Source organism: Chelonia mydas, chromosome 8, assembly GCF_015237465.2.
Source record: "Chelonia mydas isolate rCheMyd1 chromosome 8, rCheMyd1.pri.v2, whole genome shotgun sequence".
Taxonomy (NCBI): Eukaryota; Metazoa; Chordata; order Testudines; family Cheloniidae; genus Chelonia; species Chelonia mydas.
Genome location: NC_057854.1, coordinates 65,368,829 through 65,440,917, shown reverse-complemented (window position 1 = coordinate 65,440,917; position 72,089 = coordinate 65,368,829). Strand labels below are relative to the sequence as shown.

The 72,089-nt window shown below is 41.6% G+C and overlaps 1 protein-coding gene across 4 annotated transcripts; it reads right to left on the bottom strand.

Moving 5' to 3' along the window:
• Positions 1–35,481: 35,481 nt before the first annotated feature.
• Positions 35,482–70,426, bottom strand: SLC25A24 (solute carrier family 25 member 24). Of its 4 annotated transcripts, XM_007055208.4 has the most exons (10): positions 69,955–70,426; positions 51,847–51,973; positions 51,104–51,191; positions 50,208–50,319; positions 46,723–46,881; positions 45,389–45,541; positions 42,788–42,895; positions 39,702–39,869; positions 38,628–38,778; positions 35,482–37,799 (listed from the first exon to the last, which is right to left on the bottom strand). In XM_007055208.4, exons 1-10 carry the CDS (start codon positions 70,138–70,140, stop codon positions 37,621–37,623), a joined length of 1,431 nt encoding a protein of 476 aa, XP_007055270.1. In that variant the 5' UTR covers positions 70,141–70,426; the 3' UTR covers positions 35,482–37,620. The 4 variants fall into 4 exon arrangements, with proteins under 4 accessions (XP_007055270.1, XP_037762658.1, XP_037762657.1 ...); XM_037906730.2 differs by lacking the exon at positions 39,702–39,869 and having other exon boundaries at positions 69,955–70,395; XM_037906729.2 differs by lacking the exon at positions 42,788–42,895 and having other exon boundaries at positions 69,955–70,395.
• Between the last annotated feature and the right edge of the window lie 1,663 nt (positions 70,427–72,089).

Sequence of the window (72,089 nt, the reverse complement as noted above, 5' to 3'; positions counted from 1 at the left end):
AGGCTTCAGAGTTAATATCCCATGTTGAATGAGGCAATACATACAGCTACTTTTTCAGCCTGTCTGCAGACTGAGGAAGGCACTGGATCGCAGTGGAAGATTTTCTATTTTGTTTTAATGATAGCTTGAATTCTGTGGGGACTGACAGAGGCACCCAAGAAATGCTGGATTTACACATTGGCATCCTTAAAGTCATGCTTATATTCTTGACATGAGGTTAGATGGAGCGGCTATGTAAACAACAAGTAGGTACATTTCTTTGATTTAGACATTAAAGAAAACTTCATACTCAAACAAACAACAGGCAACTGCAAATTACAAACCTGTAATTACATTGAGAGTTTCTGGTCATGTCATAATTCCAAAGAGCAAAATTGGAATGGTTTATGTGATCTCCCAAGCCTACAGATGGAATTACAGCTCCATTACTCAAAACAAGCTTTTTTAAAATAATGAAGTAAATAAAATAATAATAAATGTTGCATGGATCTGCCCTTCTTTTCTCTTCCCTTTTCAAACTACCACCAGAGTTGTTAGATCTAAAAATTGCTCCTTTTTAAGGAATAAGTAAGGTCACTCCAGTGAATTGCAGGATTTTATTAGTCACTGCAATCTATGTACTACAATGGGGTTTCTTAGCGTCTCCATAGTTGAATTCTCTGTAAATGGATTAGATCTACAGCAAACACAGATTTTATATAATAGCTTCCTTGATAGTACTAGAAAGGAGTTCTAAGGTCTTCTAGCTGAAACATCACATTCCTTTACATTGTGCAGGACTTTCCCTTACAGTTATTCCATTCCATTCAACCACAATCCCTTTAGAATCTAGCCAGTTTATTTTTAGCACCGCTAACGCAGGAATTTTAATTATGACTCTACTCATTTCATTGTAGATACCATGAAAGTACCTGCATCTGCAAACCCTTGGTGCATGGATCTTTACTGACTACAACAAGAGGCTTCCATGTGGACAGTTGCCATGAGTAGGCCCAGACTGTATAATCATAGAAATGTAGAGTTGGAAGGGACCTCAAGAGGTCATCTAGTCCAGCCCCCTGCATTGAAGCAGGACCAAGTATCCCTCCTAGAGCAGGGTTTCTCAACCCATGGGTCAGGACCCAAAATTGGGTACCAGAATGTTACAAAGGGTCACATGGCAGCTCCTGTGGCTCCTTTCCCTCAGGACTGGCTGGGCTCATTTCCCTGCTCCAGGCACTGCAACTTCTGGGGTCCCAGTGCCACTCAGGTTTAACCCAGCCATCATGATAACAGGAGTCTGGGCAGGCCAAATTTGAGTGAGTGGCATTGCAACCCCATGAGCCAGGTCACAACTCCACTCACACAAATTTGATCCAATCAGGGGAGCAGGGCCAAACCTAAGCAGTGCTGCAACCCCAGAGGTTGCAACTCCCAGAGCTGACAGCCAAGTCCAGCCAGTCCCACAACACAGGACCCGCCACTGTGGGGTGAGTGCCAGGCAGGACCCAAGCCTCCTGGGGGGCAGGATCTAACCAAAACCACCCCACAACCTTCATCCCCAGACTATTTACTGGATCACGACAGGCTATAAACATTTACATATGGGTCCTGAGCCCAAAAAGGTTGAGAACCACTGCCCTAGACAATCCCTCACGGGTGTTTGCCTAACCTGTTCTTAAAAACCTTCCATGATGGGGATTCCACAATCTCCCTGGGTAATCTGTTCCTGTACTTAACTACCTTTATAGTTGGAAAGTTTTTCCTAACATCTGACCTAAATCTCCCTTGCTGCAGATTAATCCCATTACATCTTGTCCTACCTTCAGTGGACATGGAGAACCATCTACTTTATAACAGCCTTAACATATGAGAAGACTTATCAGGTAGCTCCTCAGTCTTCTTTTCTCAAAACCAAACATACCCAGGTTTTTAACCTTTCCTCATATGTCAGGTTTTCTACACCTTTTATCATTTTTGTTGCTCTCCTCTGGACTCTCTCCAGTTTATCCACATCTTTCCTAAATCATGGCACCCACATTTGGGCACAAAACACCTGCTGAGCCTCACCAGTGTGAAGTAGAATGGGACAGTTACAACCCGTGTCTTACGTACAACACTCCTGTTAATATACCCCAGGATATCTGAATCTTTTGCCGGTGCGTCATTTTAATTTGTGATCCACTGTAACCCCAGATCCTTTTCAGCAGCACTGCCACCTGCACAGTTATTCCCCACTTTGCATTTGATTTTTCCTTCCTAAGGGAAGTACTTTGTATTTGTCTTTATTTAATTTATTCTTGCTGATTTCAGACCCATTCTCCAACATGTTAGGTCATTTTGAATTCTAATTGCATCCTCTGGGACACTGTGTCCAAACGCTAGTCTTTAATTTTTAAAAACCCAGACAGGTGCCAACAAGGTGTGTAGGAAACAAGTAACCTTTGTTCCACACATGGCCTTTTCCCTTTGTTATTTGCAGTCCCTAGCTTCCCACTTGGGTATCTATAGGGCACCCATCACCTTGGAATCTGAGCACCAACAAATCTGCGTTGGCAGCCAGACTTCCTCCTGGGTGCTGTTTTGTGTCAGGAGGGGCATCTTGAAACTATTTTTCCTTGGCTTTACACACACCCCTTTCCTTGTATTTCTTCCTTATTATTTGTAGTACTGACTAGAGATCAGGTCCCCTGTGTGTTAGGCACCGTTCACCCTCTCATCTACCTCATTATGATAGATAGTAGGGGGACAGATCCTGCTCAGTTACCCTAGTGCAATCTAAAGTAATTCCATTGAAGTCAGAGTCGCTGCTCCAAATTTACCTGCCATGTACAAGAGATTGTTTGGGTCTCTGCCCTGAGGCCCTCACAAAGCCCCACCCACATCCCTGCAGCTCATACTACAATGTATTCAACAGCACTTTGTCTAATTTTGAATATCCGCATGGAGAGATTCTGCTACCCCCTGAAGGACTATCCCATAGTGTAACAGATATTGCTTTTGGAGACAGTAAAAGAAGGGGGCGAGGGACACATACCACTGAATTGCCTTCACAGCTTGTTTTCTTTGGGTAGCCTGTCTACGCATCTCAGAGCTTGTGGGAAGGGACTGTGTTTCTATGTACTGTACAAAGGGGTGAAAGTAAAATTTCTCTCTTATCAGTAGGGGACAGGGCTGGCTCCCCACATCCTCCCCGGAAGGGGTGGGGCCTCAGGCGAAAGGGGCAGAGCTGGGGATCAGCATCCCCCAGCCAGCCCTTCCACACTGCCTGGCTTGCGCCACCTGGGCCTCCTGAAGCAATTTAAAGGGCCTGGGGCTCTGGTCACTGCTGCACACACTGCTGGGGGGGTGGAGGGAGACAAAAGGGGCAACGATGTTAAAGTCAGCTGTAGGGGCCAGTACCGGCGGCCGCTTTTTACCAGTACGCCATACTGGCCTGAACCACCTTACTTGCACCCCTGACTGTACAGCACAGTGAAGGCTGTTAGCACTTAATAGAGGAATGAGCACCAGGCTGGGAGCCAGGAACCCCTGAGCTGAAACAAATTCCACCACTGACTTGTTGTGTGAAACTGGAGCAAGTCACCATCTCTGCCTCAGTCCTCCCTGGTAGAAGAGGGCTAGCACCTCCCTCCTGGGGGACTACTGTTTACACAGCACTTTGAAGCACTGGGTAAGGATCGAGTGGCCTTGGTCTCAGGGCCATTTCGTCCAAGTGAATTTGTCAGAACCAAGGCTGTCAATTAATCGCAGTTAACTCATGTGATTAACTCAAAAAAATTAACTGATTAAAAAAAACGAATCGCGATTAATCTCACTGTTAAACAATAGAATACCAAATTGAAATTTATTAAATTTTGGATGTTCTTCCATGTTTTCAAATGTTCTTCAAATATTTTCAAATATATTGATTTCAATTAGAACACAGAATATAAAGTGTACAGTGTGCATTTTATATTTTTTATTACAACCTAATACAAGTATTTAGTGCAATCTTTTTATAATGAAAGTTGAACTTACAAATGTAGAATTATGTACAAAATATAACTGCTTTCAAAAATAAAACAATGTAAAACTTTAGACCCTACAAGTCCATTCAGTCCTACTTCAGCCAATTGCTCAAACAAACAAGTTTGGTTACAATTTGCAGGAGATAATGCTGCTCCCGTCTTGTTTACAATGTCACCTGAAAGTGAGCACAGGTTTCCGCATGGCACTGTTGTAGCCGGCATTGCAAGATATTTAGGTGCCAGATGCACTAAAGATTCATATGTCCCTTCATGATTCAACCACCTTTCCATGCATCCATGCTGATGACGGGTTCTGCTCGATAACGATCCAAAGCAGAGCGGACCGATGCATATTCATTTTCATCATCTGAGTCAGATGCCACCAGCAGAAGGTTGATTGTCTTTTTTGGTGGTTCGGGTCCTGTAGTTTCCACATCGGAGTGTTGCTCTTTTAAGACATCTGAAAGCATGCGCCACACCTCTTCTCTCTCAGATTTTGGAAGGGACTTCAGATTCTTAAACCTTGGGTCAAGTGCTGTATCTATCCTTAGAAACCTCACATTGGTACCTTCTTTGCATTTTGTCAAAGCTGCTGTGAAAGTGTTCTTAAAATAAACATGGTGGGTCATCAATGGAGACTGCTATAACATGAAATACATGACAGCAAGTGGGTAAAACAGAACAGGAGACCCACAATTCTCCCCCAAGATGTTCAGTCACAAATTTAATTTAAAAAAATGTGTTAATGAGCATCATAAGTAGGTCCTCTAGAATGGTAGCCGAAGCATGAAGGGGCATATGAATGTTTACCGTATCTGGCACGTAAATAGATTGCAATGCTGGCCGCAAAAGTGCTATGCGAACGCCTGTTCTCACTTTCGTTGTAAATAAGAAGCGGTCAGCAGTATCTCCTGTAAATGTAAACAAATTTATTTGTCTTAGCAACTGGCTGAACAAGGAGGAGGACTGAGTGGACTTGTAGGCTCTAAAGTTTTACATTGTTTTGTTTGAGTGCAGTTAAGTAACAACAACAAAATCTAACATTTGTAAGTTACATTTTCACAATAAAAAGATTGCACTACAGTACTTGTATTAGGTTGTAATAAAAAATATAAAATGAGCACTGTACACTTTATATTCCGTGTTCTAATTGAAATCAATATATTTGAAAATGTAGAAGAACATCTAAATATATTTAAATAAATGGTATTCTATTATTGTTTAGCAGTGCGATTAATCACGATTAATTCTTTTTTAATTGCTTGACAGCCTTAGTCAGAACTCATGTTTTGAAGTCATCCAGTTGAGATCTACCAATTCAAACAAGAGTGTCCATAACAGCTAAGACAGAGAAAGCAACATACTCTAAGAACTGTGAGCTATAGTATTGATTTGCCAGCTCAGAGGATTCATATAGCTGAGTTATAACTCCATACAAAAACACCATCTGTAGTGTAAGTGCTGCCAAGCCCAATGGCAATTCAGCCCTGCTCCAATCCTGCATGGATCTGTCTCTCAGCAGGCAGAACATGCCACCATAAGGGACTGGCCCACTTCTCCAGTCTAGATAAGTGAAAGGAAGCCAATACTATAGACGTTATGTCGCATTAAAATATGAGTAATTCTCCATGATCTAAGTAGGTCCCCAGATAGGTCTTGGGCTATTCAAATCAGGGATCCTCAAATTTCAGCAATGCAACAAAAGAGATAGAAGGTACTATTTAGGAGATGCTGGATAAAGAAGGCATTTAAATAGCTTTGCATTCTCCTATTGCATCAGAATGGGAAAATTTAAGAGGCATTGTCAGGAAGTTTGGCCCCAAATGTAGGTTTTTTAAAAACTAATTCCTTTCATCATCACCTCCAAAAACCCCACATGTGCTATTAATAGAAATGTTTTCATGACATTCATTAATTTCAATGAAACCAGTTTTGTCTGGATCTGAACTTTCTCCTGCAGTGTTTGCATCCCAAACATCACAACACTGGGCATGTGAGAACCAAAAAGTACTAGTAAATAAAAGTGAAAGAAACCAGCTGCTTTCCATTGTCGAAGCTCACAGACACCAACAGTAAACAAGAAGTCCTGAAAACCAACGTAGATTTTTAAAATTCGTTCAGCTTAATAACCTGGGGTATTATCAGCAACATAGGATAGCAATTTTTTAAACAATGTGATTTTAAACTTGATGGTGGTCCTTTAATTTTTGGAAGCACCAACTAGAGACTGAAGCCAGGAGCAAATATTGTAAATTTTTTTGCCAGTACCTAAATTCCTTCTCATTAGCAATTCTGCGCTCACTCACTCTCACCCCATCTGATCATCCTACCAGGAGGTTATGATTTCTACAAGGGCACAAGTGTGTATGAATTTAACATATACAGTAGTGGTTTGTTTAATCTTTAACATTTGCCATTCAATGAAAGGGAAATAATTATCCCAACTAAGCAGCATGCTCATTAATACAGTCTTTAGGGAAAGATTTAGCTCAGCAGCCTCATTCATTTTATTATTTGAGAAACTTTCCAGCTAGCTTTAGGCTGGGTTCTGTTTAGTATGATATTTTCCCTCAAGTGAAGACTATTCATGAATAAAGACCCAAAATGGAAATTAAAGTGCATATGAGCTTTGGTTCACAGCTCTCTCTCTCTTTCTCCCTCCTCCTCAAACCCACACGCCTGCCCATCACAACCTTGGGAAACCAGAAACCTGAAACCAAATAATCATAAACAGAAACAAAGAAAAATCCCCTAATTTATATTTAGTTGAGCAAAATTTTTTTAAAAATCCCCTAGTTAAAAAACGTCATTGTATGGTAATGAATAGGGAGTGGGTCTCTATTCTGTAGAGGGAACATGCCTGAATGTATACAAGGCAGAGTATATTGAAACATTGGCTGCTGACTGAATTTCCCGACGTTTTAATTTAAATTCTCAGTCAGTGAGAACTGCATTTCCGGAGGGAAAATTCAGATATTTTTCTTACACAAAAATAATCATCATACAGACCTCCCTCCCTTGATGTGAGTCAGTCTGAACAGAGGGTTGGTTTGTAAACTAAAATGCTAAAGGGAAGAAGCATGGTCCAGTGGTTAAGGCACTAGCCGGACATGCAGGAGATATGGGTTCAATTTTCTGCTTTGCCATGGAAAATGATCTTGAGCAAGTTTTCAGGCTCCGTGCCTCAGTTTCCCCCCCTCATCAGTAAAATGGGAATAATAGCACTTTCCTACTCATAGGGTGTCTACACTCCATCTGGGAGCATGCTTCCCAGCATAGGTAGACAGACACATGCTAGCTCTGCTTGAGCTAGTGCACTAAAATAATGACAGGTTTCAGAGTAACAACCGTGTTAGTCTGTATTCGCAAAAAGAAAAGGAGTACTTGTGGCATCTTAGAGACTAATCAATTTATTTGAGCATAAGCTTTCGTGAGCTACAGCTCACTTCATCGGATGCATACTGTGGAAAGTGTAGAAGATCTTATTATATACACACAAAGCATGAAAAAATACCTCCTCCCACCCCACTCTCCTGCTGGTAATAGCTTATCTAAAGTGATCACTCTCCTTACAATGTGTATGATAATCAAGTTGGGCCATTTCCAGCACAAATCCAGGTTTTCTCACCTCCTACCCCCACACACACAAACTCACTCTCCTGCTGGTAATAGCTTATCTAAAGTAACCACTCTCCAACACTGTAAAGAGAGTGGTTACTTTAGATAAGCTATTACCAGCAGGAGAGTGAGTTTGTGTGTGGGGGGGTGGGGGGTGAGAAAACCTGGATTTGTGCTGGAAATGGCCCAACTTGATTATCATACACATTGTAAGGAGAGTGATCACTTTAGATAAGCTATTACCAGCAGGAGAGTGGGGTGGGAGGAGGTATTTTTTCATGCTTTGTGTGTATATAATAAGATCTTCTACACTTTCCACAGTATGCATCCGATGAAGTGAGCTGTAGCTCACGAAAGCTTATGCTCAAATAAATTGATTAGTCTCTAAGATGCCACAAGTACTCCTTTTCTTTTTGCACTAAAATAGTGTAGCCATGGGTAGCGGCTTGGGCTAGCTCCCTGAGTACAAACCTGCTGGGGATCCCTGGGTATGTATTTGGGTGGCTAGCCCGAGCTGCTGACCATGCTACCTCCAGTTACACTATTTTTAGTGTGTTAGCTCATACAGAGCTAGCGTGTAACTGCACTACATGCTCTGGAAAGCATGGTCCCAGCTGCAGTGTAGACATACCCTGTTGTGAGGATAAATATGTTTAAGATTCTGAGGTGTTCAGACACTGGTAGTGGGGGCCATATAAATACCAAAAATAGAAATAAGACTAGCATTATTAGAGGCCTTGTGCTGGAAATTCAGTGAAATCTTGTTAAATCTGGTGGGTGTAACAGCCACCCTTTAATGGAGCTCAATCACTTTTTGCATTGATCTTGAATGTAGAGCAGATAACTGAACCAATAAGAGCCTCCAGCCCAACACAGGCTACATGTAAGGCTGGAATAGGGGCTGGGCCATGTGGCCCAAGGGGTTTCCCAGACATCTAATATCCACTCAACCCCCTCACCCTTGCATTTGTTTGCAGCTGTGTGCGTGCACGTGCACACAAAAAAATATGAGAAAAAAAAATGAGAATCACCACAGAGACACAGATAATGCAGCAGAAAGCCAAGGACAGCCAGAGAAGGACATGTATCATGACCCCAAGAAAAACTTGAGGGGGAACTTTTGGGGAGATTGCGAGCTGGCAAGATCTGGCACTGTGAGCAAAGAATCGGTCTCCTGCTATATTCAGGGAAACAGGGCTTTATGTACATTCTTGTAAATAAGATTGCATCAAACAAATACTGACGTCATCATTAGTGTCTTCTATTAATGGAAACAACCCACAAGACCCTGACTGTTGGCTAATCGCCTAGATCAAAAGGGGTAACAAGGTTTTTCTGGAGGTAGTGGTACCTCCAGAAAAAGTAGTTTGAGACATTTAAAATGACTGAAGTATTCCATTTAGAACAGCTGCTGTTAAATATGCACAGTAAAGTCACAACCATTTCACGAGGACTAGACAAAGTGTGGACTTCAGGAAAGACTTGTGGCAATGCACTGTCAGAAGACTTGGTCGATTTTACAAAATATGTAGCTACTGAGTTGTCAGTTCTCATGTTATTATTGCAAGCCTTGCAATATCGGGGGTGGGGGGAAGGTTAAAGCTGCTCCTGGTTTCATGATCACTCTTACTCTTGTCTTCCATTCTCTTATATTACCCTTATTCAAAATGGCTACCTCCACCCATTCTTCTCAATGGGACTGAAGCTTAGTTGCCTTCAAGTTTCCAGTGAGAAGGTCACAGACCTGGCTGAGCTTCCCCCAGGCTGATGAGATTAGATCCATACATTGGTCTGGGTAGGCTCCAGCCATTGTCTCTCCCTTTGGCCTCGAGGCTCTCCCCTGGAGCTGTCCAGTACCACTTCAGTACCCTGGATGTGGGACCCTGCATCCAGCTGCCCTAGCCCAAGACCAGTGCTGAACCCCGCCCACCATTCCCCAATAGCTTAAGCATACCCTCCCCAGAGCTCCAGCCTTGTGGGTAGTCTGATTTATAATTTAACCCTTCAGGAATACGTGATAGTTGAAGCAAATAAGATGCAGACTTTAAAAAGTGATTGGTTTTAGAAATCTCTCTTCACTTTAGACATCACCAAGAGATCTACAAATTCAGGCAAAATAAGAAACATAATTCCCTGCCTCAATTTCCTCACAACTCAAGAGTTCTTTGGGAGTTGTCACTGCTTTCTAAGGTCTCCAGTTCCCCTCTCCAGGCCCTCACTCCTCTGGCTCAGTCTTCTTCTGGTTGGTAAGAGATTGCTATTTAGTGGAGACCTGGTTTTGTTAGAATTTCCAGTCCCCTCTGTCATGTGACCCTCCTGGCCAGCCTCAAAGCCTCCCTCACATGAACAAAATTCCCTCTCAGGTGGTCTGCTCCTGTTACCACCCACCAAGAGTCCAAATACAAAAAACTGATTTTACCTAGGTTGCAGCCACCCCATCATTCTGCTGTGCAAAGTCTTTTTCACTTGTTGATGATCTTTAACTACTGTCTCATTCAAAAGCTGTCACCCAGGCACCAGTCTCCCTCTTTGCCTCCGGAAGTATGATGCAAGAATACAGTAAAGATAACCATAAGGCATAAACAGACAGATTTCATTATATCAAACAGAATTTGTAAGTGTGATATGCCTGAAATCTCCTTTTTAAAAATTAGTTACAAAATAATACAAATCAAAATCATCTTTCTGGTTTAAATCACAAGACACTAGATGCATAATTAGAAAACAAGCCACTAGAGATCAACAGGAGATGGATGAATGCACATTTTATAAACTCTCTAAAGACAAGTATTAAAAATTATCTAAATATACAGTATTGCTAGCTAAAAAGGCACCTTCAGTCACATTTCAACTCTTACATTCTGACAGATGTTTTCTCTTTGTTTTAAAATGAATATATTTTTAAAGGAAGTTATGCAACAAACTATATAGGAAGCAAATATAGGGCTCTGCCTTAAGGTGACAAAAAGCAGGAAATTCATTCCATAGCCCTTCTTTGAACCTCTACTACAGCTGTTAAGATCCTTTATCAGTGGCCTCAGAACTGAGGAAGATACTACATATTGTATTACATACGTCACCAGACTGTGGCACAGCAACATGAGCTAAGGATGGAGTTTACCCTGGACACTGCATTTCCCAGCTTTTGTCAGTTTTATTCATATATTACTTTAAGTTAATTTAATAAAAATATTCCCGGCATGACTATGCTCAGATGTCAGTCATGCAATTAATAGTAATACTTCAACAAAAGTATATAACTTAAGAATAAAAAATTCCAGTGATCCACAGTAAATCAAGAGTGTTCTACATTTATGATGAAAAACCAACAAGTGTGTCATCTTAACAAAACGTTTGCAAATATATTGTAATGATCTGATTAGTGTATGTTTATACCACTGATCTCTAATTATAGTTAAGATTACTATTACTGAAAGAAATCAAAACAATTCAGTTGTATATCAGACTCTATATCCTCTAGAAAATCTTTTTTGCTCAAGAGGTAGGGGTCGGCGCCTTTGGAGCAAGAGGATATAAGTTCTAGCCCTTCTGTTCTTACTTCTGTTCCACGTGCCCAGAGGGTGCGGGATAGTGACAACTGTAAAGTCCTAAGGTAGTGCCAATTCTTCACAGCCCCCCCAGCCAGAGGTCCCAGAAGTGAGCGGAGTTTAAGAGACAATCTATGCACCTCTATCCTCCCAGCAACAGGGGCTTCTTGAGACCAATGCTTAATTTGTAATGAAAGAGGTACTGAGATTCAAGCAATTAGGTGCCAGGGTTCAAGCAATTTTTTAAAAAACTTTCATAACTGATGCAGAAACCAGACAGGTGCTATCAACTGCCAAGTCTTGAGTTGCTGGAGCTCAGCCCTGGCAAGCCCTGGAACAAATTAAGCACTGAGAGAGACTGGTTCATTGCAGCAGGCTCTCTCCTCTCCCCATCTGAAGACAAACCCAAAGGAGACATGGAGCGTGACAAGCAAGGAAGGCACCCTCAAGGAGAGAGAGCACTTCTGACCAACTGTCCAACATAATAAAGCCTCAAGAGGAACATGAGTGCAGGGACAGTGGGCTGGCCAAGGAGATCAGAGGAGCAAAGAGAACTCTCAGGAGAGAGTGAGATGCTCCCATTGGAGATACTACTGATTTACATTGGTGTGAGGAGACTTGGGCAGATGTTTCTAAGCCGTGCTACAGCCTTAGACCAGGAAGAGTTTTAAATGGTTGGTTCTCTTTATACACTGTATTTTTCTATGTGCATCTAAGGGGAAAATATGAGGGGGTTTGGAATCCTGATATTGTTGTGTTTGCTTTCTTCTATTTCCATCCAACAGTGACCCAAAGCCTCCCCTACTTCTGCTTGTTTAGCTGTGGGTCTCATCTTGACACAGAAGTTCTCATGCAAGTTTCGTGAAAGGCAGGTTGAGAGACTGAATTCTGTATTGCCAGTGCAAATAAAGCACCACAAGCATCCTCAAACCACCCTACTCACATGCCTCAATTCACACCTGGACCACTGAGGGACCACTTTTTAAGGCAAGAGAGTAGCTCATGTTCCATACCCATTCCAACCTCAGTCTTCTGTTAAGACTGTCAGCAAGCTGCTAGTTAGTACTCATTGTGATGATGGTTTCTGTGATGCAGTCTCCTGACCTTTAGGAACTGGACTGCCATGAAACCGATTTCACAATAGCTACTGAAGAGCCATCAGACAAAATAACTTTGAGTCAGTCTAAAGCCTGAGAACTCAGAGACTGAGGCCTAGATATTCCAACAGGCCAGATTACTGGAAAATCCTAATACTGACAATAGATTCACCTCCAGAAAGCACCTTCCGAAAAGAATGTCATTTGTAGAAAGCCTTTGAAAGCAGAATCTCTCTTTTTCAAAGTATAAGGTCCATTCTCAACAGATCCATCCCATTACAAACCCACTGAATATCTAAACTTCAAATACTAACGAGATAGACTTGAAAGTTAAAAAAGTCTGTAATTACAAGTTTCAAATATTTCTAGTGAGCCACAGTTCCTGAATATTAAGGTGGCACCAGAGCATTGGTTTCTTATTGTATCTTTTATGACAAACTCCAGCCCTGGATGTCTTTGATTGGTATAAATCACCTTATTAGACTTTAGACTTTTTAAAATCCCATATCTTCCAGAACTTTTGCCATTTGGGATCACAGTCTTAGAAATAAATCAACTGGCTTCTTTTAAATATCACAATTGGAAAGTTAGAGAAGTAAAAGTCAGAATTCCTCAAAAAGAAGTTATTAATATATCAAAAAAAGATGAAGTATTTAAACATGACTGAAATCTCAAATTATTCTCTGGACATTCTTGTCAGAACATATGTGGGTAAGAGCACGAAGTTGGACACCTGGAGCTTTTTAGATTTGGAGCGTGGGCATTTTGTATCCCATTTGTTTGTTTTAACAAGATGTGCCTTGTCAGCGTTTAGGCTCTGACACACCAATTCTCAAGAATCTAGGAGGAGAATGGTATAGATTCAAGGGAAGACAACAATAATTCTGTATGATGGAGAAAAACAGTAGTCATAGACAAAGGCAAGAGATCTCTTAGTTCAACTCTAGTCAAGACACAGGCAGTACTAGGATTATACTCTATCACATGTCCTACCGGGTCTGATTAATTCCATCTTTAAATAGCATCCCAAGCAATGAGAATCTCTTGGGAGATTATTTCACTACCAGGGAAATGTTCCTGATTTTCAGCCTAAAATTTCAGTTGCTCACTTTGATACCATTTTCCCCTTAGCCAACTCCCACTACTGGTACCAGTGTTCACTTTTCCTCCTCCAGCTTGGTGTTTACACCCTTCATATACTCTAGGGCTGGCTGTTGTATAGCCAGGGTACATTTTATTAATTCTTTGAAATTTTCTTCCTAAATCCCTTAACCATTTTTGGATCCCTCCCTTGAGGTCCCTTCAATTTGCTGACCTTCATCTGTTATTAGGGTTCCCTATTCCATACATAGCACAAGAGGTGCTGTCTCACCTGAGCCATAATATACTTTAAATGGGATTCCTTGTGTGAGCACATACTATTTACATGAATAAAGGTTTGAATGATCAGGCCCTAAATTAGCTTGTCAGACATGACAGTAGAAAAAGAAACGGACGAAAGTAACAAAAGAGAAGATGAAGAAAAGCAAACGTTAGATACAAACACTGAAAGAACCTGTTACTAAAACTGAGAGGAAGGGAGAGCAGAAGAAGAGGTGTGAGGAGCAGGAGCTGAGGTGAAGATGTTAGCTGGGCTTTTCTAGTCAGATGTTGTAGACCAAAAAAAAAAAAAGGTGTGACTTCCCACTGGCCCTCTAGCCAGTAAAACAGGGGCAGAGATGGGTGCCCAGCTAGGGTTTTTATTCCATAAGGCAAAATAACCGTGTTGCACCCCTCCCCCACATAATTATGGAAGACGGAGGATATTTATATCTGGCCTCAGAGGTGCAGTGGTTTTCCTAAGTCATGGGGAGACATTAACAGCTTTAACAAAATACCCTCCAAGACCAGAGAGCAGCGATACTCAGACTGAGGCTCATAAGCGGCTCTTTAAAGTGTCTCCTGCAGCTCTTTGCAGCACTTGATATTAAAACACTGATGTAATTATTAACCAGTCTAAGTTATTACCCAATCAGAATGCTTTTATTATGTTATTAACCAACTGTAGTTTATAAAATAGTTTATTATTCTCATAGCAAAATGACTAAACCAAGTATTTTCCCTGTTATGCTGTTTAAATATGCATATATAGTACTATACTAAATGAAACAATAAATTCACACTACTGTGGCTCTTTTGGGTAATGTTGATTGCTAATTTTTCTCTGAACCACAGAGGTCTGAGAATCAGTGCCAGAGAGTATCTGTTTTGGCAATAGTCTGCAGTGCAGAGCACCTCTCAGCACTGAGAAAGGTGTGCCACCTACTGGAAAAATTAGGTAACTGAAGGCTGATTTTTTGCAGGGTAGTTTTGGTCCCCAAGAACAAGAACCAGAAAACAAACAGCTGAATGCACGGTAAAAAACATTTCCCCTCTGTGGACAGAACCCAAACACCACAATATATAGGGCCCAACACTCCTCTGGTCTGCACCTTGTTGTCCTGATTCTTCACTATGCCAGAATGCAGATCAGATATGTAGAGTGACCGCCACAGAGACCCAATTGTGGGTCCCTGATCCTTGTCCACTTGGCTGTGCAAGAAGTTAGAGCAGCACAAGGGCTATTCTAAGTTCCATTCTTGGACTTCCTAGCAGTGGAAGATCAAACAAAGTGTACCTCAGCTCCACCATGCCCCCAGCTCACCTCTTACACCAGAGATACAGACAAGAGCTCGTGTAGAAGGCAGCTACACTTGCAGAGATTCTCCCTACACAGTGGGGATTCTCCTTTGGGAAGCTGCCTGGTTTAATCCCAGATGATGATACTTGCTTTGTGAACCACTTTGAGATCCATAGATGAAAAATTGATATAAGAGCTAAATATTGTTACTCCAAATTTGCATCAAGGCTCATTCTCTTATCACTCACCTTTCATGTCTTTGTCAGCAAGGTCTCTTCATCCAAGAGACGTTCTGAGGGGTAAAGGACAGAGTTTACAACAAGAAGATAAGGTAATTCAACTAACCAGGATATCTAACAACCTGCATATTAGCACATTGCTGGCACTTAAAATTATAATTTTAAAATGCTACTAATAAATAGAACATTCCCTAGCTTTAAATTCATCCCAGTCCTGGAGTTTAGGCCTCTACCACCCCAAAGCACTCTTTCCCTTTCCCCCCCACACCAGACAGTTTTACAGACCTTCTCATCAGTACCAGTAAGGGGATTGGGAAACTTGAGTGGGAGTTAACCACAGCCTTCCCAGGAGCCCACTAGGGCCCAGAATTTCTCCTGTTATCTATGGGGATAATTCCAGGGTGTGAAAGAGGAAGGGGAAAGCTCCACAAGTGTTTGGGTAGCAGTACTATTTAACTAAGGCATTCTAGACAGAAAACAGCTCTACTATCATCTCCATGTAGCTGGCTTTTTGCAGCTGGCAAGGAGAAAGGAAATAATGGAATATCTGCCTTCGTTTTATAAATGCGATATAAGTACGTGGCATGTTTTGTTTGAATGGGGGGAGGGGGTGAAGTTAAGTTGCAATTCCCTTATTCCCTTCCCTGCTGTTCTGTGCATGCTGAATTCTGAACCCCAGCTTGAGTTCTAAAACTAAAGTCCCTGTTAGACAGTGAAGCTGAATTTACCAATCATGAGAACATTAAATCCTTCCTCTCCTCTCTCTGGATGCTGAACATTTTTCCGCTGCAACTAAGGTTTGCAACTCCAGTTCTCAGCAGGCTGATATGCTCCATATTGGGGATTAGGGTACATGGTTGGTTTGCTGTCAAATTGTGAGGAGCACTGCCGGTGAACTAAACAAAAAGGCAGTGCTAAAATTACCAAACAGGAAGTCAAATTCCTTTCTCTAGGTACAGTCTATGTCTACACTACAGCTTATGTCAGCACAATTTGTGTGAATAAACCACTCCTGAATGACATAAGTTACACCGACCTAAGCACCAGTGTGGACAGCACTATAGCTACCGCGCCTCATGGGGGCTGGATTAATTAAACCGACAGAAGAGCTCTCTCCTGTCAGTTTAGAGCTGCTACATTAGAGATCTTTCGGTGGTGCAGCTGCACTGCTATAAGCTCTAACATTGTGATCTGGTGGGATAGGTGCTGTGACATTCTATACTTCAGGGGAGCACCCTGTAATCCCCATATTCATCATGTATATATAATTGTGATATTTCATATAAAACATAACATAAGGTATCATGGGAAAAGTTACGATTTTCTGAAAGCCATTGTTCTATCTAAATATGTATATCATTAGTGCATATGAAGTTATGAGATTGTGTTATATGGTTGTCACTAAAATATGTTGTGGGTTGGGGAAATCACCCAGATATTAGCTCCCCAGAGACAACAAGGGAGGTAACCAATGCCTGGGCAGGTGCCAAACAACCATCAATAGTCATTGTCCAGCAAGAGAGCTACAACTCAATGATTCACTTGCACAAGGTCACACCAGGGGAATTTCTCAACCTTGTCTGGTGACTCAGCAATGCCCACCAGACATGCCTGGACTTCTGTTCTCCAAACACATGGAATGAGGATATAAAATAGAGGACAGACACCACATGGTTAGTCCTGTCTCTTGCCCCACCTACGCTGAAGGCAACAAGAATGCTGGAACTGAAGAGACAGGTCCCCAGGCTAACAGGGAGAGCCTGCATATGAAAGACTGTAACCAACCTGTAGTATCCAGTGGCGAGAGGAAAACTGCTTAGTCCAGATATTGCATAGTCTAATAAGGTTGAGAATTTAGACTGTGTGCTTATCTTTTATTTTCCTTTAGTAACTACTGACTTTTGCCTATCACTTAAAATCTCTTTTCTAATCAATAAACTTACTGTAATGTTTATCCTTACCAGTGAGTTTGACTGAAGTGCTTGGTAAAGCTGCTCAGGTTACACAGGTGCAGTCCACTTTCCATTGATGAAGTGGTGAACCAATTAATAAACTTGCCTTCTCAAAAATGGTCTTGAGCAGTGCAAGACAACATATTCCTGTGGTACAAGGCTGGTGGGGGGCGGGATTTAGCTGATGCCTTTCTCTGTGTGATTCGTGGGTGGCTCTGGGAGCATCCATGCAATCTAGCTGGGCATGGGGCTCCACATGCAGTTGTACTGAGTGGTAACAGCACCTCAAGGGGTTTGAGAGAGACAATCCAAATTAGTGAGTTAAGGAGGCACCAGAATATTATTTGTTATTTGTATTCTAGTAGCACCAAAAGTCTCCACCCAAGATCAAGGCCTGATTCTGCTAGGCACTGATCAAACACAGTGTAGGATTGTCTCATCTGTTTACATTGTAATCTAGTTGAGGCAGGGACTGAGTTTATGAGGGGAAAACAGGCACAGAGAAGTGAAGTGACTTGACAGGGTCACTGTCACAGCTGAAATAAGAACCCACATCTCCTGGACTCCCAGTCTAATGCCCTAGCTATTGGGTTATATTCTCTCCTAACAAAGGTATCACCGTGACAATGATTAGTCGCACTGGAGCATTGTCCAACAAACTATATGTACAGCAAGGTGTAGGTATTAGCTACCCACTCCAAAAAAAACCAGAACAAGTAATATTGATTAAATAAATCTGCCTCCATCCTTTCTTCTTCCTTAATATAGTGAATTTGACTAAAATTTTACTGGTCAAATCATAAACTAAAAGGCAGATGTTCCCAGTAGGGGCATTGAACATGAATTTATGTCAACTTTAACATAACAAAGGGGATACAGAGATGGGCAGTACCAGAGAGTGATTTACAGTCAAGAAGAAGAAGAAAGCTGAAGTATAGGAGAAGCTCCCTAGGGAGAAATGCTATGCTGCACTAGCCTATTCTTCTGTGCTGCACTGGTATCTGATCCCTTCCCAAACCATGGCTGGCTGGCAAATGCAAAATGAAATATTTATGAGCCAGATATCAGGTACGAGCTGTGTGCGCCACCATTGATCCATCTGTACAAGCTGCAGGCCAGCAGACAGCTTGCAATCAGAATGCCTTATGTTTAATAACTGGGCCTACAGATTTACCCAAATTATGAGTTCAACTGTAGAAAGTGTATAATAGCTTACAAAGTGTCACAATAATCTATAATAATAAATGCTGATGGGAGAAGGTAGAAAAGGGAGACAGACTAAACTAATTCAGTCCTACACTTTTTTTTCTTTTTAAACTTACGGCGTGATCTGAACAAAGTCCTTCAATTATATTAGTAGGCCTTTGTTTAGATTAAAACAAAAAAGGCTGAATATAATTCAAGAACTGTGTTGAGATCATGCTTGGTAAATATGGAAAGTTAGGACCCCAAAAAAACACCCCAACAAACCAAAATTGGTGTGTTGGAAATTAGGCCTATTGCTGGACAAAATAATGAGAGGATGGACTATTCTGCCCTACACTCTCTTTTGGGGTTCTTAAACACTAAAAACTTGTGGGGGGGAAATTACCAGAAAAAGCAGCTCTCTGCCAGCAACTGCTGTAGGAAGCTTTACCATCACGGCTGCCACCCTCCCCATAGCCTGGGACTCCCAAATCCAGCATAACTCCCTTATGCTTTCATCAACCTGATCACAAAAGATATCCTGACCAGGCTGGGCCAGAGAGAGAGAGAGACCCAAATGACATCACCTCCACAACCCTGGCTAAATCCCAACCCCCACCAGGGTGTAACACTTAATCCCCCTGCCTGTCCTTTTTCTTTCCCACCTTATTTCTTCTCTTTTCTATCCCTCTTCCCCCACCACCCAACATCTAACAGAAGTCTGGCTTAGCTGGCAAAGACTGTATAATTTGAAGCACTGCTGTAAGCCTGTAATCAAAGTTACAGCTAAAAGTAGGGTTACCCACGTTCGTATTTTCCCGGACATGTCTGGCTTTTTGGTTCTTAAATCGCTGTCAGGGAGGAATTTTTAAATATCTAAAAATGTCTGGGATTTTGCCATTATTATTTTTCCCCAAAGAAGAGTTGATCATTCAAGAAAGAGTGAATGTTGATCACATGCGAGTGTGCCCACTTTTTCTCCCTAGCTCCCAGCACTTGCACCGCGAAACAGCTGTTTCACGTGGCTGGGAGGGAGGGGGGAGAGGAGGAGGAAAGCGGCACACTCAGGGGAGGAGGCGGGGCCGGGGCAGGGATTTGGGGAAGAGGGCCAATGGGGCAGAGAGGGGACAGAGTTGGGGTGGGGACTTTGGGGAAGGGGCAGGGGCAGCACGACCAAATTCACCCCCCCCCCCCCCCCCCCCGTGGAGTGTCCTCTTTTTTGAATGTTCAGGTATGGTAACCCTAGCTAAAAGCAATACCCTAAACAGCCCACACTGCACTAGTTTGCCAGGTCTCAGACTGGCTGATAAGACAGCGTGCTAAGCTTGTATTTTCCAGCAATGAATTTTCAAGCAAGAGTCAACACCAGAGACAGCAGCTGTATTTTCTATCTTTTCTAGTCTTCTTTCCCCTCTTGTATGTATGTATGTGTCTTGTTTTTCTTTTTAGGAAATGAAATCAGACTTTAACAACAACAGATCCAATCCATTTCAACTAACTTCTCTTTTTCTGCAAATAACAGCCGTTTCCACCATCTAAAGGCCTGTCAAATAACGTTTGGGGTTCTCCCTCCACAACATCCCTTCTAAAAAAACCAAAAAACCCCAAAACACTCACCAGCTAAAGGGAAAGAAGACAGAGAATGTTATTAAAATAAAAGTCTTACTTAATATAGGTCAAATTTATAAGTCAAATGCTTTCACAGTTTTCCCTTCTTTTCTTATTGTTTGCTGTAGTCTCAGCAAATTCTGACTGAAAGCAGTTTCTATCTATAGCAAAACCGGTTACTGAGGGCATATCATTTTTGCTACCCCATCAAAAATACCTCCTGTTGTTCAGAGACGGGGTAGTAAATTCTGACAGAGGCAAGCAAAAATGGATGCGAACCTGGGAGGCAGTGACCATGAAATGGTCGAGTTCAGGATCCTAACACAAGGAAGAAAGGAGAGCAGCAGAATACAGACCCTGGATTTCAGAAAAGCAGACTTTGACTCCCTCAGGGAACTGATGGGCAGGATCCCCTGGGAGAATAACATGAGGGGGAAAGGAGTCCAGGAGAGCTGGCTGTATTTTAGAGAATCCTTATTGAGGTTACAGGGACAAACCATCCCGATGTGTAGAAAGAATAGTAAATATGGCAGGCGACCAGCTTGGCTTAACAGTGAAATCCTTGCTGCTCTTAAAAACAAAAAAGAAGCTTACAAGAAGTGGAAGATTGGACAAATGACCAGGGATGAGTATAAAAATATTGCTCGGGCTTGCAGGAGTGAAATGAGGAAGGCCAAATCACACCTGGAGTTACAGCTAGCAAGAGATGTTAAGAGTAATGAGAAGGGTTTCTTCAGGTATGTTAGCAACAAGAAGAAAGTCAAGGAAAGTGTGGGCCCCTTACTGAATGAGGGAGGCAACCTCGTGACAGAGGATGTCGAAAAAGCTAATGTACTCAATGCTTTTTTTGCCTCTGTCTTCACGAACAAGGTCAGCTCCCAGACTACCGCACTGGGCAGCACAGCATGGGGAGGAGGTGACCAGTCCTCTGTGGAGAAAGAAGTGGTTTGGGACTATTTAGAAAAGCTGGACGAGCACAAGTCCATGGGGCCGGATGCGTTGCATCTGAGAGTGCTAAAGGAGTTGGAGGATGTGATTGCAGAGCCATTGGCCATTATCTTTGAAAACTCATGGCAATCAGGGGAGGTCCTAGATGACTGGAAAAAGGCTAATGTAGTGCCCATCTTTTAAAAAGGGAAGAAGAAGGATCCTGGGAACTACAGGCCAGTCAGCCTCACCTCAGTCCCTGGAAAAATCATGGAGCAGGTCCTCAAGGAATCAATTCTGAAGCACTGAGAGGAGAGGAAAGTGATCAGGAACAGTCACCATGGATTCACCCAAGGCAAGTCATGCCTGACTAATCTAATTGCCTTCTATGACGAGATAACTGGCTCTGTGGATGAAGAGAAAGCAGTGGACATGTTGTTCCTTGACTTTAGCAAAGCTTTTGACACGGTCTCCCACAGTATTCTTGCCAGCAAGTTAAAGAAGTATGGGCTGGATGAACGGACTATAAGGTGGATAGAAAGCTAACTAGATTGTCGGGCTCAACAGGTAGCGATCAATGGCTCCATGTCTAGTTGGCAGCCGGTATCAAGTGGAGTGCCCCAAGAGTCGGTCCTGGGGCCGGTTTTGTTCAATATCTTCATAAATCATCTGGAGGATGGTGTGGATTGCACTCTCAGCAAGTTTGCAGATGACACTAAACTGGGAGGAGTGGTAGATACACTGGAGGGTAGGGTAGGATACAGAGGGACCTAGACAAATTGGAGGATTGGGCCAAAAGAAATCTGATGAGGTTCAACAAGCACAAGTGCAGAGTCCTGCACTTAGGACGGAAGAATCCCATGCACTCCTACAGACTAGGGACCGAATGGCTCAGCAGCAGTTCTGCAGAAAAGGACCCAGGGGTTACAGTGGACGAGAAGCTGGATATGAGTCAACAGTGTGCCCTTGTTGCCAAGAAGGCCAATGGCATTTTGGGCTGTATAAGTAGGGGCATTGCCAGCAGATCGAGGGACGTGATCGTTCCCCTCTATTTGACATTGGTGAGGCCTCATCTGGAATACTGTGTCCAGTTTTGGGCCCCACACTACAAGAAGGATGTGGAAAAATTGGAAAGAGTCCATCGGAGGGCAACAAAAATGATTAGGGGACTGGAACACATGACTTATGAGGAGAGGCTGAGGGAACTGGGGATGTTTAGTCTTCAGAAGAGAAGAATGAGGGGGGATTTGATAGCTGCTTTCAACTACCTGAAATGGGGTTCCAAAGAGGATAGCACTAGACTGTTCTCAGTGGTAGCTGATGACAGAACAAGGAGAAATGGTCTCAAGTTGCAGTGGGGGAGATTTAGGTTGGATATTAGGAAAAACTTTTTCACTATGAGGGTGGTGAAACACTGGAATGCGTTACCTAGGGAGGTGGTGGAATCTCCTTCCCTAGAAGTTTTTAAGGTCAGGCTTGACAAAGCCCTGGCTGGGATGATTTAGTTCGGGATCGGTCCTGCTTTGAGCAGGGGGTTGGACTAGATGACCTCCTGAGGTCTCTTCCAACCCTGATATTCTATGATTCTGAGTCTCCCTGTCCGAATTTGCTGAGTTACAGCTTTCTTTCGCCAGCCACTGGTCTTAGGGGTAGCAAAATATGACAAATATGGAGCACCACTTCAGAATTTAGTACTCTTCACTTTTCTGCATCCCTGTGAAACTGATATCGCAAAGACAAAATAAATTTGACTTAACTCTTCCCCCTGAACCAGAAACAGCCACTGAGTGTGGTTCAATAACAGAAGCGCCATAATAAGTAGACATGAGAAAGGACTGACTCTTGTGTTGTGTTCCACAGATTGGAATGCATGCAAACAAATGCTAGAATTCACATGACCATTTGCAACAATACTGCTACATGGCTGTTTTCCTGTCCAGATGATTTATATACAAGTGGGAACATAACTAAGATAACATGATAAAAATATAGAGTTTAAATGTTATGAGTAAAATTTTTACAAGCTCATAAATGACTTATCGCCAAATTTTTAAAGGTATTTAGGCACCTTTCCATACAGCATTTGAAAAGCAACGGGCTGAGACTATAACTGAATCTTGAGATCCAAAAGCCATAACAATGCTTCTAGGGTAGCTAGATGGATGCCCCTGGTGCCACCATCTAAGTGATTGCATGCAGGATGGTTTGGTGTTGTTAATACTGGACATGGCCATTCCCATGACAGTGGCCAGGACAGGATCCTTAAGGTTGTGTTTTACATGTGTCATGAGTCCATATTTGAGTTGATGGCTTGCAGATATGAGGACATATCCTTTGATTGGTGGCTTTCACTCTCCAGACATTCCTTGTAGTGCAAGGACATCAATGTTTTAAGTCAGCAGGATAGTTGCGATGTAATCACACTTTGCTTTAGATAGTCCCTCAATGCTGAGCTGCATAATGCACAGCAATTGGCCTATTTCACAGAAAGTTTAGCCTTGACATGGGCTGTTATTGCTATTGCTTTTCTGACCAGGAGATCCTTTAAAGATGTTCAGTTGTCAATAGGACATTCACTGTGCTTTCACTCGTAACTGGGGAGACTGTGTGAAGATTGTCATCTCTTCCCTAGGCACCTTAAGATGCAGATAGGTGACTAGTGGAATTTTCAGTTGAAATTCATGGGAGTGAGGCACCTGAGTGCTTTTGAAAACCTCATTAGGCACCTATCTGCTTCTTTAGATGCTTAAGTACCTTTAAAAATCTGGCCCTTAATTTCTTTGTGCTTCAATTCCCCAGCTGTAAAGTGCGGCTAATCACACTTCCCTACCTCACGGGGCTGTTGTGAGGCTAAATACGTTAAAATGGTAAGGTGCGTAGATACCATGGTAATATAAGTGTGATGTTTTGGGGTCCACCCAGACCAGTAAGGGGGTCTGTTACCACCTGCCCTGTAACTTTGCAGCTATGGTTCACCGCAAAAGGCCCCCAAACCCCTTGACATCAGCAGCCTGCCCACATGCAGAAGGTCTTACCCTGGTTCTCACCAGCCTAGTTACTCTTTGTAGGGTGATACCAACAACCCCTCCAGATCCAAGTCTCCCCCAAAACATCCTTCCTGAGTTCTTCATTACTAGACACTAGAATCATTCCCCTCTAGTTCATCAGCACCTGAAGGCATGAAATCAGTCCCCCTCCCCGCCCCAGTTATCAGCTCACTTTGGCATACACACTCTGCAGAGTCTGCACACCAGAGATTTGCTTGGAATGAAAATAGAGAGTTTAATAGAAAAACTACAGAGTCAAAGATGAAATAGCAAACACGCACACACGTTACAAAGAAAAACAATAAAAGAATAAATGGACACAAATCAGGAATGGTAACATACAAAAGCCAGTAGGAGAACACTTCAATCTCCCTGGACAATCAATAACAGATTTAAAAGTAGCCATCCTTCAACAAAAAAAACCTTCAAAAACAGACTTCAAAGAGAAACTGCAGAGCTACAATTCATTTGCAAACTTAACACCATTCATTTGGGCTTGAATAGGGACTGGGAGTGGCTGGCTCACTACAAAAGCAATTTTCCCTCTCTTGGCATTGACACCTCCTCATCAATTATTGGGAGTGGACCACATGCACCCTGACCGAATGGGCCTTGTCAGCACTGGTTCTCCACTTGTAAGGTAACTCCCTTCTCTTCATGTGCCAGTATATTTATACCTGTATCTGTAATTTTCACTCCACGCATCTGAAGAAGTGGGGTTTTTTTTACCCACAAAAGCTTATGCCCAAATAAATCTGTTAGTCTTTAAAGTGCCACCGGACTCCTCGTTGTTTTTAGAAGAAAAAAAAAACCAACAAAGACAACTTCAGACTTTACACTTTCCCTTTCTTAGAAAAGAGATTTAATCTAATATGAAACTTACTGTCTTTAATCAGTTTAACCAGTATACCCTCTAGCTATATGAGTGTTCCATTGTTCACGGACAACCTCCCACCTTATGACTGTCCCCCTAGTTCTAGGTGCCCTTCAGTTCAAACCTCTTCCATTTTAAAAGGGGTTACAGGTATGTTGGGGGGGGGGGTGTAGTTTTCCTTTCAGTCACTATGGATATTCCAAGTGTGTCAAACACCCTCATTTCTTTAGTGTTTGACAACTTCTGTTTTCTTTTCAGTTTCAAGCTGTTCCAATTTGTTTTGATGATTCCTCATTGTTTTTTTCCTGGGCTGAACAACGGCTATGTGCGTGAAGCCAGTCTCCTTTCATTGGAGAGGTAGCCCTTTGGGGGATTGCTTCACCACTGGTTGTGACGTGATGCTGAAGTCACACCAGAGTTACAATTACAACATACACACCCTGGACATCTCATCGTGACTATTAAGTTCAATGCTTTACAAATTTTCATAAAAGATCTTACTCAATAGACTTACAGTAACATAGTATGCAATCAGTTTCTTTAACTGCTTTTTGGGGGGTGAGGAGAAGAGAAGGGTTCAAACCTTCTGTCCTCACCTTGCAGATCTGGTACTAACATGCATACTTGTCACAGTGTGACATACAAGTACCTTAGCTAGAATTCTCCCAAAATATGTACAAGATAGTTGTTATAACATTTATATGCCTAGGTCCCTATATTTAATTATGGATCTATAGTTCTGCACAATCTTATTTTTAAAAAAATTGAACAGCCACTCTTATTAACTGTAAAGGGCTCCACCCACCACAGTTGCACCTCCTTGTGTCTAGGCCCAGGAAGTAGCTGTTGCCTCATATGGCAACCCCTGTTGTCAGTTGCTCATGCTGTGTGCGTGTGGTACTCCCTCTTTGAGACTCAGCCCTGTAGCTCACTACACAGTCCCTACCCCCACTTCCAGAGTATCAAAGTCCTCACCAAACAAGCTGTCCAGATGCCACCTCAGACAGTCTTCCACTCCACCTCTAGATCCTGTGCCACTTCCCCACAGCTAGAAAGTGAACCCAGGGCCCCCACGCCCAACAACTCTGGGTTCCAGACAAGGACACTATGACTGGCCAGTCAAATCTGCTCAGTCTCAGTCAATGTTTTACTGAGCTCCTGTCTACCCCCCCCCAAGTCATGGCCTATCTCAGAGCTTTTTCTACTCCCTGTAGCTATTTCACCCCTCTCAGCCCCTTGCTGGACCAGGACTTATTTTCCACTGCCACCCTCCTAATCCTAAATTCCCTCTGTCTGTCAGGAAAAGCTTCCCTACAGCCACTGCTTAGGTCTCACTTCCTAGTTTTATAATCCTACCCCCACTGGCTTCAGCTGCAATTAATCCTTATCAAGCTCTGGCTTCCCTTCAGGTGCAGCCTATAAAGTTAATTGGCCCCTTCTGGCCCCCACAGTAAACCAGGCAGGGCTGTGTGGAATGAATATTCCTCACATTGGCTGAGTTTGCAAAAGTCTTAATTTGATAGCATTTCTTTAAGTATGTAACAACTTTTGAACACTATGCAATTCCAAAAGCTTAGTCAATGTTCTAAGGATCAGTGGCCTGAACCTTGTTAAATTTGGGGAAAACCGGAAAACCAAAGGAGGGAAGGGGGGACACACAGACCTTCTACCATCTGTTTAGTACAGCTTCAATAGCTCAGACTATATAGCTAACCTCTGGCTCCAAAGCCACATGCAGCTCTTCAGAAATTAATATGTGGCTCTTTGTATAGGCACAGACGCCGCGGCTGGATCTGCAGACGCCAACTTTCCAATGTGCCAGGCAATGCTCACTGCTCAACCCCTGGTTCTGCCACAAGCCCTGCCCCCCACTCCATCCCTTCTTGCCCCCTCCCCTGAGCCTGCAGTGCTCTCGCTTGCCCTCCTCCCCCACACGCCACAAAACAGCTGATTGGGAGGGGGAGGTGCTGATCAGTGAGGCTGCTGGTGGGTGAGAGGCGCTGGGAGTGGGGGAGCTGATGGGGGCTGCTGATGTATTACTATGGCTCTTTGGCAATGTACATTGGTAAATTCTGGCTCCTTCTCAGGCTCAGGTTGGCAACTCCTGCGATATAGCTATAGGTGCCATTACATTACACATGTGGTAGAGGACACCTGGAAAGTTGTGAGCAGTTCACTTTTTTATTCCTATACTGCAGTGTACCAGTAGATGGCACTGCTGGGTTTAAAGTCTACGTACATGTATTTGTGGCACCTTAGAGACTAACCAATTTATTTGAGCATAAGCTTTCGTGAGCTACAGCTCACTTCATCGGATGCATACTGTGGAAAGTGCAGAAGATCTTTTATACACACAAAGCATGAAAAAATACCTCCCCCCACCCCACTCTCCTGCTGGCAATAGCTTATCTAAAGTGATCACTCTCCTTACAATGTGTATGATAATCAAGTTGGGCCATTTCCAGCACAAATCCAGGTACAGTTCTGTGGTGACCTAGAATCCTATTTTTGACGTCTCCGACTCAAGGAATATTTCCAACATACCTCTGAACAGCATACTAATCCACAGAGACCTCCCTACCAACACTACAAAAAGAAGGATTCTAGGTGGACTCCTCCTGAAGGTCGAGACAGCAGACTGGACTTCTACATAGAGTGCTTCCACCGACGTGCATGGGCTGAAATTGTGGAAAAGCAGCATCACTTGCCCCATAACCTCAGCCGTGCGGAACACAACGCCATCCACAGCCTCAGAAACAACTCTGACATCATAATCAAAAAGGCTGACAAAGGAGGTGCTGTTGTCATCATGAATAGGTCGGAATATGAACAAGAGGCTGCTCGGCAGCTCTCCAACACCACTTTCTACAAGCCATTACCCTCTGATCCCACTGAGAGTTACCAAAAGAAACTACAGCATTTGCTCAAGAAACTCCCTGAAAAAGCACAAGATCAAATCCGCACAGACACACCCCTGGAACTCCGACCTGGGATATTCTATCTACTACCCAAGATCCATAAACCTGGAAATCCTGGGCGCCCCATCATCTAAGGCATTGGCACCCTGACAGCAGGATTGTCTGGCTATGTAGACTCACTCCTCAGGCCCTACGCTACCAGCACTCCCAGCTACCTTCGAGACACCACTGACTTCCTGAGGAAACTACAATCCATCGGTGATCTTCCTGATAACACCATCCTGGCCGCTATGGATGTAGAAGCCCTCTACACCAACATTCCACACAAAGATGGACTACAAGCCGTCAAGAACACTATCCCTGATAATGTCACGGCTAACCTGGTGGCTGAACTTTGTGACTTTGTCCTAACCCATAACTATTTTACATTTGGGTACAATGTATACCTTCAGATCAGCGGCACTGCTATGGGTACCCGCATGGCCCCACAGTATGCCAACATTTTTATGGCTGACTTAGAACAACGCTTCCTCAGCCCTCGTCCCCTAACGCCCCTACTCTACTTGCGCTATATTGATGACATCTTCATCATCTGGACCCATGGAAAAGAAGCCCTTGAGGAATTCCACCATGATTTCAACAATTTCCATCTCACCATCAACCTCAGCCTGGTCCAGTCCACACAAGAGATCCACTTCCTGGACACTACAGTGCTAATAAACGATGGTCACATAAACACCACCCTATACCGGAAACTTACTGACCGCTATTCCTACCTACATGCCTCCAGCTTTCACCCTGACCACACCACACGATCCATCGTCTACAGCCAAGCTCTGTGATACAACCGCATTTGCTCCAACCCCTCAGACAGAGACAGACACCTACAAGATCTCTATCAAGCATTCTTACAACTACAATACCCACCTGCGGAAGTGAAGAAACAGATTGATAGAGCCAGAAGAGTTCCCAGAAGTCACCTACTACAGGACAGGCCTAACAAAGAAAATAACAGAACGCCACTAGCCGTCACCTTCAGCCCCCAACTAAAACCCCTCCAACGCATTATTAAGGATCTACAACCTATCCTGAAAGATGACCCAACACTCTCACAAATCTTGGGAGACAGGCCAGTTCTTGCCTACAGACAGCCCCCCAACCTGAAGCAAATACTCACCAGCAACCACATACCACACAACAGAACCACTAACCCAGGAACCTATCCTTGCAACAAAGCCCGTTGCCAACTGTGCCCACATATCTATTCAGGGGACACCATCACAGGGCCTAATAACATCAGCCACACTATCAGAGGCTCGTTCACCTGCACATCCACCAATGTGATATATGCCATCATGTGCCAGCAATGCCCCTCTGCCATGTACATTGGTCAAACTGGACAGTCTCTACGTAAAAGAATAAATGGACACAAATCAGATGTCAAGAATTATAACATTCATAAACCAGTCGGAGAACACTTCAATCTCTCTGGTCACGCGATTACAGACATGAAAGTTGCAATTCTTCAACAAAAAAACTTCAAATCCAGACTCCAGCGAGAAACTGTTGAATTGGAATTCATTTGCAAATTGGATACAATTAACTTAGGCTTGAATAGAGACTGGGAGTGGCTAAGTCATTATGCAAGGTAACCTATTTCCCCTTGTTTTTTCCTAACATCCCCCCCCCCCCGCCCCCGACGTTCTTGTTAAACCCTGGATTTGTGCTGGAAATGGCCCACCTTGATTATCATACACATTGTAAGGAGAGTGATCACTTTAGATAAGCTATTGCCAGCATGAAAGTGGGGTGGGGGGGAGGTATTTTTTCATGCTTTGTGTGTATAAAAGATCTTCTACACTTTCCACAGTATGCATCCAATGAAGTGAGCTGTAGCTCACGAAAGCTTATGCTCAAATAAATTGGTTAGTCTCTAAGGTGCCACAAGTACTCCTTTTCTTTTTGCGAATACAGACTAACACGGCTCTTACTCTGAAACCTACATACATGTATATTGTGCAATTTAAACTCTGAGAAAGGGTTACAGGGACTTACCATGTATACAGTGATTGGCTGTTTTAAATGAGTTATTGGAAATAAAATATATTGTAGTTAACCTTTTTTTCTTTAGTACTCCTGTGCCTTAGATGGAGGTGTACTGACAAGAGCTGAAAGACAGGTCAGGTACTGTAACTAGAGAGCCTTCTTTTATATATATATATATATATATATATATATATATATATATATATATATATATATATATATATATATATAGGTGCCATAGTAACATCTTGCATTATAACAGTACCCCATGTCATCTCTGCTTCTCCTCCCTGTAGAATTTAACAGGTTGATACCCTGAATACCAGATTAAAAATAATGGGAGTGTGAACACAGCCCAAGCCATGAGGGACCCCTGAATGGGAGGTACACAGACCACCAGCTATGGGAAAGAATGGGGGACCCTGGTAAATGGGGGCACACAACCCATGGCACAGGGGAGATTAGGGGGAGTTGTAGGGAGTCCTTGAAAAAGGGGGTTGGGAGGATGGCACACAGGGGGAGAGATGGAAATGGAGGAATGCAAGAAACCTCTGGTGTGTGCAATGCGCTTAGCTGACAGAAGCTACAAAGTGTGTGATCCTGCTATTGGTCACTGCATCACCTTTTCAGTTAGAAGAAGGGGGATTTTTTCCCCCAAGAACTCATACAAGTCAGCTGCCTGTCTTGCCGCTAGAATCCAATGCCACTTTGGATCAGACAGGTCAGGTACTGTAACTAGAGAGATAAGAGATAATAATGACTCCAGCTCAGATAAAAGTGCTGGCCATTTAGCTGTAATAAAGTGTTGCCCCCCAGCCTTAGATTATTTCTCATTTCCTACATATAACTTAGTGTGGTGGTGGATATGCTATATCACATAATATTGCAGTGGGTCTAAAACATTCTTGCCTTGGTTTCACAGGGCTGACTATGGTTTGGGTAGCATAGTCACATACTACCATATAGACGACACTTGTCTGCATCTATTGTCTCTTGCAGAAGCTGTGCCTGTATAACACTGGCACACTCAGCCCATAGGCGAGAAGGGTAGGTGAATTACTGCATTACCTTGCAAAGCTCGCTAAAGAAGCATTGAAGTGTTAAAGGAAGAGATCAGGAAGAAGGGATGAAATTTAATAGGGAGACTGCCTTTGGATGACAGTGTACACTTGCAAAGGCATATAGCTTCGAACATCTGGCACCCTGCTAACAGTCGTTATGTGTCTGCTATTCATTTGCGAGGGAGGTGGAGAATATTTACATTGATGGTATCCACATTTGCTGCATCTTACAAGACAACATAAGGTCTTAGAGCTTAGCTAGAACTGTCCATATGCAATATCACTGCAAGTATTGTTCTTCAATCCTGGTTCAGGGACCACTCTTGTAAGGTGCGGAGTGCCTTCAGCTCTCAGAGTTCAGCTTCTCACAGAATCGGGGCTCTTACAGTCTACATTTTTCTTATATAGTGTTTAGATCAAAATTTCATATTATGATGCAATGCTTGGCAGTGGTAGTTATGCCTTTTCTAGCAGGACTTGGGATCATAGCTGCCTCAACTTTTCCATAAAATATCCCTGATGGTGTTTTGAATATTAAGGATAGAGGCATGCTGATCCTTTATCCTATCTCCCTATCTTTGCTCATTCTTACAGAGGTGTTTCAATGAGGCTAGTTTTTCATTATACAGTGATGAAGAAATAAAGCCGTGGAAGGCCTTTTTTTAATTCCTGGGCAGAGGCTTGCTCAGTTCACTTGTTTGTATTGTGGTATCATCCAGTCTGATCAGGGCCCTATTGTGGTAGGTGCTGTACAAACACATAGGAAGATCCATGCCTTAAAGAGTTTATAATCTTAAAACAAGGCACAGTAAATGAGTGCAAGAAATACTAGGAAGGGAGGATAAGACAAGGGCTTGTCACCATGAGGAAACTGACCAGCATAGGTATGGTTGTGTGTGCGCACGTGTGTGATAGCTCTGCTGGTAAATTCCTCTGTGTAGAGGAGCCTTAATATTAATAGGAGCCTACAATTTACATTGGCTAACAATGTGCATAATTGGATAGTTCTGAATCAAATGAAACTGTGGGGAAAGGTCTATGAATACATAGTCAGCCATCCCCGACTCCTATTCAGTGTGAACAGTATCTTATGTCAGATTACCTTTTTGATAGGTCTTTGTTAGATGCTGAATGACCTGCTCTCATTGAAAGGAGGCTGCTGTTCAGAAATGATTGTTAGGAATACCACTGCGCCGTGCTCCTCTCTCAGAGCACTTTGCAGGAGAGGGATAGGGCTTTTACACTCACCTGGCCTCTGGTTGGCAACAGCCATGCACTCTGCCACAGAGGTCAAGTGGTGAGAGACGAAACACTTTACCTGGGTCTAGGATAGTCCACCCCTTATGAGTTGCCAATGAATCGTCACACAGACATGTAGAACTCTTTCCTCAGAGAGCCTCTCGTAAACTGTAGCCCCAATTAGGCTTGAGCTAATCTGTAACAATAGTGATTCAGAGTCAGGCTATCCCTCCCTTCAAGGAGGGGCCAGGGGCTGTCAGGCAGTAGCCATTTGCAAAGCTCCAGCCTTTATGTAACCCTTCTCTAGAAGCTGAGCACTGGAAGCCTACTCTCCTCTGGTCTGCTACCAACTATGCAGCGGTTTCCTGTTTTAAGCTCCTCCCTCCAGGCCTGACATTTCTCAGAGGTGTGGTGCAGCAGATTGAGGCTATGACAGTTTATTAATCCTGTGTTACCTAGCATGGGGTTTGTATACCCCAGCACAAAAGCTGTTCATTGGGATCCACCTCCAGGCTAAACTTCTAACTAGGCAAATTAAAGAGGGGCTGTGCAGGTGGGAGAATTGTGTGACGAGAGTTCTGCTGCATGCAACTGCCACCAACCCAAGAGCCTGAAACGAAACGGTGAGTAAAGACAGGGGTCACAATGGAAGGGCTCAAGCTCTTGCATGATATGCAGTTAATGTCAGGCATAGAGATAAACACCTCACAGCTCATGGGTGAGCAAGTCAGAAGCCCATAGAAAAGCCTTGCCTTACCGCATCATTGGAATAGTGTGTGCTACTCATTCTGTAGGAAAGAAAATAATTGGCAAGTTTTTGTTTCACTGCATCGTGCTCAGTGATACATTACACTTCACCTTAGCAGGGCTATATGAATCAATAGGCTCAGAGAAGCCAGGGCTAGGCTGCAGCAGTTGTGGAGACACCATTTTGGAGAGAGAGCTCTGAGGGAAGCAATGTGGACAGACTAAGGAGTAACTGGCTGGCCAACACTCCTATTGCAGCCGTGTTGGCTGGCTCAAAGGAGCTGTACAGACACCTTTTGATCACTAAGCTGTTCGTTCAGTGCCAGTTTAATGGTGTAGCAGGGGTACAGGGTAATGGCCAGACTCTGCACAGGCGCTTGAAGAGGCAATGATGCAGGGATCCTTTCTCTTCCCTCCCTTGTGCGGCTCCCACCTCTCCTCCCAATTGAAGGGGCAGGGCAGAACTGGAATCCTTTCGCTCAGAAACACAGAGGGTTGGCTCTGCTATAATCACTAGCTTTAGCAAAGGAAGTAGGGAATAGATGTGTGCATGAGCCTTCCTACAGCAGACCAGCCAGGCAGGGTGGGCACACTGCAACTATTACAAGCACTGTGTGTCTCAAAAGCCTAGGGCTGTGACTACAAGGTCCAGCGCATAGGGCAGTAGACAAGGAATCAAGGATTCTATTCCTAGCCTTGCCATTGATTCACTGTGTGACTGAATAAGTCACTTACCCTCGCTGTGCCTCAATTTCTCCATGTGTAAGATGAGAATAGCTATATTTACCCTTTGAGATCTATGGATGAAAAATTTAATTCCACACTTTGGCCCCATGGATATTGTTTGTATGAGTTATAGACATTTCACTAAGTTAATCTAACTGCCTTCCACCAAAATGCCTTGAAACTGCAAAGTGAAGTAATATCAGACGTAGTATATTTAGCAAATGATAATGTAAATAGACATAGGAAGGAAAAAACACATTTTCCTGGGCTGCAGAGTTTAACAGAAGTTTAGATCAAGACACAGATAATTTGAGGAGTGGGAAGGAGAAAGATGTGTGCAACAACTATACCACTAATAATTTCAGGACTGAACTCAGTTATGTTTCTTGGATCGTACTTTCCTTTAATAAAGACCCTCTGATCACTGTGTCATCATCAGTGGTGTGGAGTACATTGAAAGTTATGGGAGCAGGTATGAATAAATGGTTCTTGATTTATCATCAGTGTTCTGCTTCTCTGCTAGTTTTAATGGGAGATGCTGGTCCAAATGTTTCCCTCTGAGAGGGGTGTGAACTTTAGTGGGCACAGTCACTTCTGTCCCGTCACTTTCATCCTGCCATCCCAGTCTTCTCTCTTCCACATCCTCATTCGTTGTTGCCTATCTTCATATTCTTAATGTGGGTTTGGGTTTTTTTATAACTAGTATGGCACTGTTTGCATTGTGGATCACTGCTATCTCAAAATCAATCATCATAAGCAGTCGTGTTTTCTTAATTATGATAGCTGTGGTATATCTGAAAATATCCTATCAGGACTAGATACCAGTGAGAATATTGTAGAACTCAGCCTCTCAGGGTAGCAGATTTAAAGAAAAACAATGTTTTAGTACTAGTTTTATTTATGTATACACATACACTACATTTTATACTGACTTGGACAACATGATTTATACATGTTCCAACACACATCCCTACACACAACTACCTTCTCAATTAATATTCAATTTCACAGTAGCTAGCAGGACTGTCTCAGTACAGAAACTATGCTGTAAGTTTCTTGCCATTACCTCCAAACACATCAGAAGGCAGGTGGCACTAGAACTCTTTTTTTTCCTTTTCTTCATTTTGGGCTAAGTCTTTCCAATAACAGTTCTGCACATGCACATTCTCGCCTTCTCTGAATAAAGAACTGAACAGCAGACATGTTTGTTCAGTCAGGAATCATACACACCCCTTAACTCACCATTAGGTTAAGAGGGTAATTGTACAGAATCTCTGTTTAGTTATGTATGATGTACAGTACTTTAGGGATTGAGTGACATTCAAATTTTGGGAGGCTTCTTCCCATAGAATTTCAACCTTTAGAAGGAGAAGAGTGATGTGAAAGACTGCGGCATCAAAAGGAATTCTTTATGCTGGCTATTTGTTCCATGCTTAACTGGACAAACAAACCCTTAAGTGTACAGTGGAAATGAAGCCAGTTGTTCTGAAAATGCTGTATATACTGATCCTTCGCTTTCTAAGCTAGCTTTAAATTAAAGACGGACAAGCACAAAGTATACAACAAGCATCAGCTACGTTAAGTCACTCTTACAAATATGGCTGTCCTTTGACAAGTAAAATGCTCTTCCATCTTGCAGAGTAGACCATACCAAATCATGGTTTTACAGCGTCCATTGAACTGTGCTAGGGATCAAGACTTTGGATATTTTGCTTTTTCCCCATCTACATTGCAAGATGGAACAGTGTTAATACTTCAGTTGGGATTCCTGACAGTTGATTCTGTAGTGTAGCCAGGACACAGCCTTTAAATGCTAAAATAGGTGTTCAAATACCATTGTAATGGGTACAGGGTACACTGATTTCAGTACTAATTTTTGACTAGAGCTGCTTTGTCTTTCATTTGACATTAAAGCACACACACAGTTCTGGAGTTAAGGGAATTGTCACTTTTGGACATCTGTCTTTCAAGCCATGAAAAACATAATACATCCCAGACAGATTAGGACACAAACATTTATTATAAACTGGTAGTTTTACAGATCTATAAAAGTGATCATCAGTTTTTTTCAGTACACAGACTAAGAATACATAATTTGAACACATCCCGTCAGAGGCACATGGTGAAAAGTTAAAACTCAACTGGTCTCATGTTCTTTGGCAGTTGAAAGTGTCCCCACCACAACTGAACACTCATAATGGCACTTATACAAAATATTAACAAAATGGACTGACTCTACTACACAACAGGCGCTGCTTAGGTCATCTTTACATTGCATAAAGAATATATCTGTTACAGTTAAAGGGATAATTGAAAAACAAAACTGGATCCCATGAATTATATGCAGGTACAAAGGGATTGGCAAAGACAAAAAGAACATGGACAATCAGATCATAAAGACATTGTACATAAGCACCATAATTCCTGCTGTAAAGCGATAGATTCTGGTTTTTAAAAGAAGTGCATAAACTAGAGGGCAGGTTAACAAAGGTAAACCCAAAAAAAGCTGCCATTTTATAATATCACCAGATTAACTCACAGGATTTATAAGATCAAGAATGAAAAATGGTTACCCCTTGTGTGTGTCTTACATAAAAGGCCAAATTCTGTCTGTTCTGTCTGGCCACCCATGGAATTAGTGCAAATTAACGCTACAAAAACAGTAGCGTTAGTCAGGCCACCAGCAGTCAGGCCACCAAGCAACTGAAGTATACCTTAGTGGGGAAGCCATTTACAAAGTGTCTGTACATTAAAATATCCATCCCATATATGAGAAACTGTGAAATAAATGACTTATCAAAAATGAGTTCTTGGGCTCTTTGACTGCTTTGTTTGTATTTTTCCACATTAATATAAAAACCAAGGGCCACTTGAATGTTCTGATTGTGGTGTCCTGCCTAGCCACTTGGCAACCTCATCTCATTTTCTGGTCCCAGTCTGACTCCCTGAGCCAGTGCTCTCAGCCCTTCAGGTTCGGTAGGTGGGGAGAGAGAGTGCCCCACACTTCAACAGTAACTACCCCTCCAGTATTATCAACTAGAAGGATGTTGTTGAACTGCAACCATTCTGAAGGGGAAACAAATGAGTCCTCAGACTCTAGTAGGAGGAGGACAGCATTCCAAACCCCACTGAGAAAAATCATTCAAAAGCCTCCCAATAATCAGCCCTGTGACCTTTGCTAACTTGCTGGTTTTGGTACGCTCCAATTATTACAGCCAAGACCTAATGCAGCATCAATTTTATATTACATACTTCCTTTATCCTGGAACTGTAACCTGCACTTGCAGGGAGTTTAGTGATCCAGTAGTTCTTTTCTGTTGCTATTATGATCCTATAAAACTTGCATCAAGAACCAAGGCAATCTTGGCTAATGCTGCCAGCATTTATAAATTAAGTGGAAAGCAGCTCAGTGAAATGAGCTATGAAGGTCATTGTGACTGTACCATAAAAACGTAGCATTTAACTCAGTTTGAGGTACTCTGATGTCATAGAACAACATCCCCTTGCACTTTCATTTCTTCAGAGGAAAAACAGAGGAATAAAAGCCAAACATTTTGTCATCCTGAAAGAAAAGCTATCAGGAGACAAAGTTTAATATGGTGTTCTAGTCTTACCTGCCTCTAAGGCAATGTTTTCCCAGGACTTATTTTAACAGTTTATCAAAAAAGCAATATTGCCTTTACAGATGGTAAGTGCAAAAGGATAGCTGTGAATTGCTTGAGTACAAGATGGTGACACAAATCTATGTGTTTTAATACCAATGCAGTAAACACTTTTCCCAAATGTGGCTTCAGCCCAATCAAATGCATATTTAAGAGAGCAGTAATTACAAAAAAAAGAAAAAAAAAGAGCCAAGAGCTAAACCATAGGTGGTTTCCTGATCGTCTTTTAACTTGTAGCTGATTTAAAGATGCTGTGTTTTTTTTATTTTTAAAATCCATACTATGTTGATAGCAGTTTGGGGATGGGGTTTAGAAACGAAGGAAGTTCCTTCCAACTTGGGCGGAAAACAAAACCACAGCTTCTTTGCACAGTGATCTGTTCTCCAATTATAAACAAGAACAAACCATTTATTTGAGAAATCCTTTTGGTTTGAATATTCCTGAGAAGGCTAGAGGCTTATCAGCTTTTTCCTTCTTTTCATGCTATTCCCAAATTTTGTTTCATTTTTTCATAAACCACATAGCTGATGCTGACAGCCGGAAGCACTTTCATGAAGTTTGGGCCTATGCCCCTATAAAGTCCTAGGATTCCTTCGTTAGCAATTATCCTTTGAAAGAGTCCAACCATGTTTAGCTGTGGGGCTCCTTCCAACAGTGCTAGAAAAGAAAAGGAAGATAGCAATCTCCATCATTCAGCAGTTCTAGTGATGTTAATATTCTAATCATATAAAGCTCCTCACTACACAGATGCACAACTTATCACCTCTAACCCTATGGACTTGGTACAGTCTCTTCTCAATACTATTTCCTAGCACAGCAAGGTCTGCTCTAAGTCGCTAAGTTTGGGGCAAGTCTCTTTCAGCTGCAGACGTGGGCCTTGGAACTCACTCCCATGAAAGGTCCACAAGAATACCTTGCTGGTTGCCTTAACAACATGCTGGAAGTTCTATTTGTCCTGTTGATCTATCCTCTCCTGTCTGAGACCTTGCACTTCCATGCAGCTTCTACTACCTTTCTACTCACTTATTTGCAACAGTTAGTAAAAGTGACCCTTTTTCAGTGGTGGATTTATTTTCCTTGAAGGTCACAGAGCTTTCCTCTACACCAAATTACTTGGTCTCCTCTGGCCATGCATTTGCTCTGGTGGTTAGTGCTTTCTTTTTTTCTTTATTTTAATTTCAGCTTTGTCCTTTGATTTTACAATATGGTCTTTGCATAGTTTGTGATGGGAACTCCATAAATGGGTTAAAATACATAAGGTGATTGACACAAATCTATAAAATATAAATATTAAAAACACAAAGAATCTGGAATCTGTAACATGAAGGTTGTGTCAACAACCAACAAACCCAATCAAAAATTTAGATGGGCAAGGTCAATATGGTATTAGACACCTTAAAAACCGGCCTACTAAGTAGGGAGTATTCTCCAAATTATAAATACCTTTAAAAGATATTCTTCCCAAACCCAAATCCCAATTCTCACCTTGAGCCTGCATGCGAGTTCTGATGAGAGCAAGAGGGTAGCTGGCTAACTGACCACAAGTGCTGGAGACAGTACCACATCCGAGCAACACAAAGACACCAGGGTTAGCAGAGTCTGATGCATAATGATCTAGCCAAGCAGTCTTCAAAGCCTGTCAGGAAAACATAAATGGATATGAATAAGAGGTATATAAAAATTTACACTAGATGGTTAAGCAGACTTTATAGCTATCAACAATATTAAGGTGCTCCTTTGCCTCCATAAAAATATTCCAAATGCATTCATGGGCTTGATCCTGCTATGTGTTGAGTGCTCTGCCTCAATCCAACAAACACTTAAGCATATGCCCCCCAACCCCACCCCCCGATCGGCTGCCTTCTCCACTCACCTGCCTCCTGGGAAGGGCAGCGATTCAGGATTGCTGCAGGAAGCAAGCAGAGCTCGCTCTCTCCCCACCCCTCAGGAGCCAAAGTGGTTCTCACAGGAATGGAGGGGGACACAAAAAGCTCAGCAGCTCAGGATACTTCTGCTCTCTCCTCCCCAGTTTCCTTCCTCTAAGCAATAGCATCACTCCTCTGCTCCTCTCCCCTCCTATCTCCCTCCCTGCAACACCAGGCCTGGGAAGGAGGAGGAGAGGACTCCACTGCCGCTGAGTCCACACAGGCCTCAGAGAAGGGGTAATGAACCCCTGGAGCTGCAGAAGGAGCAGATGTGGGTGTGAGAGCTCCCACAGTGGGAGCCAAAATCATCACAAATCCAGACAGACCAAACCACAATATAAATTTAAAACAAAAACCACTCATGATTCTGGGGGAATCTCATGATTTTGGTGGGTCTGACTCATGATTTTTGAATCATAGGGTTGGCAATACTGTAACACAGTAAGGAAAAAGATGTGAAAAACCAGCCCTGAGCATACTACAGCGGATATTTTTTAAATTCTCAAATAAGTGTAACTACAAGTAAGTTACAGATGTGAGTGAATGATACATATTTTAAGAGGGTAATAAGGAGGGCAGATTACATTTTTGTGTGTCTAAAGAAATAATACATGCATCAAGTAAACCAACTGACCTCATAGACAGCCAGGTCTATACCAGCATAAGGAATTATGCCCAGAATGTTGGGTACATAACCTTTGTAAAAGGCTGTCAACCCTTCTCTTTTTAAAATCTTCCTAGCACAGTCAAACATCCCAGAGTATTGTCCTGTTTTACCCACTGCCAGTCTGGTCTTTAAGACCTGAAGGTAGAAGAAATGTAGAATTAATTATTTGACAGGTCACGACCCAGCTTACATATAGGCACAACAAATCTTTGCGTACTCATAAGTTTCTATTTCCAAAAAGTGAACCTCTTTGCATTTGCTGCTTAAAGTCTCCTTTGTAAACAACGAGAGTTAAGGTTTGGTTAGCATTAGTTTTTTCAGAGTTTTATCATTTGTAAGAGGAATAGTCCACCTAACAAGCTCATGGTTGTGAAGGAACAGGGTATATTTTTTTAGTCAAAATCAGAGTAAGAGGAAAGTTGTGATTTGCCTTTTTTCCCCTTCTCATGTTCAAGAGAGACAATTTTTTAAAAACAAATTACAAGATATCTAGAGTCTCTCATTAGGGCTGGTGCTTAGCCTAAGAACAAATGCGAAATTAGCATTTAAAAAGCAAAGACTATGCAGGAACATGAACTAATTCCTTCTAAGGCTTCACTGGATCAAGCTTTTCAACTGAGGATTGCAAATCATATTACAAACATTAAAGAAGACTCACGACATCCTTTTGAGATAATTAAGGGATATACAGGGATCACTTCACTCACTACTGAAATGCAACACAACAGCTGTTTAACAGTGCCTGTGACTTTACACCAGCATTGCAGGATAGGGAGCGAAGAACACCATGTTCAAATGAAACTGCCAAGGGAATTCCCTGAGCAGGAATTTGGCCTGCTTGGAAGTCTCATAAGAGATGGCTCCCATATGTGATATCTGGCACGTCAGCATACAATCTGGGCCAGGAACACCGTAAAAACCAGCTTTACTGCAATACTATGGCACCGTTAGGAAGATGAGAATATCTTAGGGCTTTTCTATGTGACGGGTGCTACAGCGGCACAGCTACAGACCTCTAGTTATACCACTGCAGCGCCATAGTGCAGACGCTTTCTACAGAGATGGAAGCATTTTTCTGTCATTGTAAGTAATCCACCTCTCTGAGCACCAGTAGCTATGTCAATGAAGAAGGCTTCCACTGACCTAGCCACATCTACAGCAGGGTTACATCAGCATCATTATGGCGCTCAGGGATGTGAGCTTTTTACACCCCTGAGCAATGTAGCTATGTCAATCTAAATTTTAAGTATAGACCAGGCCTTATTGAAGAACAGGGCCTACATACCTCCACATCCATTCTTGTGTAGTACGCCACTTGAATATAAAATGATCAACACTGTAACATTTGGTTGCTTTATTCTATGTGCTTAGAAACCAGCTGTGGCTTGATTTTCTAAGGACAATAAAGACTTAACTAAAAAAAACAAAAACAAAAACTCCACCACAGTGTGTAGAATGCCATTGTTTTTTTTATCCCCACAGAGAGACACTCCTCATCAGTAAGAGCTCAGGGTGAGTCACTATTTATATCAGTTTCAAATCTTGCTAAATCCTGGTCCCAGCACACAGCATGGGCAACCATGCTGTGTGATACAAGAGTAATTAATCTTTTAGGGAGAGGGAATGGATCTTCTACCCAGGCTGCAGAATGAAAAATAGTCACTCTGGAGCTATTATTCTATTCTTGAGGCTGGAAAAATTGTCGCAATACTGTTCTGCAGGCCACTACCTGTTGAATGGAGGAATAATAGCAGTGACTCCACAGAGGAGCAGATCAATCTGCCAACCCTGCCCACAGTGCAAGGAAATCCAACAGAGGTAGCTTAACTTCATCTGCACGGGCTACCTAAATCTAACCCCAACTCTGCACAGCAGAACTATATTGGTTCTGTTGCAGGCAAGGCCTGCTCACCCCATGCCAGGGTCTTGGACCCTGTAATGGCAGGTACTCCGTTAAGGAGTTTCCCCTGGTGGTCTGGTGTAGAACTTCAGTTACATTTCTGCCTCAGTTCCCCCTAGTGGTTTTTCAATAAGTTCAGTGATGCTTATATACAATGAGCAATGCCCCTTCAGGGATTTTGTTTGTTTACACACTGTTTGGTGGTTGATTAAATAAGCCTTCTCCTCCCCTAAGTTCTCAGTCTTCTCCTTTGCCTGGAGCTGTGCAGTCTCTCCCCTGTGATCTCATGGTATCTCCCAGGCCTCTCTGCCTCAAGAGCTTTGTAGTCTCTCCCCTCTGGAGCTGTCTCTCTATGTTTTGGGGACTGTTCCTCTCTCCAGAAGCCTCTGCTACCACTGCACGTAGCTTCCTACCCAGCTCCTCTGAAGAGTTCTCTTCCCAGGAGCTTCCTCTCTATGTTCTGGTCTCCTGCTTGACCCTCAGAACCATTTATGAACCAAGTGTTCCTTTATTAATTAATTACCCCACACAGCTGCTCATCCAATTAACTATCCACAGGTGGATCTGGACTGGCTTGTTTGCCTTAGCAGAGCCTGTCAGGCTAGGTGCCTGCCCCTTAGAGGACCAGTCCCAGTGGCAGGGCCACATTTAGGGAAGTACTTAAGCACACACTTAACATTAAGCATATGCTTAAGTCTTTTACTTCATGGGACTTAAATACACACTGAAATGTTCTGCTGAACAAAGATAATTTCCAGACTTAGAGACTTAGCATGCAATCTGTGACAATCAAATTTCTAATATTTTAAAAGAGAAAGAACACAACCCCCAACACGTATGCACATGGTGGTTTGGGTTTGTTTTTTTAAATGACATAATTTAAATTAAAAAAAAAATTCAGAAAATAGCAAAACCCCACATAACTCTAAACACCAGAAATTCTAAGTATTGAACATGCCATGTTGTATCCCAGAAAGTGTCAGGTAGCATTATGGTGTGATTCTGAAGAAGTAAATCTACAGAATGCAAGTGAAAGTTGTGATGTAGGCAGAACTCCTGTAATGTTTCCACAAAAAGCCTTATCTTGCTCTTGGTGAAGTCAACAGGATTTTTGGCACTGACTTCAATGGGAGACCGGTTCTCTCTTGCTTACCTCCATAGGATAAATAGAGGTTTGTGCTGTTGCCCCAGCCAAAGAACCAGATACAAATCTTTCAACGGTCCCTATCTTTCCATCTTCATTAGCAAATAGCTTCTTATACTGTGTAGGTAAAATACATAAAGACAAATATATCACACATCTTTCTGAGGCAGGTAGAATCCCCCAGCAGAAGCAGAAATATGACATGAGGTTTTCCCATGAAGTTTGCATTACAGATGTCCAATTAACACAACTTAAAAATATTTATATTCCAATTCTGTGTGTAATGATTTATAAAAACATAGATCTTCCAGCCTGTGAAAGTCCTTTACATTTGGTCCCATTGAGTGGGATCAATTCTGCCCATACTATAGTGACACAGGAGCACCACTATAGTTAAGTTTGCCCCAAGACATTGGTTTAAAGGTCAACCTTTCTAAATCCTCTAAAATTGACTTGATTAGTATTTGAAATTTGGTATGCCTCAGGAGCGTACAGGGTAGGATTAGTGACCCACATTTAGAATCATTTGTGCCAGGGGTCCCGGACATATAAGCCTGAGAAAAAACAGCCTTTTTAAAAAAAAGTTCGGGGGGGGTTGGGAGGGAGGAGAGCTAGAGATCAAGCTATTGATGTGATGAGGGTCAAAATGGTCTCGATCTCTCAAGTTTTACCCAAGGTAGTGCTTTGCGTGCACACAGTCTTTGAGGGACCCAAACTGAGAATGGTGTTTAATACACATTTTTACTACGCACATGTACCAATACAGAAAAGCAGCTAGAGGATTTTCATTTGCACCATTTTTTATGCTTTAAAGCTCAAGTCTTCTAAGTACTCTGAAATCTGAATGGTTAGTCGGATTGGTTTGAAAATTTGGTGTCTCTCATGAGGGCACAGGGTAGAGCTAGGGATTCAAATTTGGGGTCATTTGACAAAGAGGTTCCCAGGTTGTCTTAAAAAAAGTTTCCTTCTGCTGCCCTGTACTGTTAAACTGAACGTTACTAATCACTGGATGAATCAGAGCTCATTCTGTTTGACTGCCGCAAAGTCATACTTCAATTAACATAACTAAGGATAAGTTAATCACAAGCACCCACATACCACAAAAGGAATTTTGAACTGAGTGGATGTAGTGCTACAATTTGAGAGTCATGAGTGGCAGTTTTATTTTGGGGGGAATATACTCAAAGTGGAATTAGACATGTGAATCCTTAAGAACATAAGAACTGCCATACTAGGTCAGACCAAAGGTCCATCTAGCTCAGTATCCTGTCTTCCAACAGTGGCCAATGCCAGGTGCCCCAAAGGGAATGAACAGAACAGGTTATCATCAAGTGATCCATCCCCTGTTGCCCATTCCCAGCTTCTGGCAAACAGAGGCTAGGGACACCATCCCTGCCCATCCTGGCTAATAAACACTGATAGACCTATCCTCCATGAATGTATCTAGGAAAGGAGGCATTAGGGAGAGGAGGCGCGGTACATGTGTTAATGGGATGAATTGGGGAACTGCTGAAGGAGGGCAGACTTAAAGGTTGAACGCCTTAACTCTGCATTTCCGGGTTTTCAGAAGTTTCAGTTTTGATTCACTCAACATTCTGCAATGGATGGCATATCACTAAGCAACCCTAACTCTGCAGAAATGTTGGGTTTTGGTCATTCAATACCTATATGGTTGCACTTTTATAACAGATGAGAACCCCGCATTCCTTGCATACCCAGAACTCCAACTTAAGCGAATGGGTACCCAAGGAATGGAGAATTAGGCCTTATGTGCACCACATCACTTGCTGTAGGCAGCCAAATACACCTACTCAGGCAGAACAAAGACTAGACTGCAGTATCAGTTACTGATAAGCTGAAGAAGTAATGTACTGAGGGAGGTAAGCAATAACTGCACATTAGAGCAAACTACAACCTCTCATCAGAAGTTGTAAATCAGATATCCTATACTCAAAGGATAATTTTTTAAAACAGATTTGGGTTTGGGGTTATTTGTTTACAGCATAGAAGAGTGTTGATGTATTGTACATTACTTTGCTCTTACTTCTGGCCCTAGCAAGACTCTGCCATCTTCACAGATGAGAAAGCAAAGATCAGTTACTGGGTGTTCTAGAATTCCAAACTAAAACTGTGATCGCAGGGAGATCTCTATTCCAAAGGAGGATCAGGCCTTTAATATGTTGTGTAAAGCTGATTCAGAGGTCAATATAATGCTGAAATCCATGCTGAGGGCATCTTACTGCAGCACATTGACATTTGACTTTAAAGAAATCCTGTACATGGGTATGTGTTAAGCTAATACAACATGCTAGATTTTTATGTGGTTACCATTTAGAAAGTAGAACTGAAGTATTTACAATTAGAGCACCTCTCCACAAAAAGTTATATAGATAAGTAGGTAGCTTTAAACTCTCATGATGTGAATTTGATTTCTTTCCTACATTGTTCACAGTACAACAGTAATAATCCACATTACTCAAATATTTTATTAACCAGTCATAAGACTATTTTAACTGTGATCAATAAAACCATTATATATATTTTCATCATCATTTGCATTCTGTTTGTTTTTCAGTATTTAGTGTTCATCACCTTGATGTGACACATTACCTGTTCATATGCCCAGAACTTAACAGCTGTTTCAGGTGCGATTTTAATGACATTCACACCATTTCCCCTCCAAAGGGAACGGACACCTCCTTCTTTCACCATCTGCTTAAGGCCACTTGATATATTCATTTTATTTGACTTTGAACTATGAACCTATTAACCACAGTAAGAAAAAGAAATGCTTAGATTGGATATAGGACTCATTTTTAAGCAACAAAGGATAAGTGTTTTAGTAAATACTTAAGTCAAAAATCCTTAGAAGACAGACAGTATAATTACTGGTCTCATAACTGAATAGCTGTAGTCAATCTGAGATGCTGCAATATGACTGTAAACTAAGGATTGTTTTCACACCATTAACATTATTTGTTGTTTCAGAATAACAGCCGTGTTAGTCTGTATTCGCAAAAAGAAAAGGAGTACTTGTGGCACCTTAGAGACTAACCAATTTATTTGAGCATGAGCATCCGATGAAGTGAGCTGTAGCTCACGAAAGCTCATGCTCAAATAAATTCATTATTTGTTGTATTTCTTGAAAGCTAACACTATAGTAACAATATTCCAATCTTTCATTTGTGATATTTCTTCCAGACTGGCTACTGGCTCAAAAGGAAATATAAATGCTCATTATCAAGAGAAATGCAATATATTCCTTAAAAGGCATACTATAGAAACACTACATAATGTGCTTTTTAGATTGACTGGTACTTTCTATGTGGCAGACTCAGAAAACATAAAGCAAGCTACTGTTTAAAATCCTGTGATTTTGAAAAATGTCTGGAAAGCGTGTAAAGAGTGTGAAATTTATTGCTGATCTTAATACACTATTGTAGTTTATACCAGCACAACTGATTTTGATAGGGTAGATGTATTTTTCAGTATCTGCCTTTTATTAATCATTTCAGATATCAAAAGGGAACATATTTAATATAATATCTGTACCACAACACACCACAAAGCAAGTCTCATTACAAAAATGCATCATTTGAATTCTTTAAAAAAGCAGCAAAATGCATAAAACAAACATGCAAGCATCAGGGTGCAAAAGACATCTACAAATTAGGGCCTAATCCTACAAACCACTATGCCCACAGAACTAGTTAGGTGTAGTTTATCTTTGCGGATCAGGACCTAAGTCAATACAAATTATGAAACAGTTTTAAAAGCACAATGAGAGCCTCTCTAGAAGTAAGAGGATATATTCTGCTATTAGTTTGCAAGAACTCCCAGCCAGCTGGAACTCCTCTAAAAAACTGCCACAAGATGGCTCAGATTATTCTAAATGGGAAAAGTGATTTACCAGAATTTAAAGTTGCTTAAGTGTTGAAACTCACCTGCATCATGACTTTAAGGCGATCTAGTGGTGCCGTACCTGTTCGAGAAACAGCACCAGCCACTCCTCCTGATAACAGCTGTCTCCACCACTGCCCAGACTTTTTCTCTTCCTCTGTGAATTCGTCTGGGATAGTCAAGCTATCTCCTATATCCAACACCTGTCACGATGCAAAGCAGAAAGGGGCAATAACTATATTTCCTATTTCATCTACTTAGTGATTTTACTGATAGTTCTGACACTGGCTTGACTACAAATAGATACCGTACCAAATGACAGTGTATAAAAAAGTTACGTTAAAGACATAAAAATAGCCATCAATAACCTGTAATGTACATACTGTAATTTCATTCCATTGTTATACAATTCAAGTAAGACCAATACTATACAACAAAAATCAAAAGTGACCCTTTGTTCTCTTTAAATATATTTAGAACACCACCACCCAAAACCCACCATTTCAAAGACAGCACCATCATCATTAAAAATTATGACAAACTCCTTTCTTGAGCATGGCTGTAATGAAGACATTTTGTCAAGCTCAGTAAAGCTTTCCAGACAGTGTCCAAGTCCAAAATGCTTACATGCTACTAACCTTTCATCCAGGCAGCCTTTACGGATTAGTTTGATAATCTCTTAAAGATGTTGTCAAGAGATTAATCATTCAAGGTAATTTATTCATGTATTTTACAGACACACACATTTAAAAATAGCTTTCTATTGATAAATTAATATAGCACCTAATTATATGATTCATTTCACTAATCCATTACGATCTTTCTTGTTCCAACCAACAATTTTACTGATTGTTTTGAAGAGACATTATGATTATCATTCAGTTGTGAAAGTCTGAAATCTCCCTGCCAGATGTGTGTTTAGTTTAAAATACTTACTGTTCAACTTGAACAACAATGAACATTACCAAAGGCGACAGGGGTAAGGTTTCCCATGACAGAAGGCTATGGATTTTTATAAATAAACTTAAATACACACCTTCATTTTCATCATATCATATATGTAATAATAAAAAATTAGAGGGACTTCTCCATTTAATACTACAAATCCAGTTTCACATGAGAGTTACATTTGCCATTAAAAAGAGAGAGCGAAAAATCTTTCCAATAAGAGAAAGCAATTACTGCCAAAGTAGCTGGGGAGTGGGAGGATTAATTTTTTTCCTTTAATAAAGTGAGTTATATTTATACTGTTGCTGAATTTAATTTTAGATGCTACCACTCTTAATGCCTCAAGTCCCCCCCCCATCTGTAAAATGGAGTTTATTTAGACTGCAAGCTCTTCTGGGCAGGAACTCTCTCTCTGCATTTGTATAGTGCCTAGCATGTTGAGACATACATTTTTGAAAGTGATGAGTGATTTTGGGTGCCTAATTAGAGACCTCTTAAAAGGGCCTGATTCCCAAAGGGTGGGTGCTCAACGCTCAGAGTATGCCTACACTAGAAACACTATAGCGGCACAGCTACAGCTGTGCCACTGTAGCATAGACACACTTACTACAGCAACAGAAAGAGTTCTTCCATTGCTGTAGAAAATCCACCTCTCCAACCGAATTCTGTCGACCTACCAATGTCTACACCGGGGCTTGGGTTGGCTTAATTACATCGCACAGGGCATGAAATTTTTCACAGCCCTGAGCAATGTAGTTAAGCCAAGCTAACTTTTAAGTGTAGACCAGCCATGAAAATCTGGCCCCTTTAAGGGGTTTCCAGTTGGACACCCAAAATGGAGCCCCCCCAAATCACCAGTCACTTTTGAAAATGTTGACTGGGTGTTCTAGTTTGTGCCTATATTAATAGCACCTGCCAGAATTTGGCCTTATATGCACTGGACATTAATATCACCTTACAGCTGAGCCTACAAAAAAGAAAAAGAAAAAGCTAAAGTCACCTTTTGGGATTTTACTGTATAAACGTTACAACAATAGCCAGCCCACAACACTCCTATGCTATTTAGATTCCTGCTCACCAGAGTCCAATCACAACTAAGAGCCTTCAATTTTAAAATAAAAAGAGTTTTCAAAAGGCTGTTACCATGAGAAACCGAAACAAGATTTCAAACATTTTGGCTATGTAGGGCACCCCCTGTATTGCTGTGGTAACTGGTTCCAAGTTCTCACAGTAGGCCAACTGCAACAATTGTAGATCTCATGGAACACTTCTAAACTGAATATTTAGGATTAGATGAGGAGGTTCCATAATAACCAGAAAAAGAACTTGTAATTTTCAGCATTTAAGAAACAGAAGAAGTCTTGGGCATTTTTCACTAAATAGTATAGATTCAGAACTATCCAATTTCATATATTTGCCTCATGTTTTCTTTTGGCGAGTCATCTAAGAGGATAGCTGGATGTTATTAACTATGTGATACTCCCACTGTGAATTCAACCAGGGCTGGCATATACGTTTAGCCTGGTTTTAAAACAGAAAACTATGAATAGTTGTTTTCTTCTTACAGTTTCATAGCTTAATAAAGGTCAAAGATTATTCTCCTCCAACTTTTAACTACAAAATTATCCTCGGGTTGGGACTGTGTACTGCAAATCAACCAAAACTGTAAACACCTATAAGCAAGTTTTTATCATGAAAAGGCTGACAGATCCTTAAGGATTCAAATGATCTCATTATATTTAAAGTAATTACAGTTTTTAGCCATGTGGTCTTACCCTGATCATTTACAGGAAAGTTCATTCTGTCAAATTATTTATTTGTGCACATGCAATATTTCACTGGAGGGTTACCTATAACTTTGCATTGCTTGCATATCAAAGAATTATTAATAAATAAGATCTCAACTCTTGAGGAATTGGACTTACCAAGGCTGAGACAAATGTAGTGCATTACTTCCTGCCATTACGTATTCTATTCTTACTTAAAATTCTGGAGAGAGCATGCACATGTATGTGTGCAAACACTAATCTAGAGTCTACATTAAAATAGCAATTTTGTGAACTTTATGATAAAATTGCTAGTTAAATGAAACTGCTGACACAATAGCAATATTTTGAAACAGCTAAAAGACTTCTCCAACTTGTATGATCACATGAAAGCAACAGTCTGTTATAAAATGCACATAGTAACTAGAAAAAGGATTTACTATTGTGTGACATTGTTTTGTGAGGCCTCTCCAAAGGGACAAAATACTTATTTCTAGTCCTAATGCTTGGCAAGATACTGGACCTTAGACTTTTCACTGATCCAGGACTAAATACTCATACACACACAAGGATACTTGGGGCAGGAAGATGGGATAAGAACACCACATCTGGGGGGAAAAACAACAAACTATACCAGCTGTCTAAAGCCTCTCAGAAGGCTTGAAGTTCTAAAATTAGTTCTGGCAGAGATGGATTTCGAAGCAGAATCCAGGTGAGGAGTCAAAGATGCAGGATAATCTCTCTCTCTCTCTCACACACACACACATACACAGCTACATAAAATAGATCTCCTTTAAAATACAAGCTGAACTTACAGTAGAATGTTTCCAATAACGGATTATTTCCTCAATGTCTGTTGCTGGGTTAAATAAAAAGTGATCCCGCCATTCATTCCAGTCCACTGACATTGTCCCATCAGCATCAATGCTGAAAATAAAACAAAACATTAAATTATGTCTGGAAAATAGTAAAAATAAATAAAATATCTGGTCACTCTACCTGCAAACTTTTTCAGACTTGAAGTCCTGTGAACCCATGCAAACCAGTCCTCACACAAGAGTGTGAAAATCCATGTACAGCAGTGGATACCAATCTTATGAATGGTCAGTAAAACAAACCATTTTTCCCAACTGAGGTGGGGGGAAGGGTAAGTGGACATAACAAAAGTCACATTAATGAAGAACAAGTTGACATCCCTTCACATTTCCAATGCCTTCCATGAACTGGAAATCATACTCTGCAGTGGTTTGAAGGACAAGAAAACAATGCAGTGCACCATACTACAACTTATGCACCATACCTACTGTAAATTTGAGATGTTCGATTTTATGAATCTTTCAATTTTATGAACTCAAATACTTAGTAGAATAGGGATTCTACTATACTATCACCTTTGGAAGGGTATGCATGGCTCTTTAGTTCACTAAGAAAGGAAAATAGATCATGTTTCTATTCTTAAACTGGAGGCCAACTACTGTTGGTTATGCAGATAGGTGTGATACCTAAATATTAGCATAACTCAGATTCAGTCTTAAATGCATATGAAAATAAAAATTAGACAGTGTTGTACTTTGCTAATAAATAGTTATCTTTGATTTAAAAAATTATCCTTTTACATCTGATCTGGAATTATGTAAACATGTTTATGAACAACCATTTGAAGAATACACAAACTCACAAACACTGACTAGAAATAAGAATATTTTCTGACCTTTGTAGAATCTTTTCTGCCTGTTGTTCTGTAATATTTATACCCAATAACTTGAGAGACTCTACAATCTCTGATGCTTCAATTTTTCCTTAAAGCATTAAAAGAAAATATGTACAAGTTAAAAGCTTCTTCAGATCTCGTTATGTAAACTCACATGACAATGATCTTTGTTCTACTTAAAGATTTGGAAAGTCTTTAAACTATCATTTAGTACAAACAAAGAAGCACAGACCATTTAATACACTTTTACACTGAAGTTCTAAATGATATAATTGGATTATATCTGCTCAGTATTTGTAATACATAAGTGCATCACAAACACCTAGTGAGTCAGTCTCCCTCTATCAAAGAGGGAAAGATATATTTTCTAACTAGAGACCTCCTCACAGCTCCTCCAGCTGCGGAGCAAAATTCCTTAGTTCTACCATCTTGAAGGGGGTTAACTGGAGGAGAATAATTAGTCATTTGACTATGATGTGGATACTCAAACAAAATTACGAGCCTGCTCCTACTCCAATTGAAATTAATGGGAGAAGATACAAGTTCCACATTAGCAATACAAGTTCCCTCTCAGCAAACTTTATACTCCATTTATTACATACAATATTTACATTACAAACAATATATTTAGGTCCTTGAATGTTTTGGGGAAATAACCATTTTATACTGAATTATTCTGAAATCTAGTTCAGTAATTGGTACCACACATTTTTCTTTCAAGGTCAGGGAAAATAAAGACATACCATCATTGTTTTTGTCCAGACTCTTAAAGGCTAGTTTCATTTTCTTCTCATGGTCTTTAAGATACTGCATAAATTCTTCGAAGTCCAGCTGCCCATCCTTGTTAGAATCTCCAGTTTTAAAAATTTTCTGTTGAGAGAAAAATAATTAAGGAAATATTACTGATCAAAGAATGAATGAAAGAAAAGTGCTTTGTAATATTAAGATCTGCACAATCAACTGTGACAGGCATCTCATACTGGCAGAGTTTGGGAAAGAAACACTTTTCCTCGCTCACCAAAACTGACCCCCAATTGAACCTCAACCCACTCATTCTGGGTAGGAAAGTATTGCTACTTCCATTTTATACTAAAATGACTGTCTGCAAGACAGTCATTAGGAAGCAATGGTAAGACACATTGAGACAAATAAAACACACTCTTAAATGTAGTTCTACCTATGAAATTAGCCAAGGGTTAAATACAGACTATATGAATTATGCATCTGCAACTCCGACAGACTAGAAATACATCTTTGAGACAGAGATGAACTGGATTCAAGTTGTGATCTTGCTTACTAGACATTTAGTCTGCATTCAACACCTTGCCCTGCTTGTGTCTAAAGAAGTAACAAAAATGGGGAGTTATAGCATGCTAATCTCTTAGAGCGGAGGTTCCAAACTGTGGTACACGAGCTTGATGTTGACTTCACAAAAAAAATTTTAAGGTTGAATGTGAATGAATAAAGTTTGGGAATCACTGATTAGAGTATAGCATTTAAGGTGAAGTTCTGCTCTCATACTTCAGGATGGATATGAAAGCCTATATTCCACTCTCCCTACTCATGTAGAGTTCCTATGAGACAGAATACAGAATTAGAGATGCACTGAGTGGATCAGAGACTGATTTGAGAGCAGAATTTTGAAGAATATATTTTGAAGCACCGCATGGTACATTTGAAATCTCTGCTAAAAAAATTAATATGTTTTTAGTTTAAATATTTTCATACAAGTGTGATGAATCAGGGCTATATCTGTACAACTTATGAATTCAGATTGATTTATGAAGCTGTATTATGAAGAACTGCTGTATTATGAGTGCCTATATGTATGTGGATCCACTATTGCTGATAGGGCCTGTAGCAGATACACACAAGACCGGGAAAGTGGGAAATACTTAAGGTTAACAATAGTACTCAAACTCACAAAGGTCATGATATAAAGTAGCTGAAGTTTTAGAAATCCAGTTTTAGCTTAACACCTCCAAAGATAGTAGGGGTGACAGAAGCAGTGGAACAAAAGAGATCAGGTGACCAAGAGGGGTTAAAATAAAGAAATACACAGGAATAGGGGAGTCAGACAAGAAGAGGAAGCACTAGGAAAGAGAAAGAAGGGGTCAGAAGCTGAGTAATGGGCTCCAGGAGAAGGAGGTCACCCAGCATGTAGCAGCCTCATAGGGCAAAGGAGCCCTATCTGCTTTCCTGCACCCAGATGGCCCCAAGGGACTACAATCCAACCCCAAAGAATGCCCTGGAGTGGTGAGGAAACTGAGGTGGGGACATGCGTTTAGTGTTTGTGGTTTGTATAATCTGTACTCTATTGTACTTTAACCATAAAAGAACATGAAGTTGTTAGACTCTGTGCATAGTTTGTGTGTGTTGACTGCTTGACAACCGCTGTGTGCCCCTAAGAGAGTTAAACTATAACCAGAAATTTCACACCTTTGGGGTGGAGCTCTTGGAGAGGTGTGTGTTTGAGTAACTGGGGTATCTCACAGGCCAGCACTAATCCTGGGAGCCTAGGACAGGTGGGCTGAGGAGCCCCATTTCTGAGGAGTGATAGCAGACTGAGGGTCAGTACCCAGGAAATGTGATAGAAAGGCCCAGGGAGGAGCCAGTGCAGCAGCCTGCTGAGGCTCCAGAAGCTTAAGACACCCCAGGAGAGCCCAAGCACAGAGGCTTTTGATTCCTCTCACACTGGTTCTAGTGGGTGGCCAGGAAGAATTGCTTGCTAGGATCTGTGAGAACCAGTTCTATCCAAATGTACTCATTGTATAAATACAACATCCCTGCCAATTTATTGCTGGTCTGCACTCTGGCACTCCCCATTGCCACTCCTGCTCCTGAATAGGACTGGATTATAAAACAAATGAACCAAGAACCTAACATAACTCAAGTATTTGCAAATCAGGGTTTACATACACTAAAACAAAAATGGTCTCCCAAGAACTTCCCCATCCGTTCCATTCTACTTACCTTAGCCACCCACTCATGTACTAATGATGTGTTATCTGTATGAATTATATTAGCCACAGGATCTTACGCAGGCCTTGTCGTAAAATGCCTTGCACACCTATGGCACTTATATAGGTAGGTAATCAATCTCAGTACAAATTTGTATGGCTATTCTGAACTATGACATTTTACTGAAACCATATTGCTTACTTTGATTTGGAGACAAGATCACTCAATAGGCAATAAGTACTCATTCTGCTGTAACCGGTTACAACTTACTGAAATAAAAAGCACATTCCAAGAATGAGTAGCCCAACAAGATTCAGTCAAAGAATCTACTGAGCTTAGAGAAAACTAAAAATTTATCATGTGCTGGGTGTACAGGCCAGGAGGAGATCTCTAAAACATCTTGGTATGTTAAATGTCTCTTTCTTCTTCCCCAACCCTTCCACTAAAGTAATCTATGCTCATATTTGAAGTTTTAAACATTTTTGATCTTGTGAACAAAATTCATGAGATAAGACAATTGTGACTAAATATTTAGAAGGGAAAGGTCACATGGCACTCAGTTATGAAATAAATAAAAAGTGACTTACATGCCTTCCTCTAGCATGGCAAATTGTGCATAGTGCAAAATAAAATGTATAGTTTTTAAACTATCTCAACTATTCTTAACTGACTGCAGATACAACTTCAATATTTCTGCTCTTAACGCACTGTAGATTATGGCTATAACTTCATTCCTTTTAGCAACAACTGGTTGATGAGGGACACCCAAGCCAAGCTCACTCAAACACCCTTATCACTGTGGTTGGTCCTTCCAGATTCTGTCATTTCTAATAACACCACTCAGAAGTTCATCAATAGATTTCCTGTCACTGACTTTCTTAGCTAGGAGATAAAAGTCTGATTTCTGGATTAGTCCTTTATAGAAAGAGGTTGTTACACTGAAGTTCTGGTCAGAAATGTGACTATCTAGAAGTGGTATGCAGTGTTTTTGTAGCCATGGTGGTCCCAGGATATTAGCGAGACAAGGTGGGTGAGGTACTATCTTTATTAGACCAACAAGCGTTCAAGCTTGGCCTGAAGAAGAGCTCTGTGTAAGTGCAAAAGCTTGTCTCTCTCACCAACAGAAGTTGATCCAATAAAAGATATTACACCTCGCCCACCTTGTCTATCTAGAAGTGGCACCGTCTAAACCAATAAACATGTTTATATTCCAAGTGTTTCACTGACTAAAATAAATTGTTACTACTCCATACTTTTGTGTGCACCCCCCCCCCACACACACACACACATACACGCCCATACACCCACCCCATGGGAAAATGAGCAAGATTTTGTTCTGGCTCATAGCTGCAACAGAATGCTAACTAAGTTCCAATTACAGAATCTCTATTACTGGAGAACAACAAGAGAATCCAAGAGAACAGAAGTTTGCCACAGTCCCAGTCTCTCCAAATCATTTTGACATGGCAGAGGTGGAAGGGCTTGTCGGGGGATGGGGTGGGGGGGGTAGGAGAAGGTGTGTTTCAAAAGAAGGATCATCTATTTTGCTCACCCTAGAATTCTGGAAGTTCCTAGGATGAAAATCTTCTTTCAATCTATACAATCTACAATTTATTTTTGAGACAAAGTTTTGGATTGAAGCCAACATTTCTGAGTTTCCTGCTGGTGGACGTCTTACAGCACATACTTTATTTGTGACACCAATTGTTTGAAAATCTGGTGTCAGTGATAATCAACTAATTTACTTCTAGTTATTGTAATTTGTTAATTCATTTGTCATATAAGAAGAGCAATCACTCATGCGTGCAAGAACAATAACTGAATTATTTTCATGATGCCAGAATATAGAGGTGTGTGTTATTTATACACATATACACGCTATCATTTTTATAAATAATGATAATAAAAGGAAATTTTTAAAGACAACATTTATTTAGATGAATTGTGGAAAAGTGTGCCAATCAGATAGTTGCATGACTGATCATTATTTACACATGAAAAAGATTTCCCAACCATAAGCTTTAAAAAGAAAATACAAATAACCTGGTTTTTGATAGGCTGACACACGTAATAGGTCAATTTATCCTCAGATACTGGGGCAAAATTCTCATTGACCCATTTGATATGCTCTCTAGGCTAAGCTAATTGCCATGTAGCAGGTCAATATATACATCCAGTGAGCAATTTTCATTCTGGCACACCAAACATCAGATAAAAGGACTCCCTATTATCTTCAGTGGAAACTGGATAGTGTCCTAAATAAAAATTTAATTGCAATGACTTTTTTCAGAATTCAAAGCATGTGTTTGAAAATAAATAGGTAGTGAATGCAGTTAATTTACATATTTTTAAAGTGTGTTTTTAATTTTTTTTAAATGTGAATTTTGTTGTGTTTTTTTTAAATGTGTCAGACTGTGAAAATAGACAAGGTGCATAGCGCTCTATTCCCCCAACCTAGCACTGGGAACAGACCCAGATATTTGATTGTGAAACTATACCACAGAAAACAAAATGACTTGATTATGACAGAAACTGAAAAACAACCAGAATTTATATTCCAAAACTAAAAGCTTCTTCCTTCCCCTCTCTGCCCTAAATTTAAAAACAAAAAGAAGAGAGCAGCAATGCTTGGAAGATCAGAAATTCATTATAGGCTGCAGCCCACATATTTTGTGAGCATAGCCAATGCAGTGATGCCTGCTTGAGTCTGCAGAGAACCTGAAACAATAACTCTGAGATATGAATTGCCCCTTCACCTCAACAAGGGCCCTATGGACTCTCCTATTCTGTGGTTGCAGAATTTGGCATTTTTCTAAGACATGACAGATTTCAACACTTTTGCCACCAAATTTTCTATTTTGTTGCAGGTGCGGACTGGTGCCAGACATTGTTTTCTATCTCCCTGTCCTTTTGGAGCCTGGCTGCTGCTTCCTCTTGCTCTCCAGCTTTCTCCATAAGGGGTCATTAGATGAATTACAGTGCAGGCTCCCCCATGTTACTCCCCAGAACCAGACAACAGAGACTTAGGGAGGCAAATGATGAGGCTGGCAACCTGAGCTGCTAGGAGAGCTAGCATGCTATTTCCTGGTATAGACTTGCTCACCACACCCTTAGTTAGGTCCAACAGCAAGAGAAAAAAATGTTGTTTGCATGTTTCCCCAAGGCAGGCCATTTCACGTCTCACTGTCTGAAACTTTGAACCCAAGCAATAAAGATATTACACAAAACATAGCAACAAGGCATATATACAAAGAACTGATAACTACTAGTTGAGCACACCAGCAGATTTAATGATACAAAAACCTTAAAATTGCCTTTTGTCTATTTGTATTTTAATATCAAGGCCTTCCATTTTTCGACTGAACATCCAGGTCTGACATGTTATACCATTCAAGCTGTGGTTTCTAACAAATTAACAGTTTGTCACTGTTCTTCTGCTCCTGGTGCCTTTTGTACAAACAGCCAACTCTGTCACACTAAGGCAACATAAGCCCAAGCATTTGGAGGTGGAATGAAACACAAGAAAAAATTCAAACCTTGGGTTGGGGGAATAGGCAAGGATGCTGCAGTGTTTAATTTTTCCCAGTATTCTCAGGTACATCCACAGCTATGATTTGTTGTTCATCAACAAACAATATTCATTGCCAAACAAGGGAAACCTGCAATAAGCCACTAAATATTTTGCACATGACAACTGACCTGGCACATTGCTAGATTACTAAGCGGTACAGTTATGACCCACTGATATTTTCAACACGATGGTATCTACAGAGTAGAAGAAGGTAGAAGTTATTTTATATTTGTACGTAGATTTTTCTTTTAAATTCCTGAAAATGTCACTATTAAAGTATTTTACCCATGATTTTTAAAAAAGTTAGGGAAACTTTTTCACATTCAGAATTTATCATTGTTCCAAAACAAAGAAGTGGTGGGTGAGGAGGTTGGTTTTGTTTTATAAAATAATTCTCAATCAAAATTAGCTTGTTATTTTAACTGATTAATTAAATCTTATGAATGCTTAAAAGTCAGAAGTCACCAAGAGATTGCTGGGTGTTTCCAACTTCCTGCCTCTTCATCTTGAGGAGAAAATAAGGACAAAGAAACAGCATTTAAAGACTCTTAATTGGTGCAATTAGTGACTCATGATCATTCTGTAAACTATGACTAGTAAATAGAGTGCAGTGCTGCAAATGCATTACAAAAAAGCCAAAATCAAAACAGCACCACAATAAGAACAGTAACTATCTGCCCAGCTGTGACCAGAGGTTTTCACACTGCATATTAAAACCAGGCAGGTCACATAATGACCAGTTGTTTCACAGGTTTTCCCTAGTCTGAAGAGGGGGTATAGCTGAAGGAAAGCTTGCTTACTGACAGGTTTCAGAGTAACAGCCGTGTTAGTCTGTATTCGCAAAAAGAAAAGGAGTACTTGTGGCACCTTGGAGACTAACCAATTTATTTGAGCATGAGCTTTCGTGAGCTACAGCTCACTTCATCGGATGCATCCGATGAAGTGAGCTGTAGCTCACGAAAGCTCATGCTCAAATAAATTGGTTAATCTCTAAGGTGCCACAAGTACTCCTTTTCTTTTTGCTTACTAAATATCCCTTCATATGGGATCATCTAACTTTGCATCCTACTCTAATGTTACCTCTGTATTAGACTGCAAGCTTCTTGGACCAAATTCAACCCTGCTTAAGTGAGTGCAACTCCACTGTCTTCAGTGAATGTGTACCCCTAACACCAAGGCTAACTTTGGCCCCTTGTCCTATTTATATCTGTAAAGAACAATGCACACTTATGGAACTCTGTAAATGACAATATTAAATACACTAAATACAACACTATAAATAAATCAGTATTTCCACATTGTAATGGCTGAGGGATAGTTCCACTACAGATCCTTTCAAATCCAAACGAACCTGAGGCCAAGCCTACCAGTATTTTGAATTATTTCCCCTCCTTCCCAGGAGTATTGCTGTCATTTAAAATATATGCAGTGGCCTCTTCCTGCTCCCAAAATTGACATACATCCATCCAAGAAGCTTGAAGGAACCATGATATATAAATGTGTGATGCTGATCACTACATGACAGCTTTGTCCCTGTTAGTACTTTACACCATTTATTGACCTGAAGCTCTCCCTTCTTACAGTACCAGGGAGCAAGAGATCTTCTTTTCACCAGTCCATTCCAAACAACAAAACCCACAAAATGAGCCCAGCTGAACAGATGCCAACCCCATCAGTTTACTACCTATGGCATGCAGAAAAGGCTATCGTAAAGCCTGGATTAATGCTCTCAACTCAGGGCAGGTCTACACTACTGCTTAAGTTGATCTAACTTATATTGACAAGGGTGTGAAAATGATACCCTCCTGAGCAATGCAATTTAAAGCAACCTAAGTACTGTCCACACGGGTGCTATGTCGGCAAAGGTTCCGCCTCTCACGGAAGTGGAGTAATTATGCCAATGGGAGAGCGCTCTCCTGTTGGCATACAGCATCTTCACCAGACATGCTGCAGCTGCACCGATGTAGAGCTTCTAGTGTAGACCTGCCCTCAGTCTCAGGATTGGGAGTTAAAAGTTGCCAAGAATCTGAAGCAGCACAGCATAAGAGATATGAGTTGTCTTTGCATGAGCTCTCCATCTGCATTCTTTGCAACTCTGGCCATATTTGGCAGGGTGATCTGTCCATCGCGTAGGATGGCCTGTCACGTAGGCTTGTCTACATGGAAACTCTCAAAAAAATTAATCCAAACTAAGGTGTGAACTAAAACTGGTTTAGTTAAACTGAATTAAACCCCTGTGTGGACCCAGTCATTTTGAATTAAAACAGTTTTAATTCAGTTTAGCTTAATTCACTTTGGAAGTGAATTAAATAAAACTGAATGCAGTTTAACTAATCCAGTTTTAATTCACACCTTTAGCTAATTTGGATTAATTTTTCCTGAGCGTCCCCATGTAGACAAACCCAGAATCATCCTCACTTTATAAGTCTTGGATGGATTAGAATCAACAGTTTTCCAATGGACTGGGCCCATTTGTGCTGACTCAAAACCATGATTCAGCAAAGAAGTTAACCACATGTATAAGACCTTTGCTGACTTGGGGTCCATGTGGGCCAATTTCTGTTGCTATGAGCTGGAGCAAGAGGAAGAGTTATAATCACTTATGACATTCTTTCATAAAATCCTGACCTTACCATCAAGCATTACTTAAAAATAGAACCAAAAACCAATGAAACCCAAATGTACATAAAGATTAATTTTCACTTTTCTGAGGCTTAAGGATGAAGCACACTTTATATATCTTTTTAATGGAGACTCGAGGCCTGCTGCATATGGCAGGCTTTGATGGTCATCAAAATTATTTCATTTTAATTAATCTGCATATCCTATTAAAACTAAAATCAGATTATTACTGAGGAAACATTTGTGATTTTTGATCACTGAAGTCTACAAAATAAGACATTGGTTATGGTAAGGTTTGGGACCTTCTATGCCCTCTGTTGCAGGTTTGAAGAGAATTAATGGTTGCAATTTCATTACTCATTAATCGATATTTAGTTACTAAAAAGAGTATCTATGAACAGAGAAGGGGAATGAGACAGCTGACGTTCAGAGCAACAGAAGACTTATCTGGTTTGGAAGAAGGATGCAAGAATGGGAGAACTAAGGAAATAGATCACAGTCATGCAATTTGAATGGAACATAGGAGGGAGGGATAGCTCAGTGGTTTGAGCATTGGCCTGCTAAACCCAGGGTTGTCAGCTCAATCCTTGAGGGGGCCATTTAGGGATCTGGGGCAAAAATTGGGGATTGGTCCTGCTTTGAGCAGGGGTTGGACTTGATGACCTCCTGAGGTCCCTTCCAACCCTGATATTCTATGATTCTATATTGGGGAATTGAGAGAGAAATGTGTGAGGAACTTCATGGGTAAACTCTGTATTATATGGATTCAAAATGTAGTTACCGTCTGCTTTTGGAAAGCTGTCCAAATTTCTGTTCAAGCAGTTGCTGCAGCTACAGTCACTTCTGAAATGTTATTATCCAGGTTACATCATAATGAAGAGGCACTAATTTAGATTAATTTGGCCTAAAACGCTGCTTACTTCACCAAGAAAATTAAGAAATCAAGAAAATTAACTGAAATTAATAACAAAACTATGTGGCTTTTAGGGGCGGGGTAGGAGGTTGCTTTTTTAATAGCTGAAATAAAAGGGGGAAATGCTTTCTACGCTAGAAACATCTATGACAAGTTTCAATCTGATTACATACACACACACACTTCAGCTTTGTGGCATTTTAAGGCACTTAAAATAGATGATTATCAGATTATATACAGACTTAGCTATGCCGTAATAAATATGGAGGTATAATTATGCATTTAAACCTCCTCTCAGACAAAAGGGACAGAACTATAAAGAAAATGCAAACCTCAAAATGTTTGGTTTAGCTGAAAATATTTCTAAATAATATTTTGTTTTTGTACTTTTTATGTTATATACATTTCAATGTTCTGTAATGTTTTCAGGTCTAGGAAACAAGTATTTAGAACTAAAACTGGACTTCTGGGTCACTTGCTGGTTTATTTTCAGGGCATAAAAGAAAAATCATTTTACTTGATAAAATGTGGATATTAGTGCAAACCAATTGCTGAGAGGTAAATATCATTGGGCCTGATTCTCATTTATACCAATGCTCCTTTACATCAGTTTGAAAGTGTAAAGGGGCCTTCATGTGGGTATAAATGTAATTTACTCCCACCTTAAGGCCCCGTTACACTGTCCCAGCTATGTAAAGGGGCCTTAGGCCAAGTCAAAAATAAAAAGTGAAGCTGATCCAGCTGTATCTCTTAGGAAAAATCCACACCCTTGAGCAACACAGTTAAGCAGACCTAACTCCTGGTATAGATAGTGCTTAAGTTGACAGAAGAATTCTTCTGTTGACTTAGCTACTGCCTCTTGTGGAGATCAATTAACTTCTCCCATCACTGTAGAGAGTGGCTACACTGAAGTGCTACAGCAGGGTTAAGTGTAGATATACCCTTAGTGTAAATGAGTATCAGGCCCATTATGTCAAAATATGATTTTAAATAAAAGTACTTCAACCCAGACCATAAATTGTCACTGGAACTTTGAATATTCAATCTGATAACATCTCACTAGTCTTATCTAGATATATAACAAACATCCGAATAATCTGCTATCATTCTGAAAACTAACACCTGAAAATTCTTGTCCATCTTCAGCTTTATCACAAAGATTGATATGCAATATGATGAGATGAACAAAAATAGAACTCGACATGTAAATGCACTATTTATGGGTTGCTAGTTTAACACCTTCCGTGTATTCTGAATAGATCAGATCACTGGAGCTACCCTAACTTAAACCAGCTGAGGATCTGGCCCAAGTTTCTCTCTCTCATTTAAAAAAGAAATAAGTATCTATTTTCCTTTTGCTTCTCTGCAAAAGGATTTTTTCCACTATTCAGAATGACTGTGCATTAAGGGTATTATTATAATTAATGCTGTCTATGGAAAGCCATATGATACTGTGGCCATATTGCATTTCCTCTTTGTTTGACTTGAAATAGTGTGTCCCTTTGGCTTTTGTGCAACTTTGTAATGTGATCTGTGCCTCTACTTGATTCTGGGAAGTAGCATATACAACAAACTATAATCAGTGCCATTCTGGCAGCCTTTCGTATATATGCACATTTCCAATTTTTAAGAAGTCTGGGTTTGGTCTGTTGCAAATTGACAAGATGAAGGACAAGCAGACCATCAACTCATCATGTTTTTATTAGTGTGATCTATGGGATCATTTTGTGAGATAGAATAATTTATCTTTAAGGGCTGTGCACATAAATACTCATATACCTACAATGTTATTTCACTTGCCAGAATGTTTGATCAAATATTGGAACTGAATAAAGTTGAATGAGAAGACAGGGAAAGAGGAAATAGCAGAGCATACCATATAGTTCATTATCCCAAAATCGACAGTGACCTTTATCTGATGCTTCTTTAGAAGAATCCAGATACTCTATCACTCCTTTTATGCAAGAGGCCAATTACATGATGCTTTAATATAAAAGGGAAATTTCTTCTTGAACCATTCAAGTAGTTAACTTACACCATGAACCATGAGATTTATCATCTTTTCATAGGCCCCAATCCAGCAAAGACTAATATGTGCACTTAATTTTATGCACTGAATTTAGTGCCATTTACTTCAGCAGAACTAAACACCCTCATAAGTCTTTGCAGAACTGCAAAGATTGCAAGACTGTAAGGGCAAGGACTACTTCCCCACATATATTTGGATAAAATTGAGTACATTGTCTACACCACTGAAATAATATTTATGTAGCCAGCACAGCTGCAAATAACCATGCAGCCAGAGTTAGTTCGCAGAGATAAAACAGCACTAAACTTGGGTCATGTTAGTATGTAATAGGACTTCTCTGCAGACAAGTAGTGTTAGTTAGGAATAACATTAGGATTTTTGTGCAAGGAGGAAGTAATAAAATTCAATGACAATCTGGTCCTTTAAATTTTTTCAAAGTTGTTGCATCAAAGGCATTTGAATTATTTTCCTTTTTCAATAAATGTATCATGTCTCTAATACAATTAATCTATCCTCCAAGCAAAATCTGGAAATAATGAAGATAGCTGTCTTTTCACTATCGTATTAACATTTCCTTACTCAGCATTTCTGTCATCCTTTACTGAAGGATATTGTGAGTATGTGTTTCTGTATCCAGAGATACAGACCATTATTGTTCAGACTTCTAATTTTACTAGCAAGATGCAGTTTCATGAAGAAATTTGCTAGTAAAAGAGTGTAAAAAAAAAAATCAAACAATATTTTTATGGAAGACTTCAAAAACAGCACCAGGTTGGATGAAATTTGCAATGCTGCTTCTAGTGTGACATATGCAGCATCAGATAGAAGGTTTGTCTACACCTTGGGCATATCTACACTACAAAATTATGTTGACCTAAATTACATCAGCATACAGCCGTCACATTAATTATATCGCTTTTGCACGTCCACACTATGCTCTCCTTGTGTCGGCAGTGCATGTCCTCATCAGGAGTGCTTGTACAGACTATACTGTCACTGCAGGGCATTGTGGGACAGCTTCTGAAAGCCGGCAGAAGTCGCTATAAGCAATGCAGAGTCTACACTGATACTGCATCGACCTAATTACAGTAAAAGCTGTTTTATCCGGCACTTCACCAAACGGAAAGCTCTATAAACCGACATTTTTGATCTTCATTGAAATTCCAGTTTATACTCTGGTTGGTGCGGGGTCGGCAGGGGGTTGGGGCGCAGGAGTGGGTGTGGAGTGTAGGCTCTGGGAGAGAGTTTGGGTGCAGGAGGGGGCTAGGGGCAGCAGGTTATGGTGCGGGAGGAGGTATAGGGTGCTGGATACGGGTGGCGCTCAGTTCAGGCAGCTCCTATTACAATATAACTGCGCCCCCCCTCACCCCCGGGTAAGCAGTTTAGCACTGTATGTTGCTAGCGCTTGTATATGCAGTGAAGTGTATTGTGGGAAGGGTTGACCAGGCCTTAGAGCTTGTCTACATCAGTGCAGCTGTGCCGCCGTAGCGCTTAGAAAAGATGCTATCTACACGAATGGGAGAGCTTCTCCCATCAGCATAGGTACTCCACCTCCCTGAGAGGCAGTAGCTATGTTGACGGGAGAAGCCCTCCTGCTGACATAGCACTGTCTACACTGAGGGTTATGTCGGTATAACCATGCCCCTCAGGTTGGACTGGTACACATCCCTGAGGGACATAGTTATACCAACCTACACTTGTAGGGTAGACCAAGACTTGAAGTGAAGCAAGGCACCAGAACAAGACAATTTTACTTTGTTTAGACTCAGAAAAGGGCAGATGAAACTGAGTAGCTACCTAAACACAGGAAAAGAGCTGGAGGTGAAGCTGCCTGTGGCTCTCTGAAGATAGCCTTAAGCCATTTCTGATTCACGCTATTTACAGACTAAGGATCTATACATACAGCACTGCAGCAGCAGAGCTGCACCAGTACAGCTACACAGCTCTAGCGCATCTGGTGACGACGCTCTATGCTGATGGGACAGAGTTCTCCTGTAGGCAAAAAAAAAAAAAAACACCTCTGTAAGCAGCATAAGCTATGTTGGTGAGAGAATGAGTGTAGGATGGACTTTCAAATGCAATTTAATTACTGCGGCAGCTGTATGCTGACGTAACTTAGGTTGAAATAATTTTGTAGTGTAGACATGCCTAAGGTGTAGGGAGAAGCTCTCTCGCTGTGCACATGAATGCTTATGTCAGTGTATCCTGTGTCACTCAGAGGGGTGGAATGTTCACGCCCCTGAGCAACATACATTTTGCTGACATAGGCTACTTCTACAGTACAGCCTAAGTTTAAAACAATGAACATACAGGAAATTGAGTGCATTCCATATATATTTCCCACCCTTGCATGCATGGCATGACTCATGGAAGGTACGGTTTTTCTGGTTCTGTTTTGTTTTTTAATTTTGTAGCAACTAAAGGAAGGGAAGACAATTTCTGCTCTCAGTCACATCACTGTAAATCCAGGTAACTCCACTGATTTCAATGGATTTATTTCCAATTTACACTGATGTAACTGAGCAGTACTTGGCAGAGAGATTCTCAATCTCTACATTTGGTTCAGCTTTTCCATATGTAAAAGTTACCAAGCAAAATTGGAGAGACTGACATAATTATTAGGAGGTTGCCATGATAAAACTTTTTTACTTATAACCTTAGAAATGGCATTTTGATTCCCAGGGTTTTCAGTGCAGTAGGTAGGTGTGATGGTGCCCCCCCATAAGGCTTTATGGAAATATGCTTATGAATGTATATATGACATAACTGGAATAAATTTTATGCTATCTATGCCATGTAACATATCTATGTAAAGGTTATGATCTACTGAATATATTCATCCTATTTGTATGCATGTGAAATTGTTGTATTCGGAGTTATGAATATTGGCTGTATACTTGTCTGATTTTAAATAACCTTAGCAAGGCATTTGGTCAGTTTCTTTAGAAAGGAATTTGCAAGTTCAGTGCCCAATCAAGAAGCATTTAACGAACAATGGATGTTGGAAGGCTCCAATCCACATAAGAAATCTTCCTGGAGACATTCAAGATACCTTGTGGGCAATGGCTGCTGCCTGTAAAAACTGAGTCATGCATTCACTTTGGTGAACCTGCTCTGGATCTGCACCCTCACAGCTGAAAACAAAATCAATCCCTCTGATTTGGAGGCCATATGACATGTTTCCGTCTCAAAAGTGCACTTCCTGTGTTTTTTTCCTGTATGAATATTAATATATGCCTTGGGTAATGACAATATAGAATATGAATGAATACCAAGGACAGTCAAGAAGCTAAAAGCTCCTTTAAGTAATCTTTTATTTATTCAAGATCAGCTTGAAAGTGATGAGTTTTAAGAATACATACTATATGTAACATCATCATTAGGCCACTTTGACTTGGTTTCCCATCACCTTTGTAGGATAAGTGTGCACGCGCGCACACACACCAGTTTATTTCCGTAAGTGGAGTCCAAATCAATAATGCATGGCATTATTAAAAAACAAAATATTTATTTCACATAATAAAAATGAGAGAAATGCATGTTACACTATGGTTATGTTACATCGGGGTGGGCAAACTTTTTGGCCCAAGGGCCACATCTGAGTGGGGAAATTGTATGCAGGGCCATGAATGTAGGGCTGGGGCAGGGGGTTGGGGTGCGGGAGGGAGTGCGGGGTGTGGGAGGGGGTGTGGTGTGTAGGAGGGGGCTCAGGGCAGGAGGTTGGGGTGCAGGAGGGGTGCGGCAGGGAGCTCAGTGCAGGGGGTTGGGGTGCAGGAGCAGTGCGGCAGGGGGCTCAAGACAGGGGGTTGGCGTGTAGGAGGGGTTCAGACTCTGGCCCGACACCGCTTACCTCGAGCGGCTCTGGGGTGGCAGCGGCGTGCAGTGGGGTTAAAGCAGGCTCCCTGCCTACCCTGGCCCTGTGCCACTCCTGAAAGTGGCCAGCATGTCCAACCATGGCTCCTGGTGGTGGGGTGGGGCAGGCAGCTCTGCCGCATGCTGTCCTCGCCTGCAGGTACCACCCCCAAAGTTCCCATTGGCCGCGGTTCCATTCCCGGCCAAAGGGAGCTGCGGGGGGTGGTGCCTGCAGGTGAGGGCAGTTCACAGAGCCCTCTGCCCCGCCACTGCCACCAGGGGCCGCTTCTGGGAGCGGCGCGGGGCCAGGGCAGGCAGGGAGCCCTACTGAAAGCCCTGACGGGCCAGATCCGGCCCACGGGCCATAGTTTGCCCTCCCCGTGTTACATAGAAGTCTGAGATATATGGTAACTCCCTACTTAACACCCTCTCGCTTAACATTGTTTCGATCTTACGTCCCTGCTCCATTACAGGACATGCTCGTTTAAAGTTGTGCAACCCTCCCCTATAACGTCGTTTGGCCGCCTGCTTTGTCCACGGATGGCAGCCCCCGTACACGCCCCCCTCCCAGCGCCTACCACCTGCCGGCGGACCCTGCGGATGAACGCCGCTAACCAGCTTATTGCCGTGGGCAGGAGGCAGGGGAGGGAGGGGGAGGCTGTGCGCTGCGTCCTTGCTCCTCCCCCCAGCCTCCTGAATGCTGCAAGACAGCTGATTGCCGCAGGCAGGAGGAGCAGGGGGAAGGGGCCCCTCCCCCCCCCACATTAATTCTTATGGGGAAATTGGATTCGCTTAACATCATTTTGCTTAAAGTCACATTTTTCAGGAACATAGCTACAACATTAAGTGAGGAGTTACTGTACTATGTATGTGACAGTGTATAGAGCTATTTATCTTGCCAAACTAATCTCAGGTTTGATAGCAAATTTGGAAAGTCAATACAAATTGAAGATAACTAAAACAAATGCAAACTTTTAAGATTAACTATCCTAGTAAGGCCAATCTCACCAGCTTTGGCTAACAAAGAGATCTAATTAAAAGTCACACACATTGGACCACATGTTGCCTTCTCAGAACAAAATCACCTTACCATAGATGATTCCTATCCATAGAATTATGTATGATAAGCCATTTCACAATATACCCCTAGCCATGGCTAAAAGAGAGTAATAAATAGGAGTTTCCTTTTTACATCTATATGGGACCAGATTATCACCTGGTGTAACTCCGAATAGCTCTATGAAACTCAGTGCAGCTAGGGTGATTTTCACCAGCCAAGAATCTGGCCCTGGTATTTCTGTAATATAGTCAGATTTTTATATTCATAAATGAAATTATATCACTGACAGTAAAGGGCATGCAAGTGCAATGGGCCAACAAGAACACCACAACACAGTGAAGTATGAATGTTTTGGGGTTGTGTGTGTGTGGAGTCATGGAATGTGTCCTAAAAACATATAAACTAAAAAAAGTATTTTAACTCTCCATTGCCCAGGCCCAGGCCAATCATTTCTACTTGCATCTTCTCTTCAATAGCTAGTGCTAATGTTACACCTCTCTGACACCGAGGCTGAAGGTGCTAAAACTTTTCTTACCTGCTGCCCAAGAGGAACTTACACTGCCATGACTCAGATCATGCAAGCAGAGAGATGCAGATTGTGCAGCCACGGCCAAAATCAGCAATTCATTCTCTTTATTATGCTGGGCCTGGAATGTGCTATCAGGTATCATGCAAGAAAGGGTTGCGAGACACCACTGTGAGCAAGACCAAGCCCAACTGCCCACAGAATTACCAACTGCCCAGCTATTAATAAAATTTTGACTCAGGACATTTAATCTATTTACAGCCTTACAGAGAGCCTACATGATAGTATACAGCTTTTATAGTAGGAACTAAGGAATTAAACACACAGGCCTCAGTCCTGAACTAGATGCACACAAGCATACCATTATGACAGCACAGAGTCCCACTGAAATGCAGATCCATTTGCAGGATTGGGGTTATAAAGAGCTAACTCCTCGAGCAGTCCTGGCACTTTATTTAAAAAATTGTCTGGCCTAAGAGATCTAAATTAGACATATTAAAAGGAAAAACAAAATTGTTTCCCACTAGAACCCTGCAAAAAGGTTTGCATATTTTAGGCCTGTCTCTCCTTTCACCTAGACTATTGTAATTCCACTGACTTCAAATGAGTTACTCCTGATTTGCACTAACACAGATGGGAGGAGGATCTAGCCCTTCTTATACAAGATATATCTAAATGTAGCAAAATTCCTTCTGAAATGTAGCTCCATTTTGGTTATATGGCCTGCTTCTTCTAATGGGTTTGGCCTTGTACCCCACTGCAGGGCAGAAGGGATTTGAAATGGGCAAGAGAGCAAACAAATCAGCTGGCTTTAAGAGCAGGGGGGAGGGATTGCCGGTGTACCTTGGTGCAGGGCATCAGAGTTCAAACTGCTGACCAGAGTGGTCAGGATGGGCATTGTAAGATACCTCCTGGAGGCCACTTACAGGATCGAAACCAAGCGTGGTGTTTACACTGACACTTTGTCCAACTAACTTTGCCGCAAAAAGCGCTACGCCTCTCGTCAAGATGGTTTTATTTTGTTGGCAAAGCAGGAGGGTTTTGCCCGCGGGAGGAGCCTTGCAGTGTGTACACTTTCATCCACTGTTTTGTTGACAAAAAGCTGCCTTTTGCCAACAAAACTCTGTAGTGTAGACAGTCTCCTGGGCACGCTGGGCCCCGTTCTGCACACCGGCCAGAGGCGAGTGGTCACTGGGGACATCGCACTCACTACTGCAAAGGCCAGAGCCTGCTGCTCACGGCCTCAAAGCCCAGAGTTTTTTCACAGGATTCACCTCCTCTCACACACATCCCGGCCCAGCCCCACCCAGCCCCTACCTCTTCTGCATCTCTGCCCAGGGGGATGCCCAGGGCTTTAAGGCCCACATGGAGCTCGGCGATGTCCACTCTCCCGTCTTCATTGAGGTCCAGCTTCTTGAAGAGGTTCTCGTACCTGGAGCTGTTATTGTTGGCTTCTTGGCAGGCAGCCTCGGGGAGCAGCGCGCCCCGCAGGAACCGAAACATGGTGGCGGCGGGAAGCGGGCCGGGGACGCAGCCAGGCAGGCGGAAGGAGAGACCAGAGCCGAGCGGGAAGGCAGAGCCTGGGCAAGCCCGGCAGGAGCAGCCAGTGAGCGCAGCGGGAAAGGGAAGGGCGGCTCCCCCTGGCCCGGGCGCCTCCCCCTGGCCCGGGCACCCTGGGCCTGCCTGGCCACGGGCTGGGCGGGGTGTCGCTCCCCTCCCTGAGCAACGGAGCCGGCTGCTGGGCCGGGCGAGCGGGGGAAGCCGCCGCGGTGACGGGTGGGGGATGGGAGAGCTGTTGCGGGCGGGGCTGCTCGCGGAGGGGAAGGACCAGCCCGTGCAGTGTCCGCCCCTCTCGCCTCAGGCGGCTCCTGGCCCCCGGTGGTGGCGGTGGTGGAGCGCGCAGCGGCGGCCGGTACGAGAGACACAGGGAAAAGCCGGAGAAGAAGGATCGCTAGGGGAAAGCTGCGCTGGGCGAGGCTCTCCTGTCCCTGGGGGCAGGCGCCAGGGCCGGAAACCAGGGAGTTCTTAACATCACCTGTAGGCAATACAGGGAAACTCAGTTTAACTAGAGTTCACTGACACCCAGCGACAGCCCCCAGGACAGTACCAGTGTGTGCGGCGGGTCAGTGCTTAGCAAGGTGGGACCCTGCAAATACAGTGGTTACTTCAAACTTTATTCGTCCACCTTTTCTGCTGTCCTTGGTCTTTCCAGTTATGGTGACTCTTTTCTCTCTTTTCTTCTGCATAGGATTGGAGAGGAAGGATGGTCCAGTAATTAGGGTGCCTTGGGACTCAGTAGACCAGCGTTTAATTCCCTGCACACTTCTGTGATCTTAGATTAGCCTTGTACCTCAGTTCCTTGTTTGTAAAATGGATATCATACTTCACAGGGTGTTGTGAAGAGAATACATTAAAGACTGTGAGGCACTTAGATACTGTGGCAAAAGAGCACATACAGTACCTCAGATACATAGGCTTTTACATACTACACACATCAACATTGAATCTGAGCACTTATGTGATACTAATTTAAAATAAATATTATAAAACACAATGGGAAATAAATGGTTAAAGGGAAACTGCCAGGTTGAAGTTAATGCTTTACATTACAAAAATAAAAATAATTTGCTATATCCAGTTTACTTTTACTTTTTGCACTTTATGTAACTTTGACAATTAAGATAGTCAATTTCATTTTGTTTGTAGACTGTTTCACTGTTTCTCAGGCAACAGCAATCCTGCAATAGTTGCAAAAACTGTAAGGCATTATATCCACCAAAAAACACCTATTTAAATTTCTTTCTATGAGTAGTACGTTTTATTATTTTTCTTTTTTTAGCTAAACTCTACATTTTAGGTCTAAATTACCTGCCAATTGACCAAATTCTCTCTTGATACACACACATACCCTACTAAGGTTCCATGGCTGTAACTGAGGGCAGAAAACTAGTGTAGTTTTAATTAATAGGATGTACCTGGTCCCAATATAAATGACAGTTTTTGTCATTGATTTCAATGAAAGCAGGCTCAGGACTTGAGATACTAACCCAGACTTATTTTATTTGGAATTTTGCCACTGCCAAGAGGCTGCAATTTATAAGTTAATATAGAGGGAACGTTGTCACAAGTTATGGAAGATCCAAATGAAGAATGACCAATAAGATCAATACTCAAACATGGTGACATTTACTGTTAAGTGGAGTGGTATTGCTTTTCTTACTCTTACTACATGGAGCATGCACCAAAAGGTCTTTCTTATAGTCATTGAGGCCCCAATCCTGTAAATTTGTGCTTAACTTTAAACACAGCTGCTCATGTGATTAAAGTCAAACTTATGGCCAAGCATAAGTGGTTGCAGGATTGGACTTTGGGTAAATGTAATTGCAATGCTGTATCAACTAAGTATACTGAAATGTGTACTTGAGGAAGTAGTGTTTTCTTCCCAATTATTT

Coding starts and splice junctions, on each gene's coding strand:
- SLC25A24 (XM_007055208.4), bottom strand. CDS start 70,140: ATGTTTCGGTTCCTGCGGGGCGCGCTGCTCCCCGAGGCTGCCTGCCAA. Junction 45,542..46,722: donor GCCTTAAAGTCATGATGCAG/GTGAGTTTCAAC, acceptor TGTGGTTAATAG/GTTCATAGTTCAAAGTCAAA. Junction 38,779..39,701: donor TAGACCTGGCTGTCTATGAG/GTCAGTTGGTTT, acceptor TTTTCCTGACAG/GCTTTGAAGACTGCTTGGCT.